Source organism: Urocampus carinirostris, chromosome 17 (assembly GCF_059441175.1).
Source record: "Urocampus carinirostris isolate Australia breed hairy pipefish chromosome 17, RoL_Ucar_1.0, whole genome shotgun sequence".
NCBI classification, from domain to species: domain Eukaryota; kingdom Metazoa; phylum Chordata; class Actinopteri; order Syngnathiformes; family Syngnathidae; genus Urocampus; species Urocampus carinirostris.
In genome coordinates this window covers 31719976-31792064 of record NC_142365.1, presented here as the reverse complement: position 1 = coordinate 31792064, position 72089 = coordinate 31719976, and the positions used below count along the sequence as shown (strand labels likewise).

The following is a 72089-nucleotide window of genomic DNA, read 5'->3' as shown; positions in this document are numbered from 1 at the left end:
TACTGAGTGGAGCTTATAGTCCGAAAATTACTGTACTATTTTTCACTAACGCCTAACACTGGTTATAGATTGGGGTACGATCACATCACCCCAATTTTGGCTAACCTGCATTGGCTCCCTGTTAGCCTAAGATGCGATTTTAAGGTTCTCCTATTACTATACAAAATCATACATGGACTCTCCCCCTCATATCTTTCAGATCTGATTTCCCCCTATGTCCCGACCCGAAGCCTTCGTTCCGAGAGCGCCGGTCTCCTGGTGATCCCAAGAGCCAAGAAGTGTTCCGCTGGTTCGAGAGCGTTCTCCATCCGGGCACCGGTGTTTTGGAATGCTTTTCCCCCTGAGATCCGATCTGCTGCCTCAGTGGACATGTTTAAGTCTAAGCTTAAAACTCACTTCTACTCTATAGCATACGAATAACCTAAACTTCTTATATGTAATAACTTGTGAAGCCCTTTGAGACTGTCTGTGATTAAGGACTATACAAATAAAAATGACTTGACTTGACTTATATATATATAACGTTGGACAGTAGCGTTAGGGGCGGCAGTAGCTCAGGAGGTAGAGCGCTCGTCTTGGGATCAAGGGATCCCAGTTCGAATCCCGGCTTGTCCGTGTTACATGTCGAAGTGTCCTTGGGTAAGACACTGAACCCCTAATACCCCCAATAAGCAGGTTAGCGTCTTACATGGCTGCAATGCATGGCCGCTATTGGGAAATGTAGAACACATTGTAAAGCGCTTTTGGAAATCATTGACTTGAAAAGCGCTATATATATGCAGATCATTTCATTTCATTTTTCAATTGCCCAAACCCTATTCGAAGATGAGATCTCCAAGCCTGAAAAAAAAACGAACACTTCAAAGGATAGTCATCTTTAGTGTTCGGAATAACGCCGTTAAGTATTTTTTTTAATTACTGGGTAATAAATTATTTTCGCAGTTCCAACGCCGTTACCGCTCAAAAACTGTGCATTACTTTGGCTTTGGTTTTCTGCCCTTCCTGAGATATTTTCGTCACGTATGTTCCGATCATGTCACCATTTAAAATAGCCACGATCATATAGTGGGATAGCTATTACATTAGCATTCACTAATGCACCAAAAAAGAGGCGAATGAGTCGCCAAAAATGTGAGCCCTATATTTGACTGTGCAGTTGACGTAGTTTTTTTTTGGGTTTGAACAAATTTATTGACACTAATAACAGAAAACAATCATGACAATCTCAACAGCAATTAAGCACATTCACAATATTATATTCCAATGTGACGTTTTTAACAGCAAACACAGTGTGAGGTTTGAACAACCCTTCTCGCAACTAACTCGTGTCGTTCGCGAACGAGACGTCTCTATAAGCCGGATCCTGGAAGTTTTTTTTGGTTTGAACAAATTTATTGACACTAAAAAACAGAAAACAATCATGACAATCTCAACAGCAATTAAGCACATTCACAATATTATATTCCAATATGACATTTTTAACAGCAAACACAAAGTGAGGTTTGAACAAACCCTCTCGAAAATCTTATTAGCAATCAAGCATATTCACAATTTCATTATATAACATCTTTGATCTACGAGATTTTTTGGTTTGAACAAATTTATTGACACTAAAAACAGAAAACAATCATGACAATCTCAACAGCAATTAAGCACATTCACAATATTATATTCCAATATTACGTTTTTAAAGCAAACACAAAGTGAGGTTTGAACAAACCTTCTCGAAAATCAAACATATTCACAATTTCATTATATAACATCTTTGTTAGTGTCAATAGCTCCGTCCAGGCCAAAGTCGATTGTCCTCGGTCTGAACAAATCCACCGACACCAACAGCAGCAAAACACATCCATCAAGCATATTCACAATTTTTTTATATTTTGACAATATGACGTTTTAACATTTTTTCCTGACATTTTCAACATCAATTAAACAATTTCAGAGTTATTTTCTTTTAACAGTAGTTAACCAGCGTGTAAAAGGCAATACTATTGTGCAAGGGCATAGCTCTGCCATCCCACCCTCCCAAGCAGCATTCTTCCAGTCCTCTGTGTGGGTCCTTTCCCTTCTGCGTGGGTCCTCTCCCTTCTGGGTTCCACAACCCAGGCCGTTGCTGCCGGGACTCCCACAGTGTAGCTCCGGCTCCCCCCTCCGGGTGGGTGCAGACGAGTCTTCTTTATGGCTGCGTCCTAGGCCCGCCGCTCGCAGATTGTATGGTATCTGCAGCCATTTGGAGCACAGCCACGGGGGGGATCTGCCTGCACCTCCATACCAGCAGGTTTCTGGAGGTCCAGATGGCGTCCTTGATGGCGGCGAGAGTGAGCCAGTCCCTGGCAAAGTCGTTCCGAGACCTCCTCGACCGACTCACCCCGTAAAGCACGTACTGTGCATCAGGGACCTCTCCTGCTGGCAAGTCCGGGAACTTTCCTAGTTGTTCGGCCATTGTCCACAAGACCTGGGCAGCGCTGCACTCACAAAAAAGGTGCCTCACCGACTCCTGGGCGCCACAGCCAGGTCGAGGGCACGTCGAAGTCGCTGACATTCCTCGGTGGTGCATTACAGCTCTGACTGGGAGAACTTCATGAGCCACCATCCATGACAAGTCTCGTAGTCTGTTTGGGAGGGCAGGATGATTGACGTTGCTCCAAACCGTTGTGGATTCGCCAAACGCAAGACCCCGCACAGGGCTTACTGTAGCTCGCTCTTGCACAATAGCAATAAGGGCCCTGTGGTTTTGTAAAGTGTGACATTCTTGTGTTTCCAAATCAAACTTCTTCAAAAAATCCCGAATAAAGAGATGTGTTGGTGGCAAGTTAAACGAAACTGGAATCAAACGATTGTCTGGTACAAGCTTTAGCTTCCGCAAATATGAGCCCATCCAAAAACGGGTCATTGCTTGACTTTTCGGGTTGTTGGGTGGGCCCACAGCGTTTTGGAAGTGGAGAGAGACATATTTGCTTCCCAGGAAAAGCTGGAGGTCAGGCACTCCTTTCCCCCCTTTTTCCTTTTTCTTTTTCATTGTATCTCTTTTTATCCTTTCCCACTTTGAGCCCCAGACAAAGCGAAAGATGGCTCGGTCCAGTTGTAATAGCACGTTTCTTTTAGGCATAAAAATTAAACTGATTGACAAAAGCATTGGGAGGATGATCGCTTTGATGATTAGGACCTTCCCCTCTATTGTCAGTTTTCTTAGTGACCAAAAAACAAGTTTTTGCTTAACTTTCCTTGTCACGTCATCCCAGTTGGTCTCGCCTCCTCCATCCGCATTGAATTTTATCCCTAGGATTTTCTGGTCTGTCTTTAACACCGTCAGCGGGAGTCCTGCCTTTTCTGTCTCTTTCCACATTCCATAAAACTTCACTTGTGATTTTTCTCTATTTAGCCTTGACCCAGACGCCCTCCCAAACAGGTCAGTCAAGTCAAGGGCTCTTTCAACAGATGCGCGGTCAGTACACAAAATATTAAAATCATCCATGTACAAAACACACTTGGTAATTTGTCCCCCACTTCCTGGGATATTGATGCCTTCGACAAATCTATCTTTTCTTAACATTTGTGCCAAAGGTTCAATGCAAAGAACATAGAGAAGGGGAGACATAGGGCAACCTTGACGTACACCGCAGTTGATCTCGATTGCTTCCGATAAATTCCCGTTAATCATGAATTTGCTGTAGATGTCTCGGTATAGCAGTCCTACCCACTTGATGTATTTTTGGGGAAAACCACATTTTTGCAATACCCTGAAGAGGTATTGGTGCGAGACTCGATCAAAGGCTTTTTCAAAGTCTAGGTTTAGGACCGCTAGTCGCATGTTTCTGTCTCTTGCATAACAAATGGTGTCACGGATCAGCATGAGACTGTCGCTGATCTTCCTTCCCACAATGGCACAGGTTTGGTCTGGATCAACCAAGTCTCCCAAGACAACAGACATTCGTGTTGCTAGAAGCTTGCTGAAAATTTTACAGTCCACGTTTAAAAGCGTTATGGGTCGCCAGTTTTTTAAGTCAATTTTGTCTCCTTTTTTGTGCAATAGAGTAACTATCCCTATTCTGAAACTGTCTGGCATATGGTCTTGACTGGAAAATTCGTTAAAAACAGTTAACAGATCTGGTGCTAAAATATCCCAAAAAGTCCGGTAAAATTCGTGGTTGAGTCCGTCCTCCCCGGGTGATTTGCCTTTTTTCATAGTCTTTATGCAATCATTCATTTGGTCTTGGGTAAAGTCCGATGTTAAAAAGGGGTCTTGACGCACTGATCTTGAAATATGATCTAATACATGCCCCATTTCATTCTCATATGTTTCTTTCTTTTCAAATAATTTTTTGTAGTAGTCTTCGACCAATCTGGTTATTTCACTACTTCCCTTTGTTATTTGCCCGTTTTCGTTTTGAAGTTTAAAAATCCCCTCATTTTTGCCCATAATTTTTTTTAAAAAGTAGCGTGTACATTTTTCCCCTTCTTCTATTTCTCTTTCTCTGCTTCTTATTATGATGCCTTTGCTCTTTATTTCCGCCAAAGCGTTTAGTTCTTGTTTGGTCTCTTTGATTTCATCATTAAAGTCCATCCCCTTTTCTGTTAGGATGAAATAGCGTTGGAGTCTTCTTTGTAGTCCCGACATGCGTTTCATCTCTTTAAGTTTCTTGTTTTTCCCTGCATTTTTAAAAAAGGTCTGTGTTCGTTTCTTTGTCATTTACCACCATTGTGCTCGTGAATCATACGAGTCTTGAAGGGTCTGCCAGTCTTTGTACAGCTCCCTGTATTGTGCGGCTAGAGCCTCATCCTCCAGCAGGGAGCAGTTTAACTTCCACAAACCCTTCCCAACAGTCATACCTGAAGGAAATGAGAAAGAGCAGGACAGTAGCAAGTGATCCGAAAAAAAAACTGGAATTAATCTTGCATCACTCTGTGCTAAACCCCTCGTAAATATGTAGTCTATTCGAGAGGCTCTGGCATTGTCACTACTGAACCAGGTGAAGCCCTCCTCTCCTGGATGTATGGATTTGAAACAGTCCACCAGTTTAAATGTCCGGCACATGTCTTGTAATAAAGTTGATGTTTTATCTACTTTAAACTCCTCATCGTTCCTCTTTCTATCCTTCCTACTTAGGATGCAATTAAAATCTCCTCCCACGATTAGTGGTTGATGGCCTAGCATATGCGACTGGATGTCCTCTAAAAGTTCGTACCTGAGTTGTCTGTCGGCATGGCCGTATATGTTAATGAGGTTAAAATCATTCCCTATATAAGAAAGTCTTGCTAAGATTGCGCGTCCGTCTCTCATCACAGTACTCCCCTTTATGATGAGTTGAGGGTTGTTTATTAAAATGGCTACCCCATCGTTCCGGTTTTCATTCGAGCCACTCCATAATGACGGATATGGCCAAATCTCTTCCCACTGTTTATAATTTTTTAGAAAGGGGATGCAGCATTCCTGTAGTAAAAACACATCTGTTCTGATAGTTTTTAAGAACGATAAAACACTGTGAGCCTTAACCTTTGATCTCACACTTCTCACATTGATAGTAGAGAATGTAATGTTCATAATTGTTGTTAAAGTATTAAAACTAGTTAGACAAAACCGGGGGATCTGAGTCCATTCTTTGGTGATCATCGAGATCATCGAGAGTGTCACCTGTGTCAGACACATCACTTAAGAGTAGTACCTCATTTTGAGACTCACCGGGGAAAACTCTAGGACCCTCTGACTCTCTGTCTGTGGTTCCAGGTCTTCCCCTTTTTTCTGGGTTAGGGGGTGAGCCAGAGGACCCATCAAGGGGTCTCTTACTTCCTTGCCCACAAAGGGTCAGATTTTTTCCCTCCCCGACTTCCTCCGTCTCAACTTCATACAGTTCCCTTGTGGGCTTATTCACCGGCAATCGGCTTTCTTCTAAATCTCTTATCTTTGTTTCTGTTTTTTTCACCACTCCCAATTTTGTCTTACTTTTACTCCTCTTTCCAGTGCCCGTATGGGTTTTTGGAGAGTCATTCTCAAACAAATTTGCTAATTTGAACTCTCTTCCAGGCCCTTCCTGATTAATATGTGTTTTCGGAGTGGCAGTTGCTTTTTCTATTCGTTTGTCATGTCCAAATTCAGGTATTTTATGAGAAATCGAATTAGAATTTCCAGGTTCTTCCTGTTTCAATTTTGATTCTCTGGTCTCTGCTCCAGGGGTTTTGGTAGGTACATCTGTTTTTCAATTTGTTTGTCTTGTCCAATTTCTTTGTGCATTTCTTGATCAATTTCATTGGGTATTTCCATAACTTTATTCATTTCCTGTTCATCTTCATTGGGTATTTCTATAACTTCATTAATTTCTTGTTCATTTTCATTTTGTATTTCCATGACTTTATTAATTTCATTGTCTTTGTTATCTTTATTCACTTCATTGTCTTTGTGACATTTATTCATTTCATTATCTATGTTGTCTGACATCATTTCATTGTCTTTGTGGTCTTGTTTGTTTGTTTGTACATGATTCAGATTGAATCGTTTCTTGTACATGATTCAATTGTTTGTTTGTTTGTACATGATTCAAATTGAATCGTTTCTCCGGCGCCGTCACGAATGGCAGCCACTCCAGCAGCTCCCGTGTTATTTTCGATTGTTCTGTTATTTTCGATTGTTCTCAGCTTAGGGATGCTGCTGGAAAAGTGAATTTCCCTTCGGGGATGAATAAAGTATCTATCTATCTATCTATCTATCTATCTTTGTTAACTGCCTTCCTAGCTTTCAATTTGTTAGCAAACGAATTCGGGCAGTTTCTAAAGAGGTGATTCGTTTCTCCACAGAGATTGCATTTTCTGCTATTGATACATTCCTCAAAGGAATGTCCAATTGTTCTGCACTTTCCACAAAAAATTCGATCACATACCTCAGCCAGATGCCCATGCTCACCACATTTGCGACAGAGTTTCGGTTGCCCTTGATAGTGGATAAAGCCACGGTTTTCCCCCAGGAATATAGTCGACGGGATTTGTTTCAGTCCCTGAAAGCCCTGAGGATCTTGCTGTAGTTGGACTGGTACCCTCCAGGCACCATTCCAATAGCCTTTCTCACACCTCACCTTCATAGCCTGGCCTTTTACTGAGCAGTATCTACTCAACCAATAACAGACGTCATCAGCACTGATTATTTCACTAAACATTCTAACAACGACAATCTTGTTAGCATTATCAGTCAGCTTCTCCACTGTAAATCCTGAAAACTGGGACCTCACTCCCTCAAAGCGATTCCAAAACTCTTGATAAAGAGCTGCCGTTTCAAAACTCACATCAAAGCCTTTGCCAGAAGTCATTTTTATGACAGCATGTACCTCCTCCTTTTTAAACTTCAGAATCTTTTCAACAAACTTGTTAATAAAATCCGTCCTTGACATTCCCTCCGAAATTGCCACAACATCTTTGAGCAAGAATCTCACGCAGTTACGTCCCCGCCCGCCAGTATAATGCCCGGCCATGGCAGGACTCGGCTGCTTTACTTCTAACTATGTTAAAATGGTTAGAATTGTAAAATTAATAATTAACAATACTCTTAATACCGACGCCAATGACAGTATAAACGCATAGAACGAGCAGTGCTAACCTGATGCGTCCACCATCAACCGAGTACTCAAACTATAGTATACAATCCAAACACCAGAATAACGAATGAAGCCGGCTACCCTCCAATCAACAGCCGGTTCCCTCCGAGACGCATTTTTTTCTCTTGTAATTGGTTAATACGCTTTTTTTTCCAGGTATTCTATGTTGTTCACTTCAATCTGTGCAGCCCTTTGCTTTGAGACTATTTGTGATTAAGGGCTATACAAATAAACATGACATGACTTTTGTATTTTTGGGGGTATACTTTTAAATACAATTATATTTCCTGTTTTCGGTGTTAATTAATGTGTTTGTATAAAAATTTAGTTATTCCTTTTATCATTGCATTTTTTATTTTGTTGTTTTCCAAAGTTTTTGATTTTCTTTCTTTATTTTTCCCCTTTTTAAGTAATTCTGTGCATTGTGTTACATAATAATTGGTAATGTATGGATACAGCAATAAAAACAACCTGAAGAGCCATTGAAAGAGATTACCTTTTTTTAGTGAGACCGAGCCGAAAAAGTTTGTTCTCTAAAAATTGTTGGAATTCCCATCTCTGCAAGTAAAGGTGTCACTGTGGAGTTTTGTACATGCTTAGAATCTTTAAATTATTTGACATACAAAAACTTATTTTTAAAGTAACAGAAATAGTTAATTTTGCTGGTAAATAATAACTTTTATTATAGAGTAAATCAGTTACTAACTCGGTTACTTTTTGGAAGAAGAAGTGAGTAACTATACCAATTTACTTTCTTTTAAACTAAAGATCCCAACACTGGTCATTTTACCTCGAAGTATAATCCCTAAATGTATAGTATTTGCTTATTAAACATGACTTGACTTGACCTTCCCTACTCCGCTTTTTTTTTCTAAATGCCATGTAAACTCCAATCCAGATGGTGGCGGTAATGCAATGCCAAACTGATTAACCGTCTTCATATCAATAGAAGTGAAGTTTAACCAACATACAAGCCAAAATGGATGCTTTCGAATTGTTTCGGAAACTCGGATCTGGAGCAAAATTCGACCTCAAAAGGTTTGCACGGGATGCTTCTCGTTTCAAGGTACTCACTACAGTGTTTATTTCCTAATTATCTAGTCTTAAACATATTTGTGGCGAAAAATAGAGGCTTCTTGGTCCAATTTCGGGTACTCGTGTCAACAAGGCGTGATGGTCATCATCCATTTTCAATATTCAGGATGTTGAGGAAGTTTTTAATGTAGAAAGTGAAGAGATACAATTTAAAAACAAATGTTTGGACCGTAAATGCTTAATTTTTAGGTTGTTCGAGCGCATGCCGAAAACGCCTCGCAACTCTCTGCGATTGATTACTTCGGCGCAGGCGTGAGCAATGGACGACAGAGCACAGGTCAGGATCGAGAGGAGGAAAATTATGACGACGACGAGGAGGAGGAGGGAGAAGAGAGCCACACCAGGACCAAAAAAAGAAAGCGTCAAGGTGAGGCGAAAACTTTGAAGAAGAAAAAGACAACAAAAAATCTCACAGGTAACATTTGGTGGAATGTATTTGGTTTCAATTCAAAATACATTTAAATAGTACTTTTCAGATATCAAAATGCAACTCAAATTGCTGTATACTGTAAAACAATGATTGTACAGTAACACTAGTACATAAACTCCAGGGAACGACCGATATGGGTTTTTCAGGGCCAATATCGATTATTGGTAACAAAAGAAGGCTGCTTACAGATATTTGGAGCAGTTATTTATTTTCTTAAAGTTCAAAAATTGCTGTGAAACACCAATAAGAGGAAACAAAGAATGTTTGTTATGAATTTAAAAAATAACTTGAATAGCTTCCTGAAACCTTTTACAGTGAATACATTAGAAATTCAACACAACTCACACGATTAATGTTTTACTTAAACCAAAAACTAACAGTGCAGCAACTCTTATAAAGGTACATACAAACTTAAATTGCTCACTGCTTTTTTTTTTCTTACAATAAATACATAAAAATGTCAATACAACCAACATGACTTCAGTTAAAACAAAAAATTCATCAAATTTTTAACGGAGCTCACGTAATAAAGTGTGGACACTTCTGTTTTAGAGCCAAATTGACAAACTAATGTTATGGTATTAGCCAATTACTCAACCTTCCACTTAAGCATTCTTTTTATGCTCCTTTTCAATCACAAACACACACGCTTGATTGACAAACTAACGTTGGGTAGACTAGGTGTAGGAGCGACAGAGGGAGGGAAAAGGATTGGATGCATCTGAGCCTAAATAATCATCCTGTTAAGTAAATACAAATGCTGATACGGATATCTGTCAAATTCCCAAATATTGATGCTGATAACCCGCACAGCTGATAACCGTTTGGTCTTTTATACAGTCCTCTTCCTTAGAAAAAATGACAAATTTTTTACACCACATTTTTTTCTTGCAATAGATAAGATGAATAACTACACATTTAGCTAGATGGAGGGAAAGCTAGATAGAGTTGACACTTAGGATACAGCAACACCGTTATGACATTTTCACTTTGTGGTGAGGAATATGATGTCTTTTTGGTCACTCTTTACAGTGTTTACCCCACAAAACACCGTGAACAATTTTAGTTTGCATGCCCAAAAACTGCAACGTTTGTGCGTATGAAGAGTCACGTCTCTTGGATGCCTGTCTGCTATTGTTCAATGTCATTTTTCAAATTAATTTAATACCAAATCGTTTCTCAGGCAACACTGATGGATTCAACTCAAAACAGGACGGGATCCTTTGGACATCTACACCTGATTGGAAAATGCAGAATCTTCCAAGCAATGGGAAAGAAAAGTCTTTTAAACGGCTCAAGCGGCAGCATAGGGGAAAGGTCAGCCTTATTTTGAAGTTGAAATAATGGCATACGGTACAATTTTGACTAAAAGATGCTACTTTTTTGCTACATTCAAACACTAGCTTTAAATATGGTGCAGCTTCCTTTGTTTTTTCTGGCGGCACCAGGGAAAACGGCAAACTGCTCTTTTTCACAACCCATGCGCTCTCAATACAAAATACTGCAGTTATGTCTGCAAACAATTTTGACACCTTTTGATCGAAATGTGCCCATGTTTTTGCCACCATTATCCATTTAATACATAAAATAAGCTAAATGGGAGGTTTGGCAGTACTTGGTTTAAAATGTTCCCATAGAATTTTGTGAGACCCTGGTCGTTGGGCAGTCGAGGAGGGCTTAAATTCCTCTTTATCTAAGTGTACAGTATGTATATTGCATTCAAATCCTATTATCTTGGTATGCTGTTGGGCTTCTCTGCTGAAGGGTAGCACAGCAACTCACCCCTTTTTTGTGCTGTAGACTTAATGTTTGTGTCAGGTTGGGAAGAGCTAAGTGGAATGAATGGTGAGTGTCTTCTATACTCTAGCCACCTCCCACTAGGGGGGATATGGCTAGAGTATACAGATAGATTATCATAGTAGTATATAAGGCAGAGGGGAAAGCAATTCATGATATATTCATCAATCGTGATTTTTTTCGTGTGACGATTAATCATCTCCAAAAATTCAGCCTTTGTCAGCGCCCCGTATGGGTTGCTCCCAAGAGGACAGGTTCATGCTACACCAAAACAGGGCACTATGAAATGTGTACTAGTGCAAGGATTTTGCATCAATTATGGACACTCATTAGGTGCCGTGAAACAAATGAGATAGTGTTTCCCAGTGGTAAATGGTAATAGTAAGAACTCTCTGCAACTGAAAATGTATACATTTTACCCAACACCTATATGGGGAGAGATTTGTCTCAAAAATACTGACAGGGTTCATAGGGGTGCTTTTAATCCTTAAATGCTTGAATTTTAATGTTGTGTTTTCAAGGTTTCAAAAGTGCTTGAAATTGTTGCCCTTTTTATAGTAACGCGGAGACACCGCCGGGACTGTCTCATACGTATTCAAAGGGAATGCCAGAATCGACGATGTCATAGGGAGATTTCATTTATTGAAGCAACAATCTCAAAAGCAGAAATCTCTCCAGAAATGATTGGCTCTTTATAGTTTTAACACAGCATGAGTAAACAGTATAGCCCGTCCCCTTTCACGTGTACATGCCATGTGAAAGGGGTTTTGTAATAATCACTTCTTCGGAAATGTTTTTCTCTGTTTTCTCAGAAAAGTTTTGGGTTACTTTGCTCCCTGCCAGAATCTCTTGGCAGGACAAACACCAGTCCTTCGTCAAAGGCGATCATTAATAATATTTGCTTGCCAAAAATTTTCCGTAATGTAAGCAGTCTTTAAACCACAACAATAGATGTCTGACTCAATCGTCCACGCATTAAATGAAGTAAAATGAAATGAGCCTGCTTAAAAATAATGCTGAGACACATAAGTTAAACTTTAGAATAACTGAATTTCTTTCTCTACTGTTTGACGTCATTGACTGCTGTCAGTGAGAAAAAGAACAATAAAATTCGATAAAACATAGACCAAACGAACAGAACCAAACACGATTGAAATGGGGCACAGAAACTCAGATTCATTTTTTATGCAGCATTCGGTAAATGATAGCTACTGATTTAGTATTTGGCTTAGGTTTAAACAACATTTCCTGGTTCTATTTTTCCTAGGGGCAGCACCCAGTCACCTCAATTAACAGGGCTTTAGATTAATTCACATTGGATTTCTTCTTTAAATGGTTCTGGAGAAATTAGAAAATGGGTTCTGAAGGTCCTCAAAGTGCTTGAATTTGTCCATGAAAAAGGTGTACGAACCTTATAATAGGGCTCTGACGATAAGGAATATCTGGAGATGATTAACTGTTACACAAATAATCATGATTGACTAATATTTTGTCAATTTCTTCCCCCTCTTCATTATATAATACTGTGAGCTTAATATTACATATACTGTACAACTTTATAAAGAGCAATTTAATGCTCAAAAAAATCAAGTCAAGAAATTCTATCACTGTAAAAAGACATTTGCCATGCTTAACTCCTTAAAGACGTGTTCCTTAACATTTTTATAAAATTTTGGGTTTGCCGCCTGCTATATGTATATTTTGCCTGGTGGGTTGTACAGCTTATCGAACTTGTATAGCATGTCTCTTAATTGCTAGTTTTTCAACCGTATTGAACGGCAGCATTTAAGTCACAATTTGCCTTGTAATACTACCTGTTACATGTACACCATTTAACACCCTCTTGTTTGTATGTCATGACTCATGTGTATATCTCGCGTATCTCCAATTGACAAGCTGCAACCACCGGATTGTTTGCCATACTTCTTTTGATGACAAGCTTGGTGAATTGTGGGTGCCTAGACTCCAAATGCTGCTGAGATTGTATTTGCCCCTTTCACTGGCCCCTTCTTGAGTTTGCAGGCTGCTTCCATAATATTTTGGGGCTTACTACTGTCGCACGGGGTCATCTGTTTCTCCGTGTGCTTCTGATGCACGTTGACTTCTACTCATTTCGGTAAAAGCTCGTCACAAAGGGGGCTGAGAGAAAAAAAGACGCTAGTCGCCAATGTGAAAAATATTACCAATTTGGGCAAATGTCATCATCGCGACAGCCCCACTCTGTAACACAACTTGTGTAATGTCGTTAGGTGAACCGTCTCCGTTCTAGTCACCGCATCAACGTGTATGGCAGTGACACGCCAGACCCTGTATCAACTTTCGAGGAGCTGCAGTCCATGTACCAGGTCAACCCACGCCTTCTTCAAAATCTGCGTACTGCCGACCTGAGCGCACCAACACCCATTCAGATGCAGGCCATCCCGCTTATGATGCATGTGAGTACCAAGGCGTACCTGCTGTCCATCCACCTGTACCGAGGTTTCAACACTGCGTGATACAGGGCCGCGAGATCCTGGCCTGCGCTCCAACAGGATCGGGCAAGACTCTGGCCTTCTGCATTCCACTGCTCGCTCACCTCAGGCAGCCAGCCAAGCTCGGCATCAGGGCCGTCATCATCTCCCCAACCAGGGAACTCGCTAGCCAGGTACATTATCCTTTGACTTTCGCTGGGGGTACATTGAGACCAAAGAAAAAAAAACAATTTACAGGCTCAATTATTTGCTTACCAAATAAAAGTTGGTGACGACGCGAATAGGCGCTCATGTTCATTTTGTACTGCCACATATTTTCTCATCCTTAACGAGGCCCGAGCCTTTCCTTTGGCCTCAACTCTGTTAACATTTCAGAAGTGTGTGTGTTTGTGCGTGTGTGTGTGGCAAACACACGCGCGCAGCGGCAAATCACACACACACACACACATATGTGCGTCGCTGAAGAACGCAGCTAGCTGCGAGAACTAATGTGATTTGCCGCTGCGATTGGCTGGCAACCAGTTCAGGGTGTCCACTGCCTGGAGATGGCTGGGATGATTTTAAGTCAAGTCATGTTTATTTGTATAGCGCTTAATCACAATCTCAAAGGGCTGCACAGACCACAGATTATTGCAAACCACAGACTATTATGACACCATCACCTGATCTAAAACCTACATGAGGGCAAATAATACACAGATATAGCATGGCTAACAAGGCAACAGATTATTCCAGATAGTTCTACCCATTCAGCCCATGACTTTATGGTCTTCCCTAATAAGAAGATTCAACGCATACAGGAAAAAATTTCAAAGACAATGTTAATACATCACTTATTAGAGGTCTGATATCTATAGATGCGTGACATGGTGGCTGTCCAGGGATTTTTTTTTTCCGATTTAGTGACCTGTCACTTGATAGTCTTAAACAGGTGGTGAATACGGCCAAACCGACTACTTGCCTGTTTGACCCGCTTCCAGGTTTGCTGATTAAAGGTCTTTTTGGGGTCCTTGGACCTTCAGTTCTAAATACTATAAATATATCACTCTCCTCTGGTGTAGTCTCAGCGGCTTTTAAGTCCGCTGTTATTAAACCTACACTGAAATGACCCAACCTGACAAATACAACTGCATCTATTAAAATTAAACTTGCCAATTGCAGTTTTTTGAGGACCTATGATTACAAAATGGTCTGTAAAATTGCATTCAAAATAAAAATGAATTTACATTGCACAATTTTTTTAATTTATATTTTTATCAGACCCACCGGGCGATGCTGCAACTTTCTGAGGGTACCGGTTTCCGGATACTCATTCTGGACAAAGCGTCGATGGCTGCCAACAAGTTTGGCCCTCAATCCAATAAAAAATTTGGTAAGAAGGACGGAAAAACAGGTTACTGTATTTTTACGAACTAAAAGTTGCAATTTTATTTTCTAGGTTTGCTAGAGATTGCAATTTATATGTTTTCCTTCTTAATCATGCATTTTTGGGCTGGTGCGACTTATAATCTGGAGGGACTTGTTGTCTAGAAAATATGATAATTTGTATTTCACCCATGTTTTGTGACACATGTCAAACTAAAGGCCTGCGGGTCTAATGTGGCCGATCCCATCATTTTATGTGGCCTGCAAGACAATACTGAGAGAATCACAGGAGAAAAATAAACTGCATCGCGTCACACAATGACTTGCAGTCTGAAATTTGTCCACTGGATGTTGCCAAAGCCATTCAAAGCTTGTCAAGCACTCACTGTAGCTGTATTTGCTGACTACCATTAATCAACCAGAAAACATCAAGGAAACCCATCCTGATTTTATTTTGATTAAAATTAATGCCACAGTCACGATGTTTAAGGAAATAAAACAACACGTTGATATATGCAGATATTTAAAGATGCTTTAACTCATTTTAATAATAGATATGAAATCTGACAAGTTCGCATATTCAGGTAAAATTTTCATTAAAAAGTTTTTTATGAAAAACTTTATATAAGGAAGACTTAAATCACTAAATCATTGAAATTAGTGTTTGCTATTTTTTCACTTTGCATTCTGAATGAGTTTCCCAAAGTTAAATCAACAGTAGTTGAAATTAATTCAATTGTTGTTGTTTTTGTTTCTTTTCAAACAAATGGATAGTTGATAAACTGCTAAATTGTAATGAATGATGAAAGAGAAAATGATTAAAAATCTTCAATAATCATTTCCTTATCAAATCTTGCATCCCTTAATAATCATGTAATTGCGAGCCTCTAAAATGCCCCCAGTCCTCCAGCAAAGGCACCCTTTTTATGCTATTAATTAAGTAGGCCGGCCCCCATAAGAGTGTTGTTTGTTTGTTTGTTTTCCTGCCATGAGCTAAAAAGAGTTTGGAATTCCTGACCTAAAGCAACATAATTACTTTACATAACCTAAGATGAATGTACTGCATTATATTCCAATGTATACAAGATTTAACCTAATGCAATCCCGCTTCATGTAACATCCCATAAGGAAAATGGTAAAAAAACAAAAACAAACACTGAATCATAAGCAAATTTCTATTCCATCACTTGCTTCTAATAGATTGTTACAAATTGCAAAATTGAAATGACCTAATGCAATAAAGCCAATGTGAACTAATGTAACTTTATGCCATTACTCTACTAGTCCGGCCCCTGCTAGTGCGGGAAAAAAACGCTCAAGAATTTCATAATCACATTTTATTTCCCTTAATCATCATCTAATTGTAAGTCTCCAAAAGACCCCCGGCCCTCCAGCTAAGGCACACTTTTGATGCCATTAATTGGTAGTATGACTCCAGTGAGAGTGGAAATAAAATCATTAATTTGATAATGAAATTTTACCTCCCTTGAAAGTGGGATTTGAAAACTTAAGGCTTATGACTTAAAGCCCGCAGATGGTGGCATAGTAGCACATAATTTGCGAGCATTTCTCAGGCGCGCTCGAATAAACTCTTCTTTTTTTCATCTTTTTGGGGGTTCGTTCCACTCCGAATAGGTCTGATAAACACAGGAATGCTTCTTTTTCCATTGCGCCTAATGGCTCTTTGAACTCAGTTGGGCATTGTTAACACATACTTAAAGCACCAGTGTGTTATATTTGACCACTAGACGGCACTCGGATGTCTAATGCGACCATCAATCAGTATTGCAGCAAGACTCGAGACAAACATGGCGCCAACCTTAGCTATGGATTCCACGATGTAAAAAAAAAAAATTCCCAACCTATTATTTTTTAATAAAAGTTAACATTGGTATGATAGTCAATGTATTTTTGACTAGGATTGAAATCCATGTTATTTTGTTAACTGAAAAGTTTTTTTTTTGTACAACGAGGAAGCACTAAATATTACACACTATTAAAATATTTATTTAATGACACCTAAAACCACACCCCACTCAAAATCATAATTTAATTGCGAGCCTCCAAAAGACCCCCAGCCCTCCAGCTAAGGCACACTTTTTATGCTATTAATTTACTAGTCCTCTTCCCATGAGTGATATTTAAAAAAAAACGTATGTGGTTGCGGAGTTACAATGAGTTTGACACCTCTATTTTATGTGTTGTGCACAGATGTCCTCATCAGTACTCCCAATCGACTCATTTTTCTGCTGAAGCAGGACTCGCCTGCGATAGACCTTAGTGGGTAATGTTTCAACACTTTATATCAGTGGCCATTTTATTTTCCTTCCATTGGCTTTTGGCACGTGACTTTCCTACTTTTGCTTTAATGGCCGCGTTTGTGGTCAGGGTGGAGTGGCTGGTGGTGGACGAAGCAGATAAGCTGTTCGAGGACGGCAACAAAGGCTTCAGAGAGCAGCTAGCCACCATATTCCTGGCGTGTTCCTGCGCTAAGGTGCGCCGGGCGTTTTTCAGCGCCACCTGCACTCAGGATGTGGAAAAGTGGTGTCGGCTCAACTTGGATAACTTGGTCTCGGTCAACATTGGACATAGGTAGGCAAAAATATTGTACAGCATTTGTACAGGTGCTTGAAATCCGTTTGAATGTTAATTATGTGTTTTCAAAGATTGAAAAGTGATTGAAATTTTGGGTGAAATGCTTGAATTTGTTGCCATGTTTCTCAAAAGGTCTGGTTAAAAATGACACACTGCTGTCTGGTGGCTTCACTTTACAGTTGCGTTTTCTCCCCTCATGACATGGCATAGGTTTGTATGGCATTGTCCTATGAAGCGTCATTGTCACTACAGGTAGTCCCCAAGAGGAATGGTGCATGCTACACCGAAACGGTCACTATGAAATGTGTATAAGTTCAACGATTACGTAGAGGGTTTGTACGGGTGCTTGAAATCCAGGAAAATGCTTAAATTTTAATGTTGTTTTCAAAGTCAGGAAAAGCTTGAAATTCTCGCCTTGTTTCTCAGCATTCTAACTCGATAGACCACACATTAAACTGATAAAAAAAAATCATAAAATAATAAAATCGACTTAAATATGACGCCCACATGGCAGCTGCAGTTGAACTAGTTTGTCATGTAAAGCGTCATCACACCCCTGTCATTGAGTGGTGTCCATGATGAAGATAACAGGAAAGTTTGATACAGTATTAACCAAACGGAGACGTTAGCAAACAGTAATAAAACGGGACACAAAAAACAGTGTCATTTTCAATGCCCATTTCAGTTGTTGGTTTCATGTTTGGTTTAGGATTTTTTTTTTCCTGCGGGCAGCGCTTCCTCACCTCAAACAGCAGTGCTATGGATTAATTCTCACGGAATTTCCTCTTTTAATGGTACTGAAAAAATTCGAAAATGAGTTCAGAAAGTCTTTAAAAAGTGCTTGAATTTGGCCATGAAACAGGTGTACAAACCCAAATCGTATAATTTATGGACACTTGTAATAGGCCAAGAAAAAAATTAAGGTAGCACTTTCAAGTGTTAAATTGTAATGTAAAGAACTTCCTGCAACTGAAAATTTAAGCTACACATTACTGTCATTTTTACCCAACACCTATATGGGGAGAGATTTGTTTTGAAAATATTTACACGCGTATTGGTCAGATCCACATATATATTTGTGATTTATTCAAGATCTAAATTTCTTGAACAGTAAAAGCGCACGATTAAAAATGACAATTGTTAACTGCAGATCTATTTGTGGATAATTCACACCTTATTTTAATGGAACAGGAGAAATTGGAAAATTGGTTTTGAAAGTGCTTAAAAAGTGCTTGAATTTGGTCATGAAAAGCATCCACGAACCATGCTTTAGCGTATAGGAAGTCAATTAATCGTTTTAATACTTAATCGATGGCTCAATTAATTTGTACAAGTTAAGTGATAAAGTTGTCTTTTTGGAGCACCAAAACGGCTGACAAACCTTGGAATCAATTTTATAATCCAAAGTGTGGATATGTGCACAATTTAATCGTGACTTTAATGTGGCAAGTTTCTGTATATTTTAATAGAAACGCATACACATTTTCATAAGTTTATTTACTATAAATCTACTGAAGAAAATTGAACAAAACAACACTATGCGATTATTCTAACAAGATCAAGGTTCCTGGATCACATCAATTCGTAATCTGATAAACTAAACAAGATTTCTCGTCACTCTTTTTGATTAGGATGTAGAGGCAGTCTGCGGATATAGGTCAGAAAAATTTAGAAAAAGCCAACCAAGAACAGAAGACTGTCTCAACCCAGAAAGATGATCCCATTTCTGGGCAGAAGATTCCAGGTAGCAATTATCATGGAATCTGGCTTGCACAGATAAGCAACGCAATGACATGGCCTGCTGGAAAAAAACAATGGCAGTCCCTTTTGTAGTCCTTTTTTCGTAAGGCGCTTTCTGACTGCATGCATTAGCGTTTCACACTAAAAACCAGCTCAGGGGAACTACGTAAGCAGTACGCAAACTGGAAAGTTTCAACAAAATCAAAAGAGAGAGGTCTGATAAAAAGTAAGCACGTGCCCCGAGAAGCTTTTGTTCTTCTTGGTACCCAGACAGAACTAAGAAGATAAACTTTTCCCTCCTTCCCAGCAGCCCGGCTGGGCGTTGCCCTTTGTGACGACTATAGCAACCGCTTCCCCACATCTGCAGGAGGGGACATTATAATTTAAACTGAAAATACTTCGAAATTACCTGGAGAAGTGTTCCGATTGGAATACTCACACAGCCATCAAAAGGGAGATTTAGTCATCCGTAAGAGTTGATTGGTTCAATAGATACAATTCTAAAGGGAAATATTTTGATATTATTCATCATTTTGACAGATAAAGATACGATACATAAAATATTCCTGACGGGGCCCCGCAGCAGCGCTCCCCGCCCCGCCGGCGGCTCAGCCCCGCCAGATCGCCTCAGCCGGCACCTGGAAGCCGCATTAGAACTCATGCCCAACAGGGGAATTCGACTGTTTACTGTATTTTCTCAACCATAAGGCGCACATAAGTCTCCGATTTTTCTTCAAGTTGTGCGGTGCGCCCTGTATGTTATGTAAAGCAGCGAATGTAGACCAGTTGGATGGCCTTAGAATTTGGCGCCAGCTCAGGGACTTAGAGGTCAGATTTGAGCCTTGGTTTAGTCATACCCTAAGACTTAACCCATATTTGGGTGAAATCCGTTGTTTTTGTGACATCGTTCACATTTACAATTAAACGTGACTCTAAGCGACTTGTATCATATGACTTCTATGAGTCTCCTGTTTGAACGCGACAAGCTCCCGCATGTGCAGAAGAGAACATGAGACGTCACACGCAATAAATGCATTGTTTGCGGAAGTCTTTATGGATGCCAAGGCTGTAGTCTATTTAGCAATGTGAAAGTTATTGTGCTACCGAAGGCTTAAAAGAGTTGTATCCTCCAAATATTAATTACAATGGGACCTCGCGACTTCGCGGTTCGACGTTCGCAGATTCAGAGCTTCGCAGTCTGTAATGGTAAAAAAAAAATATATATATATATATATATATATATATATATTTTTTTTTTTTTTTTTTTTTTTTTTTTTTGAAGGGGCGTCGCTACATCGCAGATTTTCACTTATCGCGGGTGGTTTTGGTCCCCATTAACCGCGATAACCGAGGTCTTACTGTAAATCCATGACCTCACTTACCCTCCATTCAAGGTTTTCCGTGTTTTTGTACATCATAGCGCGATGATTTATACGCTACGCTAAAGAACGTGGAAACCGACCATTTGTGCGAGAATTGAAGATTAATCGATGGTTCGCAAGTGGAGAAAGCTGAAAAACTAACTCTGACGAGTTTTTATCCGTGTGTTTTACTTTGTAAGCGAAACTCAAACTACAACCAGATTCAGCTTAGCCTCCGCTCTACTTTTTTTAAATACGCTCACTTCAATGCTTGTCTATGTTGTTGTAAGGCAGCTACAGCAGAGGTCACCCGCGCCCTATTGTGTGGTGTGCCATTTGTATGTGTTATATACAGAAACGGAAGCAGCTACGGAGACTGCGCCTTTTTAGAGTGCGCCCTACGGTCGTATTAAAAGGTTAATATTGACTGTGCAGTTTGAGGTGTCCTGTGCTGTATGTGTTAACATTGCCCAACTGAGTTCAAAAAACTTTTTTTTCCACTGCACCTATCTGCTTTTGTCATCGTTGTGCCAGCCTTGAAGGATTTTATGCTGAACACAAGGCTGTGTTATTACGCACGTAGTTGTGGTTTTCTTTTATTCCAGGATGAATATGGTAAAAGTAAAAAAAATGACTGTTTCAAATGCAGTACAAACGTTAACTCGCACATACTTGCATGCGAAACAAAAGATGGCATCCACAAGTAGAAGACCTTTGAAGTTGCATACACCACATTTAGGATTTAAGAAACTGACATGAATGAGTTAATTGTTATGGCTGTTTAAACCTACATCTTAAAATTTAATGCAGCTTGGAAAAAAATTAAGTTAAGTTTCTTAAGTTTTCATGCACGGCTTTAAATCGGGTGTGCTCTGTAGAAGGGAGTTTGCAGAAATTGTCCCCGTTTTGGATGAACTGGATGAGTTAATCATCCTATAAGTGTTTATTTTTTCATTTTTAATTATTTCAGAAACGCAGCAGTACGTTCAGTGAAGCAGGAGTTACTGTTTGTCGGCACTGAGAACGGCAAGCTGGTGGCCGTGCGCGACATTATTAAGAAGGTTTGAATGCCCTGTCCTGTTGTCAAGAAATGTTCTAATAAAATCAAATTCCGTTTAACTCAATCTTTTGTGTTTTTTAGGGCATCCTGCCTCCCGTGTTGGTGTTTGTCCAGTCCATAGATCGAGCGCGAGAGCTCTTTCATGAGCTTGTCTACGAAGGGATCAACGTAGATGTAATCCATGCCGAGCGCACACAGCAACAGGTAAATTTTTTTTTGTAATCACGTTAGCGGCTTGACAAAATGGCGACTAGCATCCTCCCCTGCCTGCAGCGGGACAACGTGGTGGAAAGTTTCCGCTGCGGAAAGATCTGGGTGCTGATTTGCACGGCGCTGATGGCTAGAGGAATCGATTTCAAAGGCGTCAATCTGGTGCTCAACTATGATTTCCCCACCAGTGCCGTTGAATACATTCACAGGATTGGTCAGCAACTCTATTGCAAATTCAAACTTTAATTAGACTAACATACAAAAATCTAAAAAGAACCGTCAAGCCTCAAGTTTGGGGCTTCTAATAATTCCTACTCTCCTTAGGTCGCACGGGCCGAGCCGGACATCAAGGGAAAGCAATCACCTTCTTCACAGAGAACGATAAACCGCTCCTGCGAAGGTTTGAACACAACAATAATGTATAGTATGTATGTCAAACTCATTTGAGCTCAGGGGCTTAATGATAGAATAAAAGATTGTCACAGGGAGGTAACTAGTAAAGTAATGGCATTAAAAAGTGTGCCTTAGCTGGAGGGTTAGGATCTTTTTTTAGGGGTTCACAATTAAATTTTATTTCAACGATCTCAGATTCGATGATAAAACAATTATTGAAGTTTTCTGTCTATTTTTTTCCATGACTTATTAGATTTAATCTCTGATAGCGTTTATTAGCCTCACATAAAAAATCAAGACTAAACAAAAAAATGAACGTACTTAAGTCATGTTTATTTGTGACGCCTATAATAAAAAGAAGTGTCAAAGGGCTGCATAGACAATACACAGACATCATCAACATGAAATATAGGTACATCATTTATAAGGTATTAAATATACGGTAGGTGTGTTTAAGCCTAGATTTAAACAGAGTTTGCAGATTGAATCTCAAAGGGCAGAGTATTCCACAACACGGGTGGGGGGGGGTTGTAATCCCTGAACATGGTAACTTACGCTATTAGATTTTATACGTATAATAGAAATGAGCTAAAGCATCTTTAAACACCTGCAAAGGCACCCATGTGCCATTTTATTTTTCGTATTGCCTTAAATAGTGTTTTCGTGACCTTTTATTTTAGGTTAAAATAAGATCAAAATGGGTTTCCTCAATGTTCTTTGGTTGTTTTAAAGGGGCACTGTAATATTTGACCACTGGATGTTTAACCAAAAACAACTGTCACAAATCACAGAGAAGAAAAGCAACTACGGAGACCTTAAGTGATCTAAAAGCACAATTTTTTATTTACTTTCTTGCCCAGCCTTTCACGAGGTTTTTGTTTTTTGGGGGTTATTTGTGGCAGCAAAATGGCTGTCAATGATGTCAACTCTCTTTAGGTAAGCTTCATTAGTATTTTTTAAAAAAATGCAGGTTTATATGAGACTCCGTGTGCTTCTGCTAATTGGAACCAATATTGTTTCTTTTAATAAGTAAGGTTGTTATTTCACCAATAAGAGGCGCTAAATAATACACATTTCCCCTTTATTGGTAGTCAGTAAATATAGCTACAGTGGCTGCTTTGCGTGTGGCACCTGGCTTTGGTGACATCAAGTGGACATATTTTTGGGTCATTTTTCCTATTGTGCTTCTTTCAGCATTGTCTGGCCAGCCACACAAAATGATGTGGCGGGACACATTTGGTCTGCGGGCCACGAGTTTGACAAATGTGATGTATACTTGTGTTCAACCTTTTTTGAGCCAAGGTACATTTCTTTCTGTGAAAACACCACCATTCGGTGCCATTTCATCGCTGAAAAAGTAAATCCAAATGAAAGATGGCTTTTGCTAAACGGCACAGGCACCTAAATTGGATAATTTACCACGGCACAGTACGATAAATACGATAAATTACCTGCATGCCACAGCACAGTGGTTGAAAAAGTCATGTGTACAATAGGCAAGATTTCAAAATGTTTTATTAATGAATGTTATTTCACCTGCCTAGCATTGCTGATGTTATCAAACAAGCTGGCTGTCCAGTACCAGATTATATGCTTTGCATCAAGAAGATTCACAGGTAAGATTAAGAGTTCCCTATTTTTCACTTCCACATAGAAAGTTTATGTTAAGATTTTGTTTTGTTGGTTTAGCAAAGATAGAAGGAAGCTAGAGAAGAAACCTCCCAGGAGGACCACCATTTCCACTACACCGGAATATTTCATGAAGAAACGGCCCAAAAATGTACAGAAAAAGGCCAAAAGTATCCAGAAAAAGTCGACCAAAGGAAAAGCTCAAAAACTTAAACAACAAAAAACGGGAAACGCAGACAAGAGTGAGAAAAAAACGGCAAATCCTTTTAAAAAACAAGCAAGGTTAGTGAACCGTGTGACTTTGATTTTTTTGTCTTGTGCATTCTCACTAAACGTTTTGTCAATTATATAGAAAGAAGAACAAGAAGTCACCGCAAGAGTAGAAGATGAACTTGAAGAAACATTTCCACATTGCACGTTATTTTGTATAACAAATGAGATGTATACAATAAAAATGAATCTGGATATATCTGACTATTGTATGCTTTTACAAATATGAAGAAAAATTCTCACATGCGACATTTATCCCAGAATACTAAATGCGTGGTTCTTTCGTGTGCTTGAAATCCTTAAAAATTGTTGAATTTTTATGTTGAGTTTACAGGAATTGAAAAGTGCTTGAATTTTTGTTAAACTGCTTGAAATTGTTGCCATGTTTCTCAACAAGTCTGCTTAAAAATGACTCTGACAATGCTCTCTGGTGGCTTTGCTTTGCCATTTCTTCTTCCCACGTGATTTAACTGCAGCTGTCAGTAGTTTGTACAGCATTACCTTATGCAGTGTCATTGCCACCTATGGGTGGCGCCCAAGAGGACAGGTCCATGCTACACCTAAACATGGCACTATGAAATGAGTATTAGTGCAAGGATTTTGTATCAATTTTGGACATTAATTATGGGCTATGCAAAAAAACATTGGTTGTATCCCTGTGGTAAATGTTAATGGGAAGGACTTTAACTAAAAATTGTAATCTAATTATTACTGTCCTTTTCCCCCAAACACCTTTTTATTTGGAGAGATTTGTTTTAAAAAAAATTTACAAACTTATTGTTCAAATCCACAAATGTAGTTACGATTCACTCAAGATCTAAAAATATGTGTTTGATAAAAGCACACGCAAGATTAAGAATTTGCATATGTAACCGCGGTGTACGTGTCCCACCAAAGATCCACATTCACGCTGGACTGGATGATGAGGTTTTTATTATTACAGTTTCTGCAAATGGATGAGTCACAACATTAGCTTTTTCTGCTGGGTCTGATCTCTTTGATCTCTTTGTAGTACTCTGGTAAAACTGACAACAAAGCATATCAAAGAGCTGTCTTTTCACTTTACAGAAAATACATTTTGAGAATATCACAATACATTTATAAATCTTTGCATTTTAACAAGATACTTTTAACAAGAGATCGTATAGTGGATTTTTAACGTTTACAATGAATTCAACATGTTTTTCTTTACTCTGAATTTTAACCAACATCATCCTTTTTTTTAATGTATATGAAAAATAGGAATAAAAACAATAATGAGTATAAAAATGGGTACAATTTACCTGCAAATGGATGAGTCACAACATTAGCTTTTTCTGCTGGGTCTGATCTCTTTGATCTCTACAAGGGGAATTAATATTTAGTAAAACAGAAACAAAACGAAAATAAACCTAAACAGCTTGACAATATCAATCACATTACTATGCATGGTGAGAGATTTGTCAGCTGGGGTTATAAAGTTTAAAATTAACTTATTTTGTGGAGCACCAAAAGATATGTCTTACCTTTGTAGTACTCTGGTAAAACTGACAACAAACCACCTCCTGGTCACATGTTAGAAGCCAAAACCAAACCCCACCCCATACCAGCAGATGGCACTGTTGGACTCAGCATTGCAGGACATTTACCAAAAACTATACACATATTTTAGCAGGAATTTCAATAAAATAAAAGTTATTATCACACCCGTTACATACACCCCCCTGAAATTCTGCTAAAAATGGGAGTGCTACACTGAACATAAAAAAAAATCACATGCCAAAAAGGCAAATACTGATGAAAAAGAGGACCCGAAAACTGGTACAGTATTACAAGGAACAAACTGAAGTGCATGTCAGTTCTAAAACTCTCCCAAAAAGGAGTGTGAAAAGAAAGGAGGCGATCAAACTCCTAACTAAGCACAGACTCAAAGATGCCTGTTACATCTCTGAAATATCAAACATTGTTCCTGTAGTTGTAAGTGCTCACATAGGCACAATTCTTGTTTCTTACTCAAGCTTTGTTACTCAAACTGAAAGTGCATCTCTACTGAACTTAAACTAGGAACTAGCAGATATTGCGGACAGAGGATTGTCACCTACCAACTGGTCATTCATCTGACAAATTAGACGACTAGGAGGCCTGATGGACTGGCGGACCCTAAGACCATAACGGTCAGGTTGAGCACAATTAACCTGAGCTTGAAGGTCTGGGACGGTCAAGTCTAAACAGTCAGTATCAGTGGAGTCTGCGTCTGGATGGTCAGTGTTCAATGGGGTCTCATCTGGGAGACCCATACCCAAAGAGATCATGTTTTCAGAGCACTGTGATGGGCTTTCCGTATTGTCACTTGAAGTATGGTCAACATCTTGTTCGGGGATGTGCTGACTTCCTCGACTGGATGTATCAACACTGCAAGAGTCGGACTGGGCATCAGATCTGCTGTCTAGTAAGTTATCCTCTACCTCTGGATGAACTTGCTCTTCACCTGCCTGTATCACCCAGTTTACTGTACGGGCATCACTGTCTTCAACCGCGTCAGGTAAATCAGAGCATACATCACTTCCATGCATAGCAGCGTCAGACTCTGAGTGTTCAGATTCGCTGGCCAGATCATCCTCACAGGGCAAGAAGTTAACAGAGAGCAGCAAATTCCTGTGAACTACCTTCTCTTTGCCCGTCAGACAATCCTTGACTCTGTAGACATTGAGATCAGGCTTGACTGATATGACTTCATACGGGGTTGACTCCCACTTATCTGCAACTTTGCGTTTCCCCGGGACACCTCTGTTGGCGATCAACACCCGGTCTCCCACGACGAGAGGTGATCCTTTGGCCCTACGGTTGTACAGCTTGGCATGACGAGTCTGTTCTCTGAGAGTATTCCTCTGTACAATTTGAGCAGCTTCATGTAGATCTTTCTTCAGATGGCGTACAAAGTCAGAGTAGCTGACAACAGCATCATTGGTATTAGCATGTTGAAACATGACATCGACAGGGAGACGAGGGATCCTACCAAACACTAGGTAAAACGGTGCAAACCCTGTTGTCTCATGCTCTGTGCAGTTATAGCAGAATGTGAGCTGCTGCAGCATTTGTGGCCACTTTGCTTTGGGCTGAGGGGGAAGGGTTCTGATCATATCTCCCAATGTTCGGTTGAATCGTTCTGCGATACCATTTCCCATGGGGTGGTACGGAGTGGTATGGGATTTCTGCACCCCTGCCATCTCTAGAAGCTCTTTGATCAGTTTGCTCTCAAAATTAGCTCCCTGATCAGAGTGGATACGCCGTGGGAAACCATAGACAAGGAAGAAATCCTGCCACAGACGGCGAGCAACTTGTTTGGCGGTTTGATTTCTGCAAGGGAAGGCGTGCGCCATCTTGGAGAAATGATCAGTTACGACCAGGACATCTACAGACTTGTTCTCTTGCTCAGCAGTCCAAAAGTCTATACAGACCAACTCCATAGGCTCAGAGGTGACTATGTTCTTGAGTGGTGCACGGTTGTGTGGTTCCGGTGTTTTCCCTACTACACAGCGCTGACAGGATTTGACATAATTCACAACATCACGTTCCATGCCATTCCAGAAGAATCGTTGCCTCACCAGAGACAAAGTACGGTTCTGGCCTTGGTGACCTGCTGAGTCATGTAAACCTTGAAGGACTTTCTGTTTCAATGAATCAGGCACCACAAACTGGAAGATTTTCTTGGCCATGTGAGGATCTTTCCTTATTTTGTAGAGCATGCCGTTCTGTATGGTGAGTCTGCTCCAATGCTTCAGTAGTTTCATCACACTAGGCGACTCGACAGCTCTCTCACGCCTGGTAGGTCTCTTGTGTCTATGCACAAAGTACATGGTTCTGCTTATTGTGTTGTCCTGTTCTTGTAAACCAACAAGCTGACTCTGTGGGAGTGCCGTTGACTGATCTCCCTTCTGCAGAAGATTGAAGTTGGCATCTGTTCCCATCACTTGACCCACGCCACCAGTGGACTGAGCACTGAAGACAGCAGCAACCTCTTCTGATGTCACAGAACCATTGGAGCCTGATGGAATTGCCCTTTTTACTGACTCGTCTGATGTCCCAGCACTCTCGTCTACAACAGCGTGACAATTGTTGGATACTCTGAACACCTCTTGCACAGTACTGTTGTTCACCCCGTTGACTTGGTCCAAGAGCGAAGTATAGGGCTCGGTAACAAGGCGATGACTCACACATGACCGTACAAATGGCTCACGGCTCAGAGCGTCGGCTACGATGTTCTTTGGGCCGGGAATGTACTTCAGGTCAAAATTGTATGCAGCTAGCTTCGCTACCCACCGCTGTTCACACGCATCAAGTCTTGGTTTGGTCAAAATGTATGTCAGTGGGTTATTGTCGGTCCACGTGTTAAAGTGTCTTCCTTTCAACCAATGGCTGAATTTATCACATACCGCCCATTTCAAGGCAAGAAATTCGAGCCTGTGTGCAGGGTAGCTGAGCTGGGAGCGAGAGAGCGTCTTACTTGCAAAGGCGACTGGTCTGGCTACTTTTCCACCTGGTGGCAGCTGTGACAGGACTGCTCCAATCCCATCAAAGGATGCGTCGACAGCCAGTATAAACGGCGCATCAAAATCTGGGTGGGCCAGAGTGACACCTGTCACGAGGTCGTGCTTCAGTGTTTCAAAGGCGTTCTGGCATGCATCGGACCAATCTGCCGGCGTCAGCTTCACTTGACCTTTCTTGTGGGCTCTCTTGCGCTTATGCTTGTCACCAGATTCAGATGTGAGCCTGAACAGAGGTTTTGCCTTCGCAGAACACGCTTCAATGAAGCTTTGGAAATACATCACCATGCCTAGAAAAGATCTGATTTTACTAGGGCATGGCGTCTTGCCATCTGACTCCATTAGATCAGCGACTTGTACGTCATTTATTGCTCTCACCTTCTCTGGGTCAGTCCGAATTCCATCCTCACTGATGACATGCCCAAGAAATTTCACAGTCCGTCTGAGGAAAAAACACTTTTTGGGTGCTAGCTTGAGGTTGTGTTCCTTGAGGCGAGTAAACACCATCTGCAGGCGTTGGAGTGCAACTTCCTCCGTGGGGGCAAACACCATCAGATCGTCGAGGTAACATAATAGGCTCATGAAATTCTGATCACCGAATATCGACATCATCATCCTCATAAATGTTGCTGGGCTGTTGCAAAGTCCCTGAGGGAGCCGGTTGTACTCGTGAAGCCCGAAGGGTGATGAGAATGCTGTGTACTTTTTGTCATCAGGGTGCAAGGGGACATTGTAGTAGCCTGACGTCAGGTCCATTGTGGAGAAAAAGGCATTTCCCCCAAGTGCGGCCAAAGCATCAGCTTGATGCGGTAGTGGGTAGGCATCCTTTATTGTTCTTGCATTAAGCCTTCTGAAATCAGTGCATACCCTTAGTTCTCCATTCCGCTTCCATATGAGAACAAGCGCAGATGCATAGTCGCTAGTCGACTTCTGAATAATTCCTTTCTCTTCCATCTCGTTCAGAGTCGTCCTCAATTTTTCATGCTGACTTGGTGGTATACGTCTGTAGGGTAGAGGGAACGGCTTATCATCAACAAGGTGGATACGATGTACAAACTCTTTGGCCTCTCCACAGTCCATTTTATGGCGAGAAAAGATTGACTCGAATTGTTCGATGATATGAAGGAGCTTGTCTTTACACTGCAGCGAAACCTCACATGACTTCAGGTCAATGTCTTGCAGTCCCAGAGCTTCCAATGTACGCATCATGTCCTCTTCTGACCTGGGTCGGACCTCTTTGCTCTGTACACTCTGCACGTTGCACTTGACCTCCTCTGCATTGGGCAGGTCTTCCGCTGCGATACAAGGAGACACATCTGCAATTTTCCTGTTTCTCCTCAGCACAACAACTCTGTCCGTGGGATTAAAGACTTTAACAGGCACCCATCCATCTCCCCAGAGTGGAGTAACAACTCGTCCGACAAGGACTTGTCTGGGCCCGGCCTTTGATTGGGTTGGCTCAACGACCACTGTGCTGCCCGCAGACGTCCCGGCCAACTCAGGTAACTTGCCCCAAATAACGTACTCGGTCCGTGGATTCAGCGTCACGCAACTCTTGATTTTTACTGTCCCTACCTTGTCAGGAATGCAATCACCTCTCCATCTCTCTGTGTTGGAAAGCATTGACAGGAATTGACTGTGGTGATCGGACAGACCGTTGTCAGGAGTGGAAACTAATCTCCAATAGCCATCTGTACTTTTCAATTGAGTCAAAATATGTTTGATGGCATAGCTGCCAAGGATCATCTGTTCTGTCTGGCCTGGCACCACCATTACTGGTATTACCATTTGGCACCCGTAAACTGTGGCGTGAATGTCGTACATGTCTCTGGGAGAAACTTGGTGTCCACCGCAGCCTACAATGACATAATTATCGGCCGTGTAACTCATCATATCAGGGAATTGCTGCAGGAGGGACTTAGCCGTGTCCTCACTTACTGTACAAGCCATCGACCCGCTGTCCAATAGCGCTCTGAAAGTGGGGCCTTCTTGCACAAGTACAGGTGTGTAAAACAGTTCGTCAGTCTCCGCTATTCTCTGAAACCCCTGAAAGATCAGCTTCTTCGATGGAGGTATCTTGTTGCTATACAACTCATAAATTGATTTATTATCTTGCATGTCAGGCGTCACACTAGTGGTGGGAGGTATACTCAGTTGATCTGCACTGTTCTCCCCTAAGCGCAGATCAGTTAGTTTCCCTGAGGCAGTGGGACAACTTTCGTCACTGGACAATCACGTCGAGAATGCCCTGGGGCATGGCAGTGAAAGCAAAGGTTTTTGTCTCGGCAATGAGAGAGAGCACTGTGTTCGACTTCTTTGCAAATGATACATGGCTTGTCAGTGAAACCATTAATTCTGTCTCCAGGTCGCCTGGTTGGAGCTCGCCTTCTCCCTTGAAACTGGTTTGAGGTAACACGTATCAGAACCTTCTCCAACATACTAATAACGTCCGTTAGAGAGACATACTGTGGGCTCGAAGTCTGAGGTGGCTCGTGCATGAGGGTTGGACCATGGTTCACCTCAGCTTTGTGTACGGCAATTTCCGCTCTATTCGCAGGTTGTTGTAGGGAATCTGCTTTGTAGCTCTTCTCAGCGTGGTATTCATTCAGCACCTCTAGTACCTCACATGCTGACCACTTTTCGATGGTTTTTGATCTGTAAGTGAGTGCCAGTTCCTTGCATGGGCAGTTCCTAATAAACATGCGAGTGACCTCTATTTCAGGGTTGTCAAATGTTTTGCCCTGCTCACTCAAGCACTCAGAGGCAAGGTCAGCTGCTCTGTTTAGTCTCAGCCAGTAGTCATAGGGGTCCTCCTGGTGTTTGGGCAAAGTTGAATAAAAGTCAGCTAAAGGGACAGCAGAGTACTTGGTACAGCTAAAGTGTTTCCTGAGGAGACTATAAATCATGTCAGGGCGGGTATAGACGTCTATATTACTGTTTCTAATGCCAAACCTAACTACATCTTTAGCTTTTCCTCTCAAATGCATTTGGATTTCCTCTGCTTGCTCTTCAAGTCTCACATTACTCTTCTTAATAAATGTCTTCATTAGATCTTCCCACTCATGTAATTTTATTGAGTCTGAGCCATCCCCATTAAATGATGGTGGTTCTTTAACCTTTCTCTGTGTAACCACCTCAACCTGTGTTACATCTGACACATAACCTGGCTTACTCAATGTGTTTGCTACATCTTGTGTGGCAGCAGCGCTAGGAGCTACTGTATTGTGTGACTGTATACGTGAGAAAATGCTATCAGCCAATGTATGTCCTATCTCCTGAATAACATTTGTCATCTGATCAGCTACACCCTCAGAAATGTCACTCGTGCTCTGATTAAACATGTTTCAAATATGTAAATGAGTCAAAATCACAAAATAAATCAGGAGCCTGCGTAACACGTCACTGTATAGCAATTTTAAATACTGTGAGCTGATGGCATCATGAAACAATGTGGCAGGTAGGACAGTCCTCGGTTCGGAGAGTTTGATAGAAGTCACGGGTCACGGCACCAATGTAACCGCGGTGTACGTGTCCCACCAAAGATCCACATTCACGCTGGACTGGATGATGAGGTTTTTATTATTACAGTTTCTGCAAATGGATGAGTCACAACATTAGCTTTTTCTGCTGGGTCTGATCTCTTTGATCTCTTTGTAGTACTCTGGTAAAACTGACAACAAAGCATATCAAAGAGCTTTCTTTTCACTTTACAGAAAATACATTTTGAGAATATCACAATACATTTATAAATCTTTGCATTTTAACAAGATACTTTTAACAAGAGATCGTATAGTGGATTTTTAACGTTTACAATGAATTCAACATGTTTTTCTTTACTCTGAATTTTAACCAACATCATCCTTTTTTTAATGTATATGAAAAATAGGAATAAAAACAATAATGAGTATAAAAATGGGTACAATTTACCTGCAAATGGATGAGTCACAACATTAGCTTTTTCTGCTGGGTCTGATCTCTTTGATCTCTACAAGGGGAATTAATATTTAGTAAAACAGAAACAAAACGAAAATAAACCTAAACAGCTTGACAATATCAATCACATTACTATGCATGGTGAGAGATTTGTCAGCTGGGGTTATAAAGTTTAAAATTAACTTATTTTGTGGAGCACCAAAAGATATGTCTTACCTTTGTAGTACTCTGGTAAAACTGACAACAAACCCCACCTCCTGGTCACATGTTAGAAGCCAAAACCAAACCCCACCCCATACCAGCAGATGGCACTGTTGGACTCAGCATTGCAGGACATTTACCAAAAACTATACACATATTTTAGCAGGAATTTCAATAAAATAAAAGTTATTATCACACCCGTTACACATATGTAATTAGCCAATATATTACAGACATGGGGACTTGAGACTTAGTGACTTGGACTCGAGTCGACTCGAGTCGCTGTTTTTATGACTTGTGACTTGACTTGGACTTGGCAATCTAAGACTCGGGACTTGACTTGTGACTTGACTTGCCCAAGAAAAAAATACTTGGGACTTACTTGGGACTTGAAGGTGAAGACTTGAGACTTACTTGAGACTTGCACATGTGTGACTTGGTCCCATGTCTGATATATTATGCCTCTGCACGATTCACACTGAATTTCTTCATTTATGTACTGGAGGAATTGGAATTAAGTCTTAAGTCCATAAAAGGTGCTTGGGTTGAATTATCAGCAATAAAATTACAAATATTAGGCTGGAATTATTTCGCTAAGGGATAATAAATGTGTTACAGTTGCAGGATCCGCAGAACAAAATGTACACGTAACTTCAATGTTTTATTTTAAACCTCTTTGCAGTTCTGTAAATTATTTTAAAGGAAATTCTTCTCACTTAACAAGTAGCAGTTGGGTAACATCCAGCCTGTTTTTTAGTCAATCATATGAACATATTTCTCCCAAAAACTTATATAAACTGTAACGCATCTGTAAAATGAAAATGAAGTATTAAATTGTTGCCGCATTCTAAACATCGCGATACTTGATTTCGCCCTTGTATTATAGCCTCGGAAACCCTATTCCTTCTTCCTTTCCCCAACATGGCACCGAAGCCGAAGAAGTCAGGTTAGTGAGTCTGTTATAAATAATGTTCAAAATGTCCACAAAATGCTCCATTTACTGTTCATCGCTATGTACAATAACACTGAGAATAGACTTTTATGATAACATGTACATAAATCCACCTAATAATCGGAATTTTCTAAACGATGCCTGCGAGTTTACCGGCCGTGTTAACGACATTCTTGGTTACAGCAAGCTAGTCCCCCTTGTTTAATGTTTTGTTTCCATTAAGTGATCAGTTACTTTAAATGATTAAATTATCGTTATTGTTGTTACTTTCCGTGAAAATTGCAGTTTGGCGTCCGTGAGCGTGTTGGCTTTGCGTATTGCATGTTAGCTTAGCAATCGGGTTTTCTCTAGCGCTTACATACGGTCACGTGTCATTTTCTTGACGATTTCATGACTGCTGAAGTGTAGTTTTGGACGCTGTGTATATTGTGATTGGGTAACAAATCGCGTATCGTGATAGTTTCCGATTTATATTTATCTTGTAAGGGAAAACAAATCCCGACTTTTGATATTTTAAATTTGAATAATGATTAATGACGCACGCATTAACATTAAAATGTGCATTGGAATACTTGCATGTCATTAATCTTCGACATGAACCCCATTTTATGAGCGTTGACATAATTGTCTGTCATTTTGCTGTCGCGGGTACCCGAAAAAAAAGATTCGGTGCTTTTATTTATCGAGTGTCTATAGTTAGAATTCCTCCTTGTACCTTGTTACGTTTTTTTTTAACTGTATAGTGTGGGGCTGCAACCAATTTTAATAGTCGGTTACTGATCTAGTCCGGTTCCTCATCATTTATACATATGTCATATAATTTTGTATAATATATATAATTATTAAAAACGCACCAAACATTTTTGTCCATCGTCGTACTTTATTGCATTCATTTACATCTTTTACAATGACATTGGCTTCAATTCGTTACCGTCACTAAAAATACTATATCCCTGGTAAAGATGACTGATATGGGTTTATCTGGGCCAATTCGTACTTTTACAGCGAACGCTGAGCCACCATGGTTTCAGTATCCATGTATCACAAGCACAGCAAATATGGCGGGCGGAAAAACAGCAGTCTGCTCTTTAGTCTATACTGTATTTCTGATAGCATAGTTGTATGATTTCTTCTGGTTTTTTAACCTTGCAAGAGTTGATGCAAAATGTTGGCTATCATAGAGAAAGTCAGAAACCCCGTACCGACTACACATAAAGATTCCGATTTTCTGGAGAATGGTTTATTGAGGATACACAGTAGGTGATCCAGTATATGAAACTTATGAAGCTCGTGCTGTGATTTCTATATATCCCTTGCCAAAGACGTGGACCAAATCGAAATTACTACACTTGTTTCTTGAATTTGATTTCTTGGATCACAAATTGCATTTCCTAATCATCCCATGATTTAGTGTGTTTACTTACGAAACGCCACCTTCATTTGAATTTATTCATAATGAGGGCGCATTGATATGCAAAGAAAGTGTAAAAAGAAGCCGCAGTAACTTATAAACTTCGCGCCAGTAGATGTAGGTCTCATTGGTTACCGTGAATATTTAATTTCTGCAAAACAAACACAATTAGGTTATCAATTTCCGTCCATCCTTTATCTTCCGCTTATCCGAGGTTAAGTTGCGGGGGCAGTTGCCTTTAAAGGGAAGCCCAGACGTCCTTATCCCCAGCCAGCTCATCCGATGGGATCCTAAAGCGTTCCCAAGCTAGCCGAGAGACATAGTCTCTCCAGCGTGTTCTGGGTCGCCCCCGGGTTCTCCTGCCGTTGGGACATGCCCGGAACACCTCCCGAGGGAGGCGTCCAGGAGGCATCCTTATCAGATGCCCGAGCCACCTCAACTGGCTCCTCTCAATGCGGAGGAGCGGTGGCTCCACACAGAGTCCCTCCCGGATGACCGAGCTTCTCACCATATCTCTAAGGGAGAACCCAGACACCCTGCGAAGGAAACTCATTTCAGCCACTTAATGAAAATAATAATAATAATAACTTGTATCCGGGATCGTGTTCTTTCGGTCATGACCCATAGTAGGAACGTAGATCGAGAGCTTTGCCTTTCGGCTCAGCTCCCTCTTCACCACGACGGACTGGTGCAGGGTCCGAATGACGGCAGACGCTCCTCCTTGATCTGCTACCTTATCGCGGTGGAGGAGTTTGTGTGTCCCAATGATCCTTGGAGCTATGTTGTCGGGGGCTTTAACACATGGCAAACAGGTTCTAGGTAAGTGGCCAGACAAAACGCAGATCAGAATACCCCTTATGACGAGCAAAAACATTGGTCCTGAATTTCCCTCGCCCGGATGCGGGTTACCGGGGCCCCCTTCTGGAGCCAGGCCTGGAGGTGGGGTCCGCTGGCGAGCGCCTGGTGGCTAGACCTTACCCATGGGGTCCGGCCGGGCACAGCCCAAAGGGACGACGTGGGACCTTCTTCCCATGGTCTCACCAGGTGTAGGAGGGGCTAAAGGGGTCTGGTGCGCAGAGAGCCAAGGGAGGGGTCCTTGGCACGACGATCCCTGGCTACAGAAACTGGCTTTTGGGACATGGAAGGTTATCAATTTGTTGTAAACAAATTCGACATTATTCTTTATACACACTAAACATTAAATACTGGGATCCACTGTGCATGCCAACTACAGCCAGAAGCTCATGGTACCATATCTTCTAACAGACCCAACGGAAGCATAAACTTACATTTTACTAAAAACAAACACTGAAAAACCATTAACTTTGTTCAGGTTCCCATCAATCCTCTGCACGTTAAGTTGATTGTGAGGGTGCCCGCATGCTTTTTATTAATTTGAAACATTTCCTTGAATCAGGTTTTAGCTGAGGAAAAGGATGAATCTCACACTTACCAATCGTTATGGATAATTCTGTTTCCCCAGACACATAGTCAAACCTTTTTGATATAAAACTCTGTAAAAATGTGTGGATTACTTGTGCATTGTAAATTATACAAATATGGCCGCCCTTAATCTGCAGCCACAGGCAGCCATCTGTCTCACATTCTGATTGGCTGAAAGCAAGCACTGTTGGTTCTATTAGTTATTAGTATGAAGAAAAGTCTGATATTTGCTGCAAATATTATTTGCTGCAAATGCTTAAATATTGGCATGATACATTTTTGAGGCAAAAAGACTGTCATAAATTCGAATTAAACCAGCGCTCTGAAACTTTTAACAGTAAATTCGTGAATTAGTATTTCGCCCAAACCAAAAACTAAGTACAGGATGTAAAACTGCTTTGCAGCAACTCGTTTAAATGTTGGTTGGATATCTTAACCACTAGGGTCGTATTGGCACCAAGTACAGCCTGGTAGTGCCCATTCGTCCCCACCTCGTCCCAAACTGGGGACCTTTCACGTGTTGGGTGAATGTGCTGACCACCACTGCTCCACAGAAAGTACATACATTTATTAAAGAGGTCCCTGAACCTTTTTACAATAGCCTTATAAATAAACTACAGTAAAAACCAACATGACTTAAACTAACTTAAACAATAAATTCAACTGAATTTTAACTGTAACCTGTAACCACATTACTCAATTAAGTTCAGAACATGCGGCACTGGAGATTATTTTATGAAGTTTCTCTATTCCAATACAGGTGATGTCTCTCTAAAAAAATTAGGAACATGAACTAAATGCTTCTCCAGCTATGGTTGGTTTATCAAGTCTGTTCGTTAGGGGTGCAACTAAAACTTAACGATTAATATTAAAATCGAGGAATTGGTCTATTGTTTTCAATGTATGAGATTTCTCAGACATTTCCAATACCCTCTAGTCAGTTTTGTACTGATCGAAAATAGTGCAAAAAAAACAATATCCTGTAATATAAATCAATCGTATGTTTGCCAACTAACTTAAACAAAAATACATTGACGCTATGAATTTATAAATGTGTAAGATACTCTTTCCTTCTACCGTATACAAAGATCATGTTGTGTTTGGACTTCATAGTCATGTTTATTTGTATAACCCTTGAACACTTAGACCACAGAACAAAAAGGAAAAATGAAAAGACAGGGAAACTTAAAAGAATGTAACATGGAAGAGAAAAAGCAAGAAAAAAAGAAAAAGGAATAAAAGAAAAAACTAGAAAAATAAAAAACACAGAAAAATAATGTAAAGAGAATAAAAACAAGAACAATAGTGGCAATTTTGATGTTTTTTTATGTCCAAATAAAAATATCAAATGTGTCTTTTTGGGGGGGCGGGGTTAAATCTTATGAAAATGATATATGCTGAATAATCTGCCTTTTGTGTAGAGTAAACATGTCATTATTATTTATTTATTTTAATTTCACCTTTTTTTCACTGTATTCAGGGATCAGAATTTTCCGCGGATCCGCGGATTTCCGCTGTTTTTGAACCCCAAAGGCATTCCGACTTTTTCACTTTTTCTCTTGCGTAGCAAACAAATTCAAAATCCGACTGTCTCACTCTTTCCTTTATTGCTCTGGCGCACCCTGGCGGCCGTTAGAAAAATTGAAAAACGCGTGGGGGGGGGCTCCGCCCTGCTTTATTCCTGGACCCTGGCTATTTCAGCTGAAAATGAAAATCTCCATTCTGATCCCTGTGTATTCCTGCAGCACTGTCTGTTCCCTCGAAAGTTGTAGTATTTGACTGTTTTATCTTTGTGCTGTATGCAGAATCAAATTGCTACCATAACTTCCAGCGTTACAGTGGAATAGTGTGCACTCGCATTCTCATTGGTTTAACATACTTAGTGGCCCAAATCACGTGGTACCACGAATCAATTACCTAATTGAGTGCCAACGCTTTTAACAATCAATTTTATCGATTAGTTGTTGCAGCCCGATGTGCTGTTAGATTTTTGCTTGCAATTAAAATTACTTATCTTGATATGAATGAATAGTAATGTGACATTTGGATCATATGCCCAGCAGCGGGCGCCACCAAGCCTCCAGCAGCGGGCGCCGCCAAGCCTCCAGCAGCGGGCGCCGCCAAGCCTCCAGCAGCGGGCGCCGCCAAGCCTCCAGCAGCGGGCGCCGCCAAGCCTCCTGCAGCGGCCGCCGCCAAGCCTCCTGCAGCGGCCGCCGCCAAGCCTCCTGCAAAGGCGGCCGCCGCCAAGCCTCCTGCAAAGGCGGCCGCCGCCAAGCCTAGTGCAAAGGCGGCCGCCGCCAAGCCTCCTGCAAAGGCGGCCGCCGCCAAGCCTCCTGCAAAGGCAGCTGCCGCCAAGCCTCCTGCAGCAGCGGCCGCCCCCAAGCCTCCTGCAGCAGCGGCCGCCCCCAAGCCACCTGCAAAGGCCGCCGCCAGACCTCCTGTAAAGGCCGCCGCCAGACCTCCTGTAAAGGCCGCCGCCAAGCCTCTTGCAAAGGCTGCCGCCAAGCCTCTTGCAAAGGCCGCCGCCAAGCCTCCTGCAAAGGGTGCAGCCAAGGTTCCTGCAAAGGGTGCAGCCAAGGTTCCAGCTAAGGTCCCCACCAAGACCCTTTTTAAGACGGCAAAATCAAAGGCACTGAAGGCTAAAAAAGTAGTTCTTAAAGGCATCCACAGCCATAAGAAGAAGAAGATAAGGACATCCCCCACCTTTCATCGTCCCAAGACTCTGCGTTTGCCTCGGCAACCCAAATACCCTCGCAAGAGCGCTCCTCGAAGGAACAAGTAAGAGCCTTCCCGTGGTGGCAACAAACTGCATGTGATGCTTTAAAGCGATCAAAGTATGACCACATCATGAGTCCATCTTTTTTACGACTGATGCAACTAACACAGACTAGGTTGAGTTGAAAATTGGTCATTATGAACATCTGGATTCATTAGAAATGCTTTTTCTTGTTCAGATTGGATCACTATGCTATCATCAAGTTCCCGCTGACCACAGAGTCGGCCATGAAGAAGATCGAGGATAACAACACATTGGTGTTCATTGTGGACATCAAGGCCAACAAACATCAAATCAAACATGCCGTCAGGAAACTCTACGACATTGATGTTGCCAAAGTCAACACGCTCATCAGGTGCCCACATCCTCATGAATGAACGTCATAGTGTGCTTTTTTTTTAATTGCACAATTTTCTTTTTTTAGGCCGGATGGCGAGAAAAAGGCCTATGTACGCCTAGCGCCTGACTATGATGCGTTGGATGTCGCAAACAAGGTGAGTCGTTTGACATTAAAAAAAATATTCCTTTAGTTTTCTGAGCACGTGATGAAATTTACATATTATATCTGAATGTTGGTGATTGTGTTTCAAAGGAACCACTGATGCCAGGAACTATAGTCAGGGCTAAACAACTGTAGTATAGCTCATTCTAATATGTACTTTTTTTGTGTGTTCCACAGATTGGAATTATCTAAACAGCGTGAAAGACTTCTGGGTTAATAAATGTTTGTATAAATCATACCTGGATATTTCTTTTTGTACACACAAATGACATATCTTAATTTTAAATTTTTGCTATGTGAGTACTTACCTATTTCCATCGAGGCCCTCTATGTGGTATAAGGCCGTTCAGTTTACCTACTAGTTTACCACAATGACTTAAGTTCAGAACACGTGGTACTATTTTGTGAGTTCTATTTTTTTAGGTTTATCTGCTCCAATACAAAAGAATTCAAGGTCCTGCAGTTTGCTAAAGGGCTCATTTTTGTCACCCGAGTTAGAGACCTTCAAAATTATGCAGGACTTGCAGCCCTTGGAGTCTGTTTTTGTTGATGATTTATTATAAATTTCCTTTTTTTTCTTCCAGAATCCCAATATATTGCCATGTCTTTGTACTAGTGAGTGCTATAAACCCAAGGTCAAAGTGGCCCATGAGAGCTTAAGTCAAAAGGGCCCTTTGACCAAAACTACATTACCCACACTGCTCAGAACACCAATGTTACCTCATCAATGCTGATTAGAATTATGAACATATTTTTAAATATTTAAAAGATTTTGTACAATTATTACCTAATTAGTCACATGTTTCCCAATGCACTTGTATTGTTTAACTTCAGTTATATGAAATGAAATGATCTGCATTTCTATAGCGCTTTTCAGGTCAATGACTTCCCAAAGCGCTTTACAGTGTGCTTCACATTTCCCAATAGCGGCCTTGTATTGCAGCCATGTAAGACGCGGCCGCTGCTGCAGGAGGCTAGCTTATTGGGGGTATTAGGGGTTCAGTGTCTTACCCAAAGACACCTCGACATGTAACACGGACAAGCCGGGATTCGAACTGGGATCCCTTGATTCCAAGACGAGCGCTCTACCTCCTTGAGGACAGTTGAGATGCCCGCGGATCTATTCTGAAAATAAATCACCAGGGCTAGGTCATGGTGATTTTCTAGTAAAATGTTTTAATGGTTGTCTATTTAACCTATTTTTTTAACAATTAGCCTGGTATCAAAATATAAATTTGCTCAAAAGTTTGGCTACATGGACAAAAAAAAGGCAATTTTTAAGCAATTTATATATATATATATATATATATTTTTTTTTTAAAATATTTTTTTTTTTCTGGCAAACGCAAGCTAAATGAAATGGGTTATGGAACGTGAATGGCAAAAATGTGCATTTTTTTTTAGCTAGTTTTACCTCTGTAGCTATGTACTAGCTTTTTGCAAGTTACTGTACTAAGTTAACATTTTGGCCTCCCTCCTAGCTAGCTATCTAGCTTTGATTTCAACTTTATCTGGCAATTTAGATGGGTTTTTATTCTTAGCTGTTTTACCCCCCTTTTAAGATTTTTACCGGTTTACCTTTCTAGCAAACCATCAAGCTAACTTTTCAGCTATTTAACAAGCCATCTAGCTAAGTTGTTCTCAGTTTAAAAGGTTTCAGATCTCTTTTACATAAAGGAATACATTTTGTGCTATTTGATGACATTTACCACATTGGGCCCTTTGAATTGTTCAAAGGGCCCAATGTGGTAAATGTCATCAAATTCCTATTACACTTGAGCCCTTAGTGCAAAGGGGGGTTGACACCCAGCACTAATCACCGACACTGCCCGACTTACGAACGATGGTAAGTTGCTTCAGTTTTTTTTATTATATATTTAAGGCTTACATAAGTAACTTGTATTGTTTTGTAATTTAAAACATGCTCTATAAACTAACTTGCTTTTGGAAGATGTGCTTTGAAGGGTCCTCCGTGGTAAAAAGTGGCCGAAAAACGGTTTTCTCAACGGCATCAAGCTTTCTTTCCACTCTCATAAAAAAAAAACTGCTCGCCTCTCCTTTACACCAACCACATTGAATGGATGCATGCGATATCAAAAAATGTTCTGAGCGCGCTGAAGATTCATTACATTTTGGACTGTATGTTTACATAACTTGAAAGAGGAAGCCTTCTTTTTAACTCTGGGTGACCTCACACAACACGTTAGTAGCTGTGGAAAGAAATACTATAGAACTGTCCTGTACTCAGAAAAAGGTGCACACAACACAAAATCTAACAATGTCTGGATACTTTCTGACATCCCGTAAAAAATGTATCGACAGTTTTTTGTAAGTCAAATGGTCGTAAGTAGGATAGCGTCTGTATTTGAATATGGACTGCAACTGTGTTACCCCAATAATTCGGAATGGAGTTCCTGGAAAGAATTAATAGGAGTAGGGGTTGTAAAAAAACACGATCGCGGTTTTAGGCCATCAATTGATTAAAATAAAGTACACTTGAGCCAATCTAGGCGTGCAACCAATTTAAGACTGGAGAGCAATGTTCCCTCTAAGCTGCGTGCGCAATTGCGCACTACCCAGAGCTTTTCCGCGCACAAGAAAATCTAGCCAGCTCACAAAAATCAGGGCTCGAAATTGCTAAGAAGCGAATTAAGTCAAAGTTACAGTGCATGAATGTAAAAATACAAGGGTTCCCCTGACGCTGTGTTCTAAATGCGGTATTTGGAAGTCAAGGTTGAAGTAGAATGAAGTTGAGTAAAGTTTTTCGAGAACCGGCTTCTTCAACTCGGCTTACTAAAAAGAATCTGCTCTTTTGGGTCCAAAACGGCTCTTGTGGTTTTTGCTTCTTTATTCCCTACACGACCAAATATTATCTAAAATGCTGCACAAAATTGCTTAAATGAAGGGGGGGGCAATAGAACAAAAAATAAAAAAAATACTAAAATGATAAAAGTAATGAAGAGCTGGGAAAAAAAACAAGGAGAGAAAAATGAGCAGGAAAAATTCAGAAAAAAAAGCCAGAAAGAAAAGGAAATAAACAGATGGATTTTTTTTTTAAAGAAATTTTAAAAAAGTAGTAAAAAAACTGGGAAAAAGTTTGTGTTGCATTTAAATAATTTCCATCAAAACAATCTTGTTGCCAACATTGAACTTCCCTACAAAATGTAATTACAGTTGTGTATCGTGCAACTGACTAAGCCCCCAAAAATGTTAGTATTAAGTGACAAAAGATACCAGGGGGGATAAAAATGGAAATCTTGTGAAAGAATTGTAAAAACAAATCGTTGTAGGCCGTACAACCTTTGCAATAGTACATTAGTCAATTCATTCAAAAGAGAAATCATTTTGCATTGCCGGAAACTCAGCGAAATGTAACTTGACAGCAAGTTTTGGACATGTTTGATAATGGATTAGTTGCCACACTTGGGATTCCTGTTCCTCACTATCGTTTCTAGCGTTGCTCACCGACTTTTTGTGAACGCTCAGACCCGTGGAACATTGCTGAGGAGCACATGTTAGTTGGGCATTTTGCACCAGCGCCACTACCCGAGCTGCCGCATGGTGTGTGGAGAGCGCACAGACAACGTGCCTCTGGCGGGGCCCTCGGCCCCTTCCACATCGATGTCGTCTTCTCAGCTGTCAGCCGCCGCTCTCAATGTGTCCAACCCGTGCATGCGGCAGAACGGCGAACGCTTGCTGACTTTCGTCAATTGGCCTACGCGCATCCCCGTCCGGCCTGAGCAACTCGCCAGGGCAGGATTTTACTATGTCGGTAAGCAAGACGTTCCTTTCAGTGATGGCTCTCTCTTGACAGCGAATCCAAAAGTTTACATAATACGTTTTCTTGACCGGTTCTGGCAGAAAAGTCCTTGTGTAAAAATACGTTTTTTCTTAGTCCAAAATAATTCCTCAATACAGGAGTCTCAAACTCAATTTACTCGGGGCCCGCTGGAGCTATGATCTGTGTAAAGTTGGGCCGACAAAAAAAACTTCGATAAAACGTTTCCACTTTTCTCAAATATATTTTTCTTTTAAATGCCACACAAGATAATATCTCAAAATAAGAAATAAAAACATCAAGAATTAACGTGAAAATCAGATACAAGTTTACTTTGTGCTCACTTCCTTGGCACCCCTTCGGTGGGGAAAAATCAGAAAACAGAATACTAATATTTGCTAACAAATGTGGGAAACTTAAGAGAGGAAAGTGCGGACAGTGCCTTTGACCAAGCCTCTGCAGATGGGACATTTGCGCAGAGATGGCGCACACTCTTTGCAAACCACAAGATGTCCGCACGGGATGAAGACAATGTTGACCTCCTTGTCCATGCACACTTTGCATGTTCGCTCTTCCTGAAGACGCCGCAACTGCTCCTCCATGGGAAGACCCGATAAGTCCTGGCTGGGAGACGCTGCTTCGTTGGATTGAGCTGAAAACAAGACAAGAGTTTTGTACCAATCTTGGGACTGTCGTGTTACAATAGAATGCATTCCTGGACCCAAACTATTTTCAGTTCCTCGACTATTGTTACTGCATTCTTCCGCTACTCATTTAAGGCAGGATGTATATTACAAAGTCCTCTGCTTATGGGAAGTAGGGACCAGTAAAGGTGAGTGTTTGTGGACACCGCAGACAAAGGTGCATATACATTTTTCCCACCCTTACCTTTGGAAATATACACTTTTTTTCCTTGGATTACTTTCAACGGGTACCTGGACTTTGCAGGTCTGCATTAAATGATAAAAAACTATAATTTTCCGTTCATTCAGCCGATTATGAGAATCTAGATGTGTCGCCCCGTGACGGCCAGGTTAGGATCTTGATTCAGCCCCTCCGCTGAAAACAAGTGTTTCAACCTAGTGGATCAAAGGTGCAATATAATATGTCTGATAACTAGCAAGCAACAGAGAAACATTAAATCTATACAAGATCTCACCGTTAAAACTGTTATGCGGCTAATATACCAGTGCGGCTTGTGTATGTAATAAATTCGTCTTCCTCCCGAAATGTAGAGGGTGCGGCTTATAATCGGGTGCGCCTTACAATCCGGAATTTATGGTACTTACTGTATATAATCTCAGCCAAGACAAACTTACATCTACATAATGAAATATTCAAAACGGGGTCAGCTTTATTTGGTTGTGTGTCACAAGTAGTGAATGGTAGGCAGCTTAGTGGGACTTATACGTGAAAAACAGACAGGAAATCAATAGGGCAAACCTAAGGACAGAATTTAGGGTTGAAGTGTACTGAATTTTTCTATTTGTAAAATTATTTTTGCATTATACCATGATTGGGGAAAAAGTAAACTAGCAAAAATACAGTAGCTATTTGTGTGGTTAGAAGCTCAATGACACAATGGATATATAGCGTCTTAGTTTAGTGTTTGTTTGCAAATTCTCAAGATTGCCTAATCAAAAAAATGTAAAAAGGGTTCACCGCTTTTACATATTGGTGTACACCCGGGCCTCAAACATGGTGCCTGCGGACCAATTGCAACCCACATGATGCTCATTTGAGTGCATTTGCTCAAGTGCAGGTCACCCAAAATATTGATTCATTTATTACCACTTCAGGGTGTTTAACTGCCCACTGTTCCAAGATAGCTGGGATGAAATCCAGCACCCTGCAACCTTAGTAAAGATATACGGCACAGAAAATTGGATGGATCTACAGTATGTATTTTTTTCATATTAAGTCTTATTGCTATTTTAAGATTAGAACTTATTTTGTGTATATATTTTTTTAAATATTTGACAACAGTGGAATGTTTTAATAATTCTCAGTTGTAGCTCAACCCAAGTAAATTGAGTTTAAGATCCCTGGTGGACACCTTTTCATTTTGTCGAAATTGGCTTCCATGCGAGTATACAGATTAATTTGTAACTAGATGAAGTAATAATACTCTCCCTTTTGATGTCCGTAATCTGGAGACATTCAATATGGCAGCGCCCCTGTTCAGCTGCGGCTACATCGGCTCGCTACAGTTTTTTACACTTCGGCCATAAGACCCAGTCTTCGACTCAGTTTTGACGGCGCACAAAGTCGGCTCGAACTGCAGATTAATATACGATCGCAGTTTTTTTTTTTTTTGCTGGATATGCGATCATCCAGACATCAAGCGCTCGGTGCTACGACCACTCGGGAGTGTTTATTAGCCACGGACTGCTACGTCAACAAGACCTAGCGGCCTACAAAGCAGCGAAGCAGAGTGGCAAGCCAACGGCGTGACCGGACGAGGAAGCGAGGTTGTCGGGCCGGGCTAACAGCTAGGCTAAAGGCTAAACCCTTCAAAACGTCTCTCCCATCCATTTTCCTCTCCAACGTTCGCTCTCTGGACAATAAACTGGACCATTTAACAACTGGAAGTGGCATCGAACCGCGAGATGACGAACTGCTGCGCTAAAATTCTGAGTAGATGAAGACATGGTTAATCTTATCTATCCCGGCTGACGCTCAAGGAAACTGCGGGTCAGATGTATCAACATTTCGTTCTGTATACACGTGTACACGAAAAAGTGAATCTGGATAACTGTGATGCATTTGAAATGACCTAATTAGTGTTTTTGCAATAACATGCCCAACACTATAGTACACACAACTGATTCCATTTTCAGACAATTTTGATGTACTAGTATAACTGCCATGTTTCTGCAGAATGTGACTTTTGCATCCACTTTGTAATGTTCTCTTTTTATACCCATGAGCTCCCGTAAAAGGTGCACATCATTCTTTTGGATCCAGTTGCGAAAAACTTCAGCGGCTGCGTTGCCTTTTGTGAGAACGAGCTCGATGAGGCGAGCAGTCTGCTGCTGGGGGCTCGTCTGCACCTGGAGGTCGCTGTACTCCTCGGCACCTGAAAACAAATCACACACATTTAATGAACTAACGGACTTTAGAGCGGCACGTTTGCAAATGACTTGCGTTTAAAGGGATTCTAAAATATGTGAGATAACAGTACCTTTTTTGCATTTTATCGATATATATTTCATCGGTATATTCCAATTATCTTTTCACGATAATGCTTTTCAAAGACAAGCCTGTCTTGTCTTTTACTTCCTGAGCCGTGACATAATACAAGTAACACCGGCACTCCTGCAAGCCAGTCACAATTTAACGTAATATCTTGATGATGTGTGTTAATTAGTCAATCTTTTTGAGCGTTTTAATCCAAATTTGGTAGTTTTTGTGGTGAATGCCTAAGTGTTGTGTCACAGGTGGGTGCAGCAGTGGTACAACAAATGGCAAGCAGCCAAAATGGGGCGAACTGGCAAAAATAACACACATAGAGCTAACGGGGACAAACCCAACTTAGACACGGCATGCTAGCCGGCTGCTAAAGAGGGCCAACCGGGATTGATCGGCAGGAAATTATAAGGCTGGCTGACTAAAGACATGCAGGCAGCAGCCAGGCTACCAGGGAACCAACATAAACCGAGCTGGGAAGAAAAAAAACTGACACAGCAGACTAGCGGGGCTAACTTAGACCAAAAAAAACTGGAAGCCTTTGGCAGACCCCCGACACTAACGATGAGCTAACAGGACAATATTATAAAAGAAAGGCCATAATCACCAACCTAAACGTTGGCAAAGGGAAAAGGGAATGCACACTGGAACGGCAGCAGGAAAACTCATCTCATGCAGCTTTTGGAGATCAAGCCAGATAACTGGCATAAAACGGTCACAAGTCCCCCACTGACACGGTAAGCAAAGTTACAATATCTCCAAGCAGAAATAAGCTGTATGCAATCGCTGTTCACTACAATAGTCGTCTGTTTTGGACATGTGTCGTATGTTGTTTCAACGAGACGCACCATTGTTAAGAGTCTTTTCTGTGTCCGGTAACGTCACATCTGTAGCAAAAAGATGCCAAATGGAGCAACTTTGAGAACGCCATGAGGAATATTTTGCAACATATCTTCATGTTCGTCGGGAGGAACACTACAAGTTCTGTGCATAATTGAACTAAAAAATTTGGTCTTTTATAACGCATTTTAAGGTCAATTGGAAATAAGGAAAACATGAAGGATGATTAGTAGGGGTGGGCATATGGACCAAAATATCAATACAAGGCAAGTACGTGGATCATATTGATACTATTGACCTGTCATTGATACTTCAACTCCACCATTTCCCTTAAAGCGCCACATCTGCATTTAGATAGCACAGCCCCTTCTTTCTAACCCAGTAATAATTGCTGATCATGACATTTTCAGGCAAAGGTACCAAATAGGTATCGATCACTATGTATTTACAATACCCAAATTCCTAGTATAACCCACCTTTAATGAATACCCAATCCTGCCGGAATCCCCTTTTTTTTCTAGATTTGAACACAAAAGCGTGTCAACCTACTGAGGACATTTTGCTCCCGGAGATGTTCCAAGACAGGCTCGACGCTCTTAAGCCGCAGCACCAGAGCGGCCTGATGTCGCTTGATGAAGGTGAAGCCATCTGAAACACGCAGTACAAACACATTTTAAAGTAAAACACTCAAAGCGACGCCCGTAAATGCTTCTCATTGACGTACCTGACGCCATGGCCTCAGCCATCATCTCCCGCTCCTCCTCCCTCTTCTGGTCCTCGGCGCTGAGAAGGTCTGAGACCAGTTCTTGGACGGTGCGGTAATTTTCGCCGCTGCTGAGAATTTTGCTCTGCACCGTCTGCTTGACCAGGCTGCGGTCAAAGCCCATCTCCAAAGCTGACTTGATGACCGGCGTGTTCATCATCACAGCGTCTTCACAACGCTCGTCACCCGGGCCCAAGTACACGACTGGGGAGCCCAAGGAAAATCATTAACCCTAGTCAGGTCAGATTTATTTGTATAGTACAGGGGTCAGAAACCTATGGCTTGTGAGCCATATAGATGTACATATGGCTCAGAGATAAAAATTATACTCATGCAAATGTCATCAGTAGCATTCCAATTCTGATGTTGCATGCATAGCTGTCATAGCGCGATGAGATAAAATGGTTTGATCCAAAAAATAAAGAGCATACGCCCCTCTATACTATACAGCAGGGGTTTAAAACCTTTTTTGACCCAAAGAGCCATAAAAACCAAAAGCAAATGCAAAATGCATATCTTTTTGAAAGAGCCACAAAGTACAACAAAAACTGCTCTCCAGACAAAAGCGAATTCCTCAGAACATTTTATTTCACTGTGCAACGTTAGATTATTTGATCAAATCTATGAAACAATAATTATGCCAAAGCCTGTGTCCCATAAAATTATTATTAAGAGGGTAGAGGCTTACTTTGACTGTCATCTTTGTCCCATGCAATGGTTTCAAAACAAGGTGCTAGCAAAGTTCTTTTGTAAAACTCACAAAATACTGCAAACGAGGATACCAACGTATTTACCTTCAGTGCAGACGTGCTGGGCAATGGAGAAAGAATGTGCACGCGCTTTGTATAGCTCCAACCATTACTACTGTTCACCCAGTCAAATTTCACTACGTTCTTTGCTAGAGCTTTTGAGTTAAAGCTTGTTTTGTGGCTTTTCATCATAAAGTGTCTCACAATGAATATAACTTGTTTAATTAGCTCCAATATAAAGAGTAATTAGCAATTTACGGCCAAAACAGGGTCCGTTGGTGAGACACCTCGACTATAACCAGTAGTTATAATTGTTTCCTATATACTGTAAAACTGACTATGAACCGCAACTTTTTTACTAAACTTTCAACCCGGCGGCTTATGCAAAAAATGCTGATAATTTATGCATTTTTTCTAGCTGCCCCCAGGGGCACCAGAGGAGTAAAGGTAAGAGAGAGAAACTTCAAATACATGTCCTTCAAAAAAAAAGCATTTTGTGATAAAGTTCATTATCAAACAAAAAGACACAAAGATAAATTTCTGAGCGAATAGTCTGTTCCCAGAGTGCTGCATCATGGCACCTCAGTGGGAAGAAAAAAGGTGTGGCAAAAAACGTTGCACAACCAGAAGAGGTAACCGAATTCTGAGGGAAATTGTGGAGAATGGCCGATTCTAGGGTTTGGGGGACATGAGGAAGCAGTGGACTGAGTCTGGAGTAGAAGCATCCAGAGCCAAAGTGCACAGGCGTGTGAAGGAAGTGGGCTAAATTCCCAGGTCAAGCCACTTACCAGTACCAGAAACACAAGCAGAAACGGCTGACCTGGGCGACAGAAGCAACACTGTACTGTTGCTCAAAGTACTTTTTTAGGATAAACCCAAATTTTACATGCCCTTTTGAAATCAAGGTGCCAGAATCTAGAGAAAGACTCTCAAAAAGGTAATGCCAAAATGCCTGAAGTCCAGTCTCAAGTACCCAGTCAGTGATAGTCTGCGGTGCTGTCAACTGCTGGTGTACTGGGTTTTATCAAGGGCGGCGTCAATGCAGCTTGCTATCAGGAGATTTTGGAGAACTTCATGCTTTTATCTCCTGAAAAGCAGAAGATTTTGGAGGACTTCATGCTTGTATCTGCTGGAAAGCTTTATGGGAGATGAAGATTTTATTTTTTCATCAAGACCTGAACCCTGCTCATAGTGCCAAAACCACTGGTAAATGGTTTACTGATAATGGAGTTACTGAGCACAATTGGCCTGTCAACTCTCGTGACCAGAACCACATAGAAAATCTGTAGGATAATGTGAAGAGGAAGTTGAGAGACACCAGACTCAACACTGTAGATGAGGTTGAGGCCGCTATTGAAGCATCCATAGCAGTGGCACAATCTGATTGCCTCCATAACACGCCGCATTAAACAGTCATTTCGGCAAAAGGATTTCCGACTGAGTATTGAGTAAGTAACTGAACAATTATTTGAAGGTTGATTTTAAAAATATTAAAGCCATTTAAGTTAAAAATGGCCAAGGGACGTCATGGTGAGTTACCTCGGTTTTATAGTTTTTGGGTATCTTGTTTGAGACTGATCGTGATATTTCTCAGATGGGTATATTTTAAAATCGCGTTTATGTCTTGTATCCCAAAAGTTTAAGCTTTCCAATGATATGTGGCATGACATTGTACAGGCATGTAAATGTTGATCAAAAGTCGTTGTAATTTCAGGATTTTTTTTTTTTATAAGATTTTCTCTCTCACAGTTGACATGCACTTATGCTGAAAATTTCAGACCCCTCCATGATTTTAAGTGGGAAAAATAGCAGATGTATATATGACACACACACACACACACACACACACACACACACACACACACAAAAAATGATTTGGAACGCTCATTAACCTTATTTTAGACACATTTTCGACTTTTATTTGAGTGGAGTAGGAACATACCCGGTGGATCCACAAATTCTCTGGAGTTGTTGTCCCCATTTGGCAGAAGCTTTTGGGAAACAAGAGATAAGTTGTTTTTTTCTTTTGCTGACAAATGATTTGAAACGTTTGTCTTGTTAAGCAAACCTGCTCAAAGAGGCGAGGGAAGCGTGCTTGAATCTGGTGCACAAATTCTTGGCCTTTCTCCTGCAGCAAATACTCACACCTGAACCACAAAAAAATAACAGCATGTTTGTCAACAACAGTCAGTTATTTAAAAAAATAAAATAAAAATTAAGCTTTATTACCGAGGAAACCATTTGGCGTGCTCCACCCACGGGTCATCCCCCGACTCCCAGCAACGCAAGCCTCCGTCACAGCAGAAACATTTCACGTCATCGTTTCGACCTAGGCATACAAATAAGTTTGGTTATTTTAAAAAAGCATTTATTGTTTTTTTAAGAGGCATACTGCATGTTCTCAGGAAGTTAACAATTTTTATTTTAACCCCGTTAAGACCCAGCATTATATTACAAAAAAAATGCTGTTTCTAAAAAGTGGTAGAGATGTTTTTTTTACATTACCTTACCATAAATTTTGGACTCGAGAGCACACCCGATTAAAAGCCGCACACGTAAATCAACTGCTGCCAAATGTCAACCTTAAGACTTAATCAACCATGGAAATAAATTAATTAACGTCCATTTCTTACATTTATAAAAATCAGCGGAAAATGTTAACTAGCGCAGCTGTCAATCTTTAATTGGCATTAACAAACACAGGTGTGCGACAAAAACATTCTCAAAATAAAGGTCAATATACTGTCCTGACTAAAATTCTGCCATACAATCACACAGCTGTACGCATTCTGAACCATGCGACTTATCTTTAACTTTCCCATCCCATGCGCATATGACAAATCAATAGAGGAGACCCAAAAATTGCTACTACTTTATTGATAAAAAAAAAAAAAATCATTATACATACGTAGCTCAGGAGGTAAAGCGCTCATCTTGGGACCGAAAGGTCGATTCCAATGTTGAAGAGTCCTTGGCAAAGACACTGAACCCCTCTATTGCCGCTATCGGGGTGTGAGTGTGTGTTTATGGGTAAGTGTGAAGAACATTAAAAAGGGCTTTATAAGTAAAGAACATTTACTTTCTCACAAATAGTGTCAGTCAGCTGATCGAATATTTTAGTGTGGCAGCAGGTGACAATTCTGTATATTTTACCTATCAGGCCAAAAACTGATGTCACATTAGGCACTTATCGGTTCGATAACTGTCAGGCCAATAATTATTGTCTACCTATCCTTAGTTGGTGACTAGTGACTGTATGTTAAATGATCTTATTATATTTAGTAGTAGCAATCCATGGTCTCCTCTCCATCACTTTGTCATGTGCGCAGGGGATGTAAGAGATTAGGGTCAGTCGCTTGGCTGAGTTACAGTGCTTGTACTGACTTTTATGATTGTACAGGTGTTCTGAATTTTAGTCAGTACATAGAGTTTGGTTTTGAGTAGGTTTTTGTCCCACTGGTGTGTATATGGAAAGAAAAAATAATAATATTGACTGCAGTGCTAATTATCTTGGATTGACGAGGACACAGTCCACAAATGGTTGTTAATCGAGGCACAATGTGTTATTTTTCTGCACAAGTAATTTAGATGACAAGGCATTTAGCTATCGAAGGGAGTTTTAGTTACTCCCGCCTTTTAACGACACTTAATTGAATTTCTTCATTTTAAAATTCAGACCACTGGGCAGACATCGATTCATCACTCACTTCGCCGATTGATTTTCACGTTAATTCTTGATGTTTTTATTTCTTATTTTGAGATCTTATCTTGTGTGGCATTTAAAAGAAAAATATATTTGAGAAAAGTGGAAACGTTTTATCGAAGTTTTTTTTGTCGGCCCAACTTTACACAGATCATAGCTCCGGCGGGCCCCGAGTAAATTGAGTTTGAGACTCCTGTATTGAGGAATTATTTTGGACTAAGAAAAAACGTATTTTTACACAAGGACTTTTCTGCCAGAACCGGTCAAGAAAACGTATTATGTAAACTTTTGGATTCGCTGTCAAGAGAGAGCCATCACTGAAAGGAACGTCTTGCTTACCGACATAGTAAAATCCTGCCCTGGCGAGTTGCTCAGGCCGGACGGGGATGCGCGTAGGCCAATTGACGAAAGTCAGCAAGCGTTCGCCGTTCTGCCGCATGCACGGGTTGGACACATTGAGAGCGGCGGCTGACAGCTGAGAAGACGACATCGATGTGGAAGGGGCCGAGGGCCCCGCCAGAGGCACGTTGTCTGTGCGCTCTCCACGCACCATGCGGCAGCTCGGGTAGTGGCGCTGGTGTTCTGATGCCGCACGATCGCCCGGCTCCCAGTTGCTCAGCTGTCAATGGCATATTTAATTGAAATTGGCTGTTTGGTTACTGATAAACACCTACAGAAATACTTTTACATGTGAGCCACTCATGATAAAAGAAATTTAAGATTTTTGGACAAAAGACATGCAGGACATTAGGGCTACAGCGATTAGTCGACATTGTCGATAAAAATCGGTAATAGAAATAGTCAATGAATTCCATTGTTGACAATCGTCGCCAGACACGTTTTCACATGATTAGAATCTCTGTTTGGTCACTTATAAGCAAAAGCATATCTATATTAAGAGAAAACCACTAGAGGGAGAGTATTTTTCCTGCCATAGAGATCTGATCCCGTGTTTTTTTGATCCCATCCTGTCTCCTGTGCTCCGGAGATGAGCAGCAGGGGAGAGGGATGAAGCCAGGGAAAGAACACATTTTGATGGAAAGAGCCACCCTGAACAGCCACCGGGTACGCAACACCTCCACAATTCCTTCCAAGCGGGGTTTTTAAGTTGTTTTATTATCATATTATGTATCAACTACTGTACTTTTGTGGTCAACTGCTATTTGAATGTGTTTTTAGTAATGGGTAAGATGTGTTTTAAAGCAAATTAAGGTTAGCCTGGATGATGTTGGTAGGCCAAGAAATGATTCATTGGTTTTCAGTTATTTCTTATGGAGATAATTATAATAGCAGAAGATAATATACAACCAATTTTAAATACAAGCAGGACCAGGGAATGAATTAATCTTCTACATCGAGGTATCACTGTATTAAAAGTACCAGTGTACCTGGCCACTACAGCAAAAGCAGGCTACATGGTCGCCCTGGCCCAGGTAGTAGAAGCCGGCCTTGGCCAGCTCAGCAGGTGTGACGACGGACAAAGTCCAAGAGTGAAACGAGTCCAAGCGGTCTTGCTCTCGCCGCATTGCTGGGTTGTTACAGGCCAGTCGCTGGTGCGACATGTCCTCAACGCTGCGCGAGCTGAGCGGACTGGAGGGTGGCAGCGGTCCCGAGAAGCCCATGTTTAAGTAGCCAGCCTGTTCTTCGCCTGGGACACCCGCCGGGTTTGGAGCAGCTGGGCCTGGGCCTGGAAGCTACAGTTAATAAATTGTTTGCAATTAATTTCACCCATTTAAGAGAGAGAATGCATTGTCACTTTTCTAGCACTGGGATCATGGGGAATCTCTTACCACTAAGAACAGAAGCGCATCTTTGTAATTTAGTTACACCTCCACATTGTTATATGGCGATCCCTGCTATCTGGAATCCGAATATTGAGGTCTTGTTGAATGTATATGATATTGAATAAAAAAGGTTTATCTGACTACAATGTGTGTGTTCTTAACTAAATCAGTAATTCTATCATCAAATCAACAAAGCATTAATTAACATACAAGTATAGCGGCCTATAGTATAATGAAACAGTTTTATCGTTTATCCCTCATAAAATTAAAACAAAAGTGACGCGCCCCCTTTTGGAAGTTGATGAAATTACATTTGGCCGTTTAGCTATCCCTATGGCAGGGGTGTCCAAACTTTTCAGAGAGATCTTTAATGAGCTCACCCTCTGTGAAAGGTTTGCAATGTTTGGCGATTAGCATTGCCAACCTTGTAGCTCGCCTTTGTAGCATTCTCATTTGACTCACAAGGTCACGTAAAAAAGCACTTCTGTGTCGTTAAAATAGCTTTCAGTTGCTTCACCTTTTCACAGCGTTTTTTTCCAGCTTTATGTAGGCGGCATGTTTTGTCTGTCAGTGCTTCTTGGTATTATATTTTTTGAAAACAGCCACAGTATCTTGTTAAATTCAGCAGACGCAGAAAGAGGGACACAAAATAACCATCGATCAATTCGAGAAAAGCAGGAAGCCTATCACACAAATTTTACTTGATGTCTAAACACCCCCCCATTTTTTATTGTATTGATTGTATTGTATTAATATTTTTTTTAATTATTATTTTTTTTTCTGTTGTTCCTTCTGTTATTTATGGGTGTGTCAAGTGTATGTTTTGTGTTTGTGTTTATGTATGATGGTGGAATCAAACCTCTGTCAAAATTTGTGTGAGACATAAATAAATACAGTAAATTCCGGACTATAGAGCGCACCTGATTATAAGCCGCACCCACCACATTTTCAGAGGAAAACCGATTTCGTACATACACAAGCCGCACCTGTATATAAGCCGCATGTGCCCACGTTAAAAAATTGTAACACAAACATTACATTTATCCAGACCTGACTTCAAGTCGCGCGGTTGAAACTAAATGTCCTTCATTGAAGTACACAGTCCAAAAATCACAGCCGGCAAAATGAACAGAAAATGATACCGGTACTTAAGGTTTGATGCAGACCTGCAGAGTCCGGGTACCCGTTGAAACTAATCAAAGGAAAAAAAGTCTATATTTCCAAAGGTAAGGGTGGGAAAAATTTATATCCACTTTTGTCCACCGCGACAACAGGTCTCACTCACCTTTACCCCACTTCCTGTCAGCCCGTGTTTGCTACGCCCCTCTTTTTTAATTCGCAAAACATATCAGAATAAGTGTCTTGAATAAACACATTACAAAAATATACAGGTGCAAATACATATTATACATGGGTTACACATATTTACAAAGAAAGACGGTAAACCGAGAGAGTTTTCAAAGCTTTAATAATAATAATAATAATATAACTTTCATCCCAAACGGTGCCTGACAGGGCAGTTAATGGTAGCACCACGCTTGCAACACAGTAAACGGGTCTGTTAAAAAAACATACCGTACTTGTAAAAATCACGGTAAACCGTTCTTATCTTCCTCCTTACAACTGAAGCCATCGAAGTCGTCTTTCTCAGTGTCGGAAAGAAACGGTGTCATATAGACGTCGTCCCACGCTCCCGCAGTCTCACTCTTCTCCTCTTCGTCACGGCTTTTTGGAACCCGTTGGTGATGGTGGATTTTTTTATCCTGCCCCACGCCGTCAGGATCCACTGGCAGACTTGCGAAAAAGCCTTTCGCATGCGGCCAGTTTTAGTGAAAGATTTCTCGCCGCAAGTCAAACCAAGAAGTTGCAGTCTTCCTCGGCGCATATATTCCACCGGTCTAAATCTTACCTTTGGTAGTCGAGCGCCGCTGGCAGCCGTTTGAAAAATTACATAAATTGGCCGCATCACTGAATAAGCCGCAGGGTATAAAGTTTGGGGAAAAAGTAGCGGCTTATAGTCTGGAATTTACGGTAAATGTTTTTAGGTACAATTTACAGTAGTTTTTTTTGTAAAACGAATGCTTGAACGTTTAAAAACAATAGGAAAGCAGTGAATACTGAAAATCGATCCTTACCGGTGCAGCGGCAGCAACACGTAGTGGTGAAAATGCAGAGTGCGACGAAGAGAGCAGGTTTGCGGCAGAAGGCAGACTCTGAACAAAAGAGCAAGAAGGTGACAGTTGCCGGTGCTTTTCCGCAGGACAGTCGCCTGCCACCCAGCCCTCTGTTGTCACGTTGCACCGGAAACACTGCACACAGTCGCCAACGCCCGTATAAAACCAGCCAGCGCGCGCCAGGCTGCGTTCGCTGATGGCCGACGCCGGGAAACGGGCGAAGGTGGAGATGCGGAACAGCTCTGTTGGACCAAACCGGGAAAAACAGCCATTGAATTGAATTGTCTTTATTTGTCATTGATAGCAGCGTTGTGAAACAAGTAGTCAACCAGATTGGACATGACCAGTGTAGCATGAAAATAGTGAAAGTAAGAAAATACCTGCCTCAGGTAGAGTCCAAACTCCAACACAAACCAATCCAAAGATTAAAAAAAGTTTTTGGGCTTGAGTTTTAATAAATCCACATTCTTGCACAGGCATAATGAATGAGCAGACTGTGGCTGCATTGATGACATAAGCTAGCAGATGGTCGCAGAGAGTAACAAAGTTACACATTTTGTAAAGCTCCTTTCACAAAACTTTAAATTTGTCCTGAGATAATCATGCTTAACCTTTATGTACGTATATTTTTATATAATAGATAGTTTGAAATAATACTATGTACGAAATGTGTTTATTGTGTTTTAATATTTTACAATTCCAAAGGTGAATTCACAGGATGCCAGTTTGTTATTTTGACTATTATTGCTGACTGTTGTTCGTTATTTTAACAATTACATTATTGTTGCTATCGGCCAATCGTATTGCTGTTCTTTGACTATAACACATTTTAAGGCGGATCTGGTATTGCAACCTTGAAGGTGTAATAAAAAGAAAGGGCTCCGGGGAGGGCCTTTAGAACAGTTTGGACTTTCTTATCTGATGGCTTCACTCCCTGTCAAGTTAAATCATGTTTATTCGTAGAACCCTTAACCACAAAGTCTCAAAGGGCTCTACAGACTACAGACCATTATTACATCCCTGATCTAAAGCCTCAGACTTTCTTCACCACCATAAAGAACTGCACAAGACTTTGAAATACATTACAATACATCACCCTATGTCCTCCTTAAAAGTTCAAAACCTGTCTTCGTCTTATTTTGAGTGTCTACTCAACTTTAAACTACCGTATTTTCCGCACTATAATGCCCACCGGGTTATAGGGCGCACCCCCAAAAAAGAATTTTTGGTCGTAAATTTTCCATACATAAGACGCACCGGATTATAAGGCGCTACAATGGGAACGTTGACAAAACAGTCAGATAGTTCAGTCAAACTTATTACCCCCTTAACATTCCGAAAGCAAAGAAGCAAATACGTGTCACAGACATGTACGGAAACAGTGTCTGTACGATGTCACTCAAATGCATCGTTCCAAATATCATTCGGAAGGTTAAGGTCTTGGGATTCAAGAAATGCCAACCATTCCTTAGTTTCTATTTTCTTTTTCGCTCGCAACTTTACTGTGCATATGACAATAAACACTTGGAATTGAGTTGAATTCACTCAACTCATCACAGAAACATCAAGATTGTTCTAAACAAGACACCGGGAAAACATATAGCTGGAGTAGCTCACCAAAGTCGTTGCGTTCAACAATAATGTGCAACCATGGTCCTCTTATATCCGTGAGTGTAGTAAATCCAGGAGAGTAAAATATTTACAAATACAGAATAATAAAAAATGTTTCTCTATGCCGTGCAACCCAACCTGTGATTCACATTCATCTTTTTCGGCCAATTGCAGACTTGGTTTCGCCCCTTTAGCCTATGCGAGCCTGTAAATGATAAAAAGGATCCGCCCTCTTTACCTCCGAATAACTTGCCAATAGTGATCGATTCAAATAATGATTGACACATTGGCTGGGAAATGAAACGCCGGCATATGTATCCCAGCCTACACCGCGGACCACATCGCCTACGAGGAAAAATCTAGTCGGCGGCTGCTTGCATTAGTTGTGAGACCTTGCGACTTAATATTGATCCATATATAAGGCGCACTGTATTATAAGGCACATGGTCAGCTTTTGAAAAAAATAAAGGCTTTTAGGTGTGCCTTATAGTGCGGAAAATACGGTAAATACTTTCAAAGAAAAAGTGGCATTTTCAAGATAATACGTGATTTGTGTATATTTTAAAGGATAAAATTTTTTTTTTAAAATGTGATTTAACTCAACAAATAAATTAATTCCCAATTTAAAAAAAATGATATGGGGATAGACAATGGGTAATGACGTAGCATTTTTATGTTTTTACGTAACTCGGTGTAAGTATTTTTGTGACAAAAAAGTTGGGCCTTGAAAGCAGTAGGAATTCAATTCAAGATATAAGCAGGTCGGGAAGGAATATTTTTATTATTAAATGACAATTTTAAGCACGGTCAAATCTTATTCTTGATGAAGTTTGATTTTCTTTGAAGTGTATTTAGATGGTATGATGTTGGAAAACGATTTTGTATGACGTGGGGGAAAACGTTTTTCAACAATCACAAAAATTAACATATTTTGCCTTTATGAAGTCAATATTTTCACTTTCGGGAGATCAAGAACCAAAATGTCTTATTGGAAGTCTTAGAAAGTAACAAAAAGCTGAATACCTGAAGAGTTGTCATACTGCAGGTCAGGTGGCGGTCCGCTACGACAAAGGCCCATCAGATACGAGTTGTTCTTCAGTTGAATTAGAGTTTCCATGTTTTGGGATGAGGAAAATTAGTAGGACATGGGAGGTGCCCCTTGGAGGGGGAGATGTTTGAGATGGCTAAATCACACTCACACAGAAAAACCCACCGATACAAAGAAAAATGAAAGGAACTAATCAGAACCACTATCCATTCTCACCTACATGAAATAGTGAATTCTAGGGGGGATGCAAAAGAGAGGGGGAAATCAGCCTGGATCTATGAGAGCATTCAATAAATTTGCCATGCACATGTTTTAACTTTTTCTCAACTTTTTTTGTGTTTTGCACGGACAGTACGTGTTAAAAGTTTTGGCTATTGGTTTTCCAAAAGAGACATTAAACTGTATATTTCTACTACTACAGTAGTTAAAATTTGCATGAAAATTGGTTTCCCTGTATTTTGTCCTGTGTTTAACTTGACTGCTGTTATTTCTAAAACACTAAAAGGAGAACAAGAACTAAGTTGACATTTTTAGAAAAAAATATATACACATATTGTTATTAATTTGATAAAAGCTGACACACACACACACACACACACACACAACCAAAATCTCAAACCTCTCCCCCTCGTTTAGGGCATCTCCTTTTGTGGGCCTAGCCTTCCATTGAGAGCGGAAAACCCAGGGTGGAAAAAAATGTGTAAATGAAAAAAAACAACAGAAATTCCTATTCTTTTGATCTTTACAGCACCTGGATGATTAAAAAAACACAGTAAACATCAATTATTAAACTGCATCTTCACATTATTACAGTTATCAATACATGCTATTGTAATTATGTATGTATAAGCAGATAAATGAGCCAGAATTCTGACTTATTTTAATTAAATTGATTGCTCCAAAGCAGAATGTATCTATCTTTAAATATTGGAGACGGGTTATCCTTTGCTTTGTTTTAAAACTTATTTTAATTTCTATTTTTTGTGTGTTTTTCAGAGGATCTGTGTCTGAATTGGTTAAAATAGAACTGGAAATATTTGGGCTTTTTTGCACTTTATCATTTATTTATAGCACGGAAGAGTTCATATTTTGAATTTCTTCCTTTTTTGTTTTGCATTTCTAGGGATTTTGTGTTGTTGTTCGACTTTAAATCTGTGTGTTAAAACCTAAAATTGTTTTGTATTTTGCAAAACGTGTTGTACATCTGCAAATATTTTAATTCATAGTTCATGTGTTTTTCAGAAACTCCGGCAAAACATATGAAATAAATAAATACTAGATCATTTGGTGCATAATGTTTTATTAATCTTGATAATCTCTCATTAAAAAAATCAAAAATTCCAATGAGCCATAATGATAAGCCTCCAGAGCAGGCATGTCGGCGTCATTTTCACGCACTTTATTTTCCTTCATTTATTGTGTTGTCTATAGAGTCAGACTGCCAGGAAACATGGCAATCGCAACAAGTTCAAGCATTTTCAAGCACTTCACCAATACTCAAGCATTTGAAAACCACATTAAAATATAAATTTAAAAATAATTTTATATATAATGGCCAAAGCAAACCAATGCTCTTTTCATGAGTACATCTGGCTATGAGATAAAAATCACTATTTTGACGCATTTAGTGCAAAACAGTGTTTCCCTCCTAGGGGAAAGAGCGGTGTAATGCTTATCTTCCTTTAAGGCTAGTAAACAGAAATGTCATTAGGAATTTTTCTGTGTGTCTTATCGAGATGCATCAAAATGAGTGTGAGGTCCTCTTTTTACCGTTTTCTGGATATTCTTTCAAGCGTAAACTTGGCGCATTGATGAAAAAATGATAAATGATCCACAATACAGCACGGCAGCGCAGTGGTTACCGCTTGTGCGGCACAGTTCATGTCATGGGAACCTCCTGCGTGGGTTCAAATCCAGCTCCAGACTTCCTGTGCTGAGTTTGTATGTTCTCCCCGTGTTTGTGTGGGTTTCCTCCGGGCACTCCGGTTTCCTCCCACATTCCAAAAACATACATTTAAGGTGAATTGGTCGGTCCAAAATTGTCCCTAGGTGTGAATGAGCGAGTGAGTTGTCTGTCCCCGTGTGCCCTGCGATTGGTTTGCAACCAGTTCAGGGTGTCCCCTGCCCACAGCCCCCCCGCGACCCTAATGAGGATAAGCGGTACGGCTAATGAGATGAGATCCACAATAAACTTGAGAGGACTTTGAAGATTTCAAACATGCCCAAAGATTAGTAGGTAGGAAATGGAATGGAGAACAAATAATGACCACTCCATTCCCAAGGTTAGTACTGAGACGACCATAACTGAAGGTAAATACTTCTTAGTTGCAGTATTTAGTGACATTTTTACAAACCAACTCTGGGCATAACTTGTTTTGAGCCCACCACTTATGTGTTAATGAATGTTATTCATGCTGTCCACTCCCTAATAAAGTCCAAACATTCAAATGCTGTTCATTGCTTGTCTATGTGTTGTCGACCACCCACACTTCGACCCTCAATTTTGGGGCCACCAGGGGTCGAGGATGTCCGAGTAATTCTCCAAGTGCAGATCATATGTAATATGCTTAAAAGGCAGCCCTTTGTGTTGGGATAAACATGTCATTATCATTTTTATTTTTACTTTATATATTTTATCATTCATTTTCATATTTTGCTCTTTGTATTTTTCTCCATGTTAACCTTTTAGCGTCTGACTGTTTAATGCCAATTTTGTTTGCATTGATGCAAGGTTCAATATAAAATGATTACAAATAAGATAGGCTGCGAACCAAATCAAGAACAAATGTCCACTTCTCAAATTTATCGAGGGAAAGGATTGTGCCATTTAAAACAAAGAGATTAGACTATATTCACCCTTTTTCAAAAAACGAAAATGACCAGCAAAACCAAAACTAAGTATATATTTGCATATATGCCTACATCGCATATAAACAACACCCTAAAACTACTTTAAAATAGCCATATACTAAAATAAATCAAAAATATTAATGAAGTACTAAACATTGATTATTTAATTATGTAGTTTACAAAACTTTAGTGGGCGCTCTACACTATTTTACTTTAGTTTTGTAGGTAGTAATGTTTGAACATATTAGATCATCCATCCATTATCTGCACCGCGTATCCTCAGTAGGGTCGCGGGGGTGCTGGAGCCCATCCCAGCTATCTTCGGGAAGTGGGCAGGGGACATCAAGTTTAGGGATATTGTGAGCTTGAGGAACTTTTAAAAACTCTGTTATTATTTATATTTTATGTTGATAATGTCTGTGTATTGTCTGTACAGCCCTTTGTGTCTTCTTGTGATTAAAGGCAACACAAAAACACATGACTTGACTTGACATTATTAACAACAAATATTATATTAAAATGAACTTCAAGAATCTTTGATGCGATGCGCTCCTCGGCTCGAATCTCTGAAGCATGTGCAGTGTATTTTAGATGAGTGGTTGATGAACCGCGGGTTGGAGTGTGTGTTGGTGACAAAAGCAGTGAAGTTTAAAATTCCGCAAAGCTGATGTACCATGAGACTGATTCGGGAAATGATTCGCTAGCTTTGAGTGTAGTTCGAAATAAAAGCTGTAAAGAAATGCCCCCATAGTTGAAAGTGCCTTTCAGTACTGGGAATCTAAGAAATATGCACTTCAAAATCCTTACAAACTTGCTATCACACATCTATGCACCCCTGCGTTATACAGTCGTGTGCAAAAGTTTGGGCACCCCTGATCGTTTAAGATTTTCCTTTATAAATCATAGGTTGTTTGGATCAGCAATTTCAGTTACATATATCATATAGCAGACAAACAGTGATCTGAGAAATGAAATGAGGTTCATAGGATTTACAGAAAGTGTGCAATAATTACTTGAACAAAAGTAGAGAGGTGAATAAATTTGGGAACCCCAAAAGAAAAATTACATCCATATTTAGTAGATCCTACTTTTGCAGAAATAACAGCCTCTAAACGCTTCCTATAGCTTCCAATGAGGGTGTGGATTCTGGTTGAAGGTATTTTCATACATTCGTCTTGAAAAAGAACTTCACTTCAGTCAGGTTTCCGAGCATGGACAGCCCGCTTAAATCACACCACAGCTAATCAATTATATTCAGGTCTGGGGACTGAGATGACCATTCCAGAACATTAAACTTGATCCTCTTGCACGAATGCCTTAGTAGAATTTGAGCAGTGATTGGGGTCGTTGTCCTGTTGAAGTATCCAGCCCCGGCGCAACTTCAGCTTTGTTGTTTGCAAGAATCTGCTGATACTGACTGGAATCCATGCAACCTTCAACTTTAACAAGATTGCCAATACCATCACTGGCCACACAGCCCCACAACATGATGGAACCACCACCAAATTTTACTGTGGGTAGCAAGTGCATTTGTCTTGGAATGCTGTGTTCTTCTTCCGCCATGCATACCGTCCCTTGTTATGTCCAAATAACTCAATTTTAAGTTAATCAGTCCACAGCACCTTATTCCAAAATGAAGATGGCTTGTTGAAATGTTCTTTAGCATACCTCAAGTGACTCGGTTTGTGGCACGTGCGCAGAAAAGGCTTCTGCCGCATTACTCTCACATAAAATAACTCCTTGTGCAAAGTGCCCTGAATAGTTGAACGATGCGCAGAGACATCATCTGCAGCAAGATCATGTTATAGGTGTTTTGGACCTGGTCTGTGGGTTGAGTTTGACTGTTCTCACCATCCTTCGCCTCTGCATTTCTGAGATTTTTCTTGGCCTGTCACTAGAACTGTGCCTATAGGTCTTCCATTTCCTCACTATGTCTCACAGTGGAAACTGAACGCTGAAATCTCTGAGCTAGCTTTTTGTATCCTTCCCCTAAACCACGATGTTGAACAATCTTTGTTTTCAGGTCATTTGAGAGGTGTTCTGAGGCTCCCATGTTGCCACTCTTAAGAGAAGATGCAAAGAGGAAAACAATGTGAAACTGTCCACCTTAAATACCATTTCTTATGATTGGATTCACCTGTGTATGTAGGTCAAGGGTCAAGGAGCTTACAAAACAAATGTTGTGTTCCAATAATTAGTGCTAAAGGTATTCAAATCAATAAAACAACAAGGGTGCCCAAATTTATGCACCTGCCAACTTTTGTTTAAGTAATCATTGCACACTTTCTGTAAATCCTATGAACTTAATTTCACTTCTCAGATATCACTGTGTCTGCTATATGCTATATTAAACAGAAATTGCTGATCCGAACAACCAATGATTTATAAAGGATAATCTTGCGTTTGAGCAGGGGTGCCCAAACTTTTGCCTACGACTGTATGTACCACGTGAAAGAGATTTTTATGGGCAGGTGAAATTCTGTACGAAAAAGAAACTGCCTTAAAAAAGCTCCGAAAAAGACTATTGTTAAAAAAAAAAAAAGAATAATCACTTACCTCCTATTTCACTTTTACACTTGCTGCATAAGAACAAGATAACAATACAAAACATAATACACTGTCTCTTGATACATTCTTCAAATATATGGTTTTGTATTCGGAGTCTATTTTACACCCCATTTTTATCGCATGCACCAAGCATGTTATAAACTTTTCAGTCCATATGACGGCGTAGTCAAAATGAATCATCTTGAACCCCCTTATATCTGTGTGGAGCATTTCCCAGCAGGGCTTCACTGCTTTATGGGGGTTGATTTTGCCATCACTGGTCTTAACTGTGGAAGGTCGACAAATTTAAAGTTTAATATTTGTTGACATGGCGCTCAGGCAACATTATTATTAATATTTCATATATTTTATCAAGTCAGATTGAAACTTTTGTATAGAGAGTGTGTTTGAGTTTAATTTTGTCTTTATAAAACATAAAAGGTGTGGCTCAAAAAGGTCAAAATTAAACCAGCTGCTTGACGTGAACCCACCAAAATGTTACACGAAAACCGCTGATGAAGATTCAAGAATTAGGAAAAATAGACGGAGAAAATATCCAATCTAACGATAATTATTGGTTGTCGTTAAAAAAAAAACAGTTGTCGTTTCTTTGATGAATCATAGAGCTTTCTGTTTTAACGAGTCGATACATAACGTTATATAAATAATGTAGTATGGTCTTTAAAATAAATATAGTTATAAAAGAACAAATTAAATCATTTTAAGCAAGCACGTTTGATGTATATTAAAAAACGGCCTGCTAACGCTACTGGTGCCCGCAAGCACGCTCGATTTATCGAAGTGAGAAAAGAAATGCGCATTAAGGATTCCATTAGTCAGAAGCTAGTACAACCATAATATATTTTAACAAATTCCACACCGCACAAAAATATTTTTAAACCCGTACTCACGGTTAATTGATTGTTCGGTGACGGAAAGTCCCGGGGTGATCACTTCCGCCCGGTTTGGTCAATAGCCTACCTACTTCCGCGTTCACAAAACTAAAACCACTGTCATACAGTACTTCGAATTTTAAAATATTCTGGGATAAAATAAAATTACTACATTTTGTGCAGGTTTGGGGAGTAACAGAATACATGGAACAGCAAAAATGATGTTGGCAGGCTGTTTGGATTTATTTTCATTTAGTTTCTGTCGCATTTTATGTTAGTTTTGCCGGAGATCAAAGAGCTCAAAGCCAGGAGAGAAAGCTTACCACGTGTTGTGAGTCATAATTTTATCAATATTTAGTTTTTCATATTTAGTGTCTTTTAGCAAATTTGGTATTGGAGTAATCCAAAAGTAATTGAAAGTAATCAAGTTAAAGTAACCCTACCCAACCCTGCATATACATACACACATACATACATACACACACGTACATATACACACATACATGTATATATATATATATATATATATATATATATATATATATATATATATTTATATATATATACATATACATACATACACATATATATATATATATATATATATATACATACATATACATACACCCATATATATAGATATATAGATATATATCTATATATACCTGTATATATATACATATATACACATACGACGGAGCAAAAGGAAAAGGCTGACAGTCGGGTCTGAGCTAAGAAGGCGACCACACAGACCCGCGCTCTCAAGCATGTTCAACCAACGCCAGATCCATCGTCCACAATGAATGAATTTGAGCTGCGGATCGCCACCAACAACGTCCGGAATTGGAGTATTTATTTTGTCATTACGGAGTCCTGGCTTTCCCAACGCCGCATTACATCACCGGCTCGAACGAGACGAAGACTCCAACCAAAACAGGGGTTGGAGACTACGCGCTACAATAACAGCTGAACCATTGACACACACTGCTCACTCGATATGGAGTTTCCAGCAGTATCGTGCAGACCCTTCTATGTACCGGGAGAGTTAACTGTGGTCTTTGTGTTTGCTGTTTACCTTCTACCGCTAACCGTTTCACCGGATGCTAACGTTAGCATAGCCCTAAATCTCTTGCCCGCTGCTATCAATAAACAGCAGCTTGCACACCCCAACGGAGCTTTATCGTCGACGGCGACTTTAATCGGGCATGTTTATGGACTGTACTCCCAAATCCATTCAATTGCGGACTGAGCAATTTGGAAAAACACTGGATTATGTGTAATGTGTAATGTAAGATCAAACATCAAACATTCCGGTTGTATCCAGCAACTCTGTTTGACCCTCAAACCCTTAACAATTGGACATGATTTGGAAAGGCACACACCTGTCTAAATAAGGTCCCACAGTTGAGTGTGCATGTCAGAGCACAAACACCAAGCATAAAGTCAAAAGAACTGTCTGTAGACCTGCGAGACAGGATTGTCTTGAGGCACAAATCTGGGGAAGGATACAGAAAAAATTCTGCTGCTTTGAAGGTCCCAATGAGCACAGTGGCCTCCATTATTCGTAAATGGAAGACATTTGGAACCAACAGGAGTCTTCCTAGAGCTGGCCGGTCTTCTAAACTGAGCGATCGGGGAAGAAGGGCCTTAGTCAGGGAGGTGACCAAGAACCCGATGGTCACTCTGTCAGAGCTCCAGCGTTCCTCTTTGGAGAGTGGAGAGCCTTCCAGAAGGACAACCATCTCTGCAGCAATCCACCAATCAGACCTGTATGGTAGAGTGGCCAGACGAAAGCCACTCCTTAGTAAAAGGAACATGGAAGGCCGTCTGGTATTTGCCAAAAAGCCTACTGAGTGACTCTCAGACCATGAGAAACAAAATTCTCTGGTCTGATGAGACAAAGATTGAACTCTTTGGTGTGAATGCCAGGCGCCACGTTTGGAGGAAACCAGGCACCGCTCATCACCAGGCCAATACCATCCCTAAAGTGAAGAATGGTGGTGGCAGCATCATGCTGTGGGGATGTTTTTTCAGCAGCAGGAACTGGCAGACTAGTCAGGATAGAAGGAAAAATGAATGTAGCAATATATAGAGATATCCTGGATGAAAACCTGATCCAGAGCGCTCTTGACCTAAGGCTGGGGCGAAGGTTCATTTTTCAGCAGGACAACGACCCAAAGCACACAGCCAAGATCTCAAAAGATTGGCTTCAGAACCACTCCGTGTATGTCCTGGAGTGGCCCAGCCAGAGTCCAGACTTGAATCCGATCGAACATCTCTGGAGAGATCTGAAAATGGCTGTGCACAAACGTCTCCCATCCAACCTGATTCAGCTTGAGACTTATTGCAAAGAAGAATGGCCAAAACTGCCTAAAGGTAGGTGTGCTAAACGTGTGGGATCATATTCAAAAAGACTTGAGGCTGTATTTGCTGCCAAAGGTGGATCAACAAAGTATTAAGCAAAGGATGTGAATACTTATGTAAATGTGATTTCTTAGTTTTCCATTTTTAATAAATTCAAAAAAAGTTTAAAAAAAAAACTTATTCACATTGTCATAATGGAGTATTTTGTGTAGAATTTTGAGATAAGAGATTAAATTAATACAATTTGGAATGAGGCTGTAACATAACAAAATGTGGAAAAAGTGAAGCGCTGTGAATACTTTCCGGATGCACTGTAAATACACACACACATATACATATACACACACACACACATTATATATATATATATATATATATATAATTGGCAGAGGTGTAGACATGATGGATAACAGTGGAACGGTGTGGCAGTTTAGTCAGTTGTTGTTTGCAGAAGACACAGCGCTTGTCACAGATTGAGGAAAAATTGAGAAGTTTAGTAATGGAGTTTGGATGAGTGTGCGATAGGCGCAAGTTATGTGTGGATGTTGGCAAGAGTAAGGTGATGAAGTGTTCACGTGGTGGAGAGGGCATGGCGTTGGATAAAAGGTTGAATGAACAGGTGCTGGATGAAGTTGAAAGCTTTAGGTTTTTGGGTTTTGATGTGAATGCACTTGGTGGAATGGAGTGTGAGGTATTGCACAGAGTGAATCAAGGAAGCAAGTTATTGGGTGCTCCGAAGAGTGATGAGTAACAAGAGTATGAGTATGGTTGTCAAGAGAGGACTGTGTATGAATGTGTGATTGTGCCCACTGTGTTGTATGGTGCACAGACTTGGAGCCTGATTGCAGATTTGAGAAGGAAATTTAATGTTTTAGAGATGAAGTGTTTAAGGAGTACGTTAAGAGTGACAAGATTGTATGGATTGAGAAATTAAAAATTGTGAGAGACAAATACTTCATGCATTTTATGAATTATTTATTTTTCAATAAATGCCGTTTTTTTATCACTAGGAAGTGTTTAACAATACACAACACTCCTTTAGGGCTAGAATAAAAATTCTGTGGTTCTGGTCAGTATTCCTAAATCTGTCCGTAATGGGTGTGTTTAAAAAAAAAATCTCATTTTGTTTATACTTCACTGATATTGTGTCATTTCAAACAAAACGGTTCCACAAACTATTTCGCTTACACACATATACAGAACACCATCTTCTCTCCCCAAATATTTGTCTTTATTAAATGTTCAGTATGCGTTTTAAAAAAAATAGTGAGGTTAAAATAAATGCACATATAAACCACATGCATACAAAAAGGTACAAAACGCCGTAAATAAATGATAAAGCTCATCAAGTTACATATTGTAATAGCATACAAGGTGTGTCATGCATCATTGAACGATAAATGACAGGCTAGTGTTTCAGTGAGGAGGTATGATCAATACACAAAGATATAGTGTCAGGCAGAAGAACATTTTGTCACAGTGCCACATTTCTGGCTTCAAACTTACAGCTTAATAACTGAATTTTTGTAGGAATCAACAATACTTGAGACAAAGATTTTATATAAAATTTACAACAAAAAAACTGAAAGGTACATGTTGAAAAATATTGGCGCCTTGTTCTCTTAGCTCAGCCAACTGACTCCAGAAGTTCTTTATGACTTCTGAATCCTACAAATGTCGACCTAAATAACTAACAATGACACAGAGTGCACCAGTGTGTCACCGAGTCACAGTTTAAACTCATCTGCTCTGTGAAGGACTCAGGGGTGGCACTGAAGAACAGACACCATTATGAAGACCAAAGGACGTAACCGGCATGTCCAGAAAAAAGTTGTGGAAAAGTTCAAAGCAGTAATAGCATACAAAAAGATTTTGCAACATTTACATATCTCCCAGAGCACTGAGCAAACAATCATAAAAATGGAGGGGACACAAAACCACTGAAAACCTACCAAGATCCTCTAAACTTTTAATTTTACTCTCAAGTCAACTTTATTTAAAAGCCCTTTAATACTGCCACAATTGAGCCCTGTGGAACCCCAAAAGTGGGGGAAGATTCAAATCAAGCAAGGCTTACGCCCACAGTCCTGCCAGTTAGAGAAGACCTAAACCAACAAAAAGCACTACCACAAATACCTGCTTGGTGATGCAGCCTAGATAATAAAATATCGTAGTCCACTGTGTCGAAAGCAGCAGAGAGGTCCAGCAGGTCTTGGATCACAAAATCTCCCGAGTAGGAGGATTTCATTAAAAACCTTTGTTGAGTGCGAACATAGTGCTATGCAGAGACTTAAAACGTGACTGAAAAACCTCCAGAACATCATGCTCATCAATAAAAGACTTAAGTTGAGGATACAGAACATTCTCCAGGATCTTGAAAATAGAGGACAACTCGGAGATGGGCCTTAAGTTAGCAAAAAACTATTTAGAGAAGCAACCAAGGGGCCCATGATCACGTTGAATGACCACGTTGAATGACCTGCAGCCAATATACAGTTGACGTGGGACAATCTGTGCATAAGACAACTAATAGTCGTACTCTGCATAAATCTGCCCTTTATGGAAGAGTGGCAAGAAGAAAGGCATTTCTGGAAGAATACCATTAAATGGCACGTTTGGCATTTGCAAGAAGGTACATGGGGAAGACAATTAACATGTGGAACTAGGTGCTCCGGTCAAATGCGACCGAAATGGTACTTTTTGGGCTGAATGCAAAGCGTTACTTTTCACGCAAGAGTAACACTGCACATCACCCTAAAAATACTATCCCCACTGTCAAACATGGTGGTGGCAGCAACATGCTCTGGGCTTGCTGTTCTTCAGCAGGGACTGGGAAGATCATTAGTTGATGGGATGATAAATGGAGGCAAATATGATTCTGACATAAAATCTGTTGGGAGTCTGCAAGAAACCTGAAAATGGGGCGCAGGATCACAATCCAACAGGACAGCAACCCTCAACATAAAGCAAAATCTACAATGGAAAGGTTTGAAACAAATAATACAAAGGTGTAAGAATGGACAAGACAAAGTCCAGACCTCAATCCTATAGATCATTCGTGGAAAGATTTGAAAATTGTTGTGCAAAAACAATCCCCATCAATATTTCTGTTTCAAGAGGTGCAAAACTTCTGAGACATACCCAAAATTAATTGTTGCTGTGATTGCAGGAAAAGGAGCTTGCACAAAGTAGTTATTTTTTTGTTAGCACAATTTTAAATGTTCAAATAATTTGGTTTCTTTTCAAGATTGTGCGTCTCAAAGTTGATTCATAGAAAGCTGATTTGAGTTTTCTACCTTTAAATTTCCATTCCGAAATGCGGCAGAATGAAAAAAAGTTCTTGGTGCGCTAATACTTTCGCTAGGCACTGAAGTTTTAAAACAAAACACAGCAACATCTACATCTAGCATGTTGCTCTGTTAAGCGGCACTTGGAAAAAGTCTTCATTCACTACCAAATGCAAAGATAATAAAGGTGGTAATCCATTTTTAAAACCCCAGTGTGTAATATTTGACCACTAGATGGCACTGTTGTCCTTTGCAAACGAAAACCAGTGCTTCAGCATGCAACAACAGGGCAGGCAAACATGACGGCTAACCAAGCGTTGATTCCACTGTCAAATACAAATTCCTCGACCAATGATCTTTTGTAAAATTTAACATTGGCATGATAGTTTTTGCCTAATATTCAAATCAATGTTTCGTTTTTTTACTGAACGTAAGTTTGTTGTGCCACTAGAAGGCACTAAATATTACACACTGTCCTTCAAGATTAACAACAGATTCAAATAAAAAGCCCACCTATTAATATACCCCCGTAGAGAAGGAAAAAATATATTTGGGACAATTGGCAGTACTTCATTCATGTGTTTGTTCTCTCCACCCTTTTCCCAAAATTTCCACCGTCTGATGAAGCTAAACCAGGGGAAAAGGATTTGAGGGAAATAAACCACAACAATATACACAGTTTATGTAAAATATGATAATTACTTCACTAGATAAAAGCTTTGATAACTTCCATTTGTTGTGAGCTTTTTTTGACTGAATTCTTTTTTCA

The 72089-nt window shown here is 40.4% G+C and overlaps 3 protein-coding genes across 7 annotated transcripts; 2 read left to right on the top strand and 1 right to left on the bottom strand.

Annotated features, from left to right (window-relative positions):
- The first annotated feature begins 8482 nt into the window (after positions 1-8482).
- ddx52 (DEAD (Asp-Glu-Ala-Asp) box polypeptide 52) lies at positions 8483-24196 on the top strand. Its single transcript, XM_088321561.1, has 15 exons — positions 8483-8649; positions 8868-9045; positions 10292-10425; positions 13155-13340; positions 13406-13549; positions 14637-14748; positions 16953-17025; positions 17130-17333; positions 21408-21498; positions 21579-21701; positions 21771-21921; positions 22032-22107; positions 23645-23716; positions 23790-24011; positions 24082-24196. Exons 1-15 carry the CDS (start codon positions 8563-8565, stop codon positions 24110-24112), a joined length of 1884 nt encoding a protein of 627 aa, XP_088177687.1. The 5' UTR covers positions 8483-8562; the 3' UTR covers positions 24113-24196.
- A 9291-nt stretch (positions 24197-33487) lies between these two features.
- On the top strand, positions 33488-39976 carry LOC148349804 (uncharacterized). 4 transcript variants are annotated; one of them, XM_088321079.1, is made up of 5 exons: positions 33488-33602; positions 38526-39240; positions 39417-39593; positions 39663-39732; positions 39918-39976. In XM_088321079.1, the coding sequence occupies exons 1-5, from the start codon at positions 33578-33580 to the stop codon at positions 39930-39932; spliced, it is 1002 nt and encodes a 333-aa protein (XP_088177205.1). In that variant the 5' UTR covers positions 33488-33577; the 3' UTR covers positions 39933-39976. The 4 variants fall into 4 exon arrangements, with proteins under 4 accessions (XP_088177205.1, XP_088177207.1, XP_088177204.1 ...); XM_088321081.1 differs by having other exon boundaries at positions 33528-33602; positions 38550-39240; XM_088321078.1 differs by having other exon boundaries at positions 33535-33602; positions 38523-39240.
- A 3065-nt stretch (positions 39977-43041) lies between these two features.
- birc2 (baculoviral IAP repeat containing 2) lies at positions 43042-65820 on the bottom strand. Of its 2 annotated transcripts, XM_088320608.1 has the most exons (13): positions 65688-65820; positions 59999-60130; positions 59355-59424; positions 56682-56962; positions 54151-54456; positions 53102-53381; positions 51289-51388; positions 51128-51206; positions 51002-51050; positions 48272-48514; positions 48097-48195; positions 46442-46597; positions 43042-44170 (listed from the first exon to the last, which is right to left on the bottom strand). In XM_088320608.1, the coding sequence occupies exons 3-13, from the start codon at positions 59407-59409 to the stop codon at positions 43935-43937; spliced, it is 1884 nt and encodes a 627-aa protein (XP_088176734.1). In that variant the 5' UTR covers positions 59410-59424; positions 59999-60130; positions 65688-65820; the 3' UTR covers positions 43042-43934. The 2 variants fall into 2 exon arrangements, with proteins under 2 accessions (XP_088176734.1, XP_088176732.1); XM_088320606.1 differs by having other exon boundaries at positions 59355-60130.
- Positions 65821-72089: the final 6269 nt, after the last annotated feature.

Excerpts from the sequence above, each read along its gene's own strand:
- ddx52 (XM_088321561.1), top strand. The coding sequence starts at position 8,563 with ATGGATGCTTTCGAATTGTTTCGGAAACTCGGATCTGGAGCAAAATTC. Across the intron at positions 14,749-16,952 it reads TCAATCCAATAAAAAATTTG|ATGTCCTCATCAGTACTCCC; the intron begins GTAAGAAGGACG and ends TGTTGTGCACAG. Across the intron at positions 24,012-24,081 it reads CCTTTTAAAAAACAAGCAAG|AAAGAAGAACAAGAAGTCAC; the intron begins GTTAGTGAACCG and ends TCAATTATATAG.
- LOC148349804 (XM_088321078.1), top strand. The coding sequence starts at position 33,578 with ATGGCACCGAAGCCGAAGAAGTCAG. Across the intron at positions 33,603-38,522 it reads ACCGAAGCCGAAGAAGTCAG|CAGCGGGCGCCACCAAGCCT; the intron begins GTTAGTGAGTCT and ends TCATATGCCCAG. Across the intron at positions 39,594-39,662 it reads AAAGTCAACACGCTCATCAG|GCCGGATGGCGAGAAAAAGG; the intron begins GTGCCCACATCC and ends TTCTTTTTTTAG.
- birc2 (XM_088320606.1), bottom strand. The coding sequence starts at position 59,448 with ATGGAAACTCTAATTCAACTGAAGAACAACTCGTATCTGATGGGCCTT. Across the intron at positions 56,963-59,354 it reads GCAGTATGACAACTCTTCAG|AGCTGTTCCGCATCTCCACC; the intron begins GTATTCAGCTTT and ends TTGGTCCAACAG. Across the intron at positions 51,207-51,288 it reads CACGCCAAATGGTTTCCTCG|GTGTGAGTATTTGCTGCAGG; the intron begins GTAATAAAGCTT and ends TTTGTGGTTCAG.